Genomic DNA, 72,089 nt, shown 5'->3' with positions numbered 1-72,089 from the left:
GCTAAGTATGAAAAAGAACAAATTCTATATATTTAAATAAAAATCATTGTTATTAAAATGAAAAATAACTCCTATTAGACAAAGTAGAAGACACAACTACTGAATTAGAAGGGTAATTCAAGAAATTCATTAAGAATACAGGACAGAGGGAAAAGAAAAATTTTAAATAGAAACTCAAAATAACATGGTAAAGATAAGTCCAAATATATTACCTAATCAAAATACTATGAATGGCTCAAACTCCTGTGTTAAAGACAGATTATAGGTTGTATTTTTAAAGTATAACTGCAAGAGATATAAAGTGATGAGGAAAACTGCACTAATCATAAGAAACCCAGTACATCAATATTAATATCTGATGGCATATAATTTAAGGCAATTATTAATAAGAATGCCATGTACAATAATACAGGAAAAAGTCACTAAAAATGGTAAAATTTGCATTTTATTTGCAACTGAAAGCTAAGAGTGTTAAATATTTAAAGCAAAACTAGCACAATTACAAGAAGAAATGGATAATTTCATAGCATTAGGAAAATTGAAATAATGATTGTCAAAGCAGGCTAAATATTAGTTAGAACTAAACTATACTCTTATTGAAGTACAGTTGATTTACAGTGTTGTGTTAGATTCTGCTGTACAGCACAATGAAATAGACAAACATGTGACCTTTCTTTATAGATTCTATTACCATGTAGGTCATTATAGAGTCTTGAGTAGAGTCACCTGTTATATAACAGGTTCTTATTACTTACCTATTTCATATATAGTTGTGTATACCTCAATCCCAATTTCCCAGTGTATTCCTCCCTCCTTACCCCTTGGTAACTGTAGGTTTGTTTTATACATGTGTGACTCTATTTTTGTTTTGTAAATAGGCTTACTTGTACCATTTGTCTGGATTCCACATGTAAGGTATATTGTATGATATTTGTCTTTCTCTGTCTGACTTACTTCACTCGGTATGACAATCTCTAGGTGCATCCATATCATTGCAAATGACATCATTTTGTTCTCTAATGGCTATGTATTTATTTGTGGCTGTGCTGGGTCTTTGTTGTTGCGTAGGCTTGTCTCTAGCTGCAGCAAGCAGGGGCTGCTCTCTGCTTGTGGTGCGTGGGCTTCTCACCGTGATGGCTTCTCTGGTTGCAGAACATGAGCTCTAGGGCACATGGGCTTCAGTAGTTGCAGCAAGTGGGCTCAGTAGCTGTGGCTCCTGGACTCTAGAGCACAGGCTCAGTAGATGTGGCACATGAGCTTAGCTGCTCTGCAGCACGTGGGATCTTTCCAGAGGGTTCAGTCCCGCATCTCCTGCGTCTGGCAGGTGGATTCTTTACTGCTGAGCCACTAGGGAAGCCCCCACATCTTTCATTCCTCTGTTGATAGACATTTAGATAGCTTCATTGTCCTAGCTATGGTAAATAGAGTTGCAATGAGCATGTATCTTTTCGAATTATGGCTTTCTTCAGATATATTCCCAGGAGTGGAATTACCGGATCAAATGGTAGCTCTGCTTTTATTTTTTTAAGGAACCTCCATACTGTTCTCCTTACTGACTGTACTGATTTATATTTCCACCAACAGTGTAGGAGGGTTCCCTTTTCTGTACTCCCTCTCCAGTATTTATTGTTTGTAGATATTTTGATGATGTTTGCTGACTGGTATGAGGTAATATCTCATTGTTTTTCTGACTTGCATTTCTCTAATAATTAGTGATGCTGAGCATCTTTCAATTATCTCAGCCATCTGTATGTCTTTTTTGGAAGATGTCTATGCATACATACTGTAGTGTTAGTCACTCAGTCACATCCAACTCTTTGTGACCTCATAGACTGTTGCCTGCAAAGCTCCTCTGTCCCTGGAATTCTCCAGGCAAGAATACTGGACTGGGTTGCCATTTCCTTCTCCAGGGGATCTTCTTGACCCAGGGATCAACCCAGGCCTCCTGCACTGCAGGCAGATTCTTTACTGTCCAAGCCACTAGGAAAGCTCAAATATAATGTAGTGCTATGTAAATAGTTGAAGATGGGTGGCAAATTCGTTTTGTTTTCTGGAATTTCATGGAATTTTTTTCAATTATTTGCCATCTTTTGGTTGAATCCATGGATATGCAGATACAAAGGGCTGACTATATCTTCTTCTTTCCAAATATCAAATTTCTAGAAAATAGAGAATACCATGTACAGTTTTAAATTAAAGTAAGTCACAGGTTTTTTTTGGTTGTTGCTTGATTTGCTTTAACCTGTAACGTATATATAGATATCTATTTAGATCTTCCACCCTTTTTTGTTTATTGGGTTGTTTGCATTTCTGATGTTGAGCTGCATGATCTGTTTGCATATATTGGAGATTAATCCCTTGTCAGTCACTTTCTTTGCAAATATTTTCTCTTTCTGTGGGTCGTCTTTTCATTTTGTTTATGGTTTTCTTTGCTGTGCAAAAACATTTAATTTTAATTAAATCTTATTTGTTTATTTTTGTTTTTATTTTCATTACTCTAGGAGACGGGTCAAAAAAGATCTTGTTGTCATGTATGTCACAGTGTTCTGTTTTCCTGTAAGAGTTTTATAGTGTCCCATCTTGCATTTAGGTCTTTAATCTATTTTGAGTTTATTTTTCTGTATAGTGTCAGAGAATGTTCTGATTTCATTCTTTTGCTGGTAGCTGTCCAATTCACCCAGCACCACTTATTGAAGAGACTGTCTTTTCTTTATGGTATATTCTTGCCTCCTCTGCCATAAATTAGTTGACAATAGGTGCATGAGGTATTTTCTAGACTTTGAATATATTTGAACAACAGATTTATGAAGAATGACCTAATAAATACATAGAGAACTCTACCCAAAAAAGAGTGTGTACGTAGACTAATTACACTGACAATGCAGTAGATTACAAAGAAAATATCACTTCAAACAATAGCTGTCAATCACGTTCTATGACAGTGGTGTAATGTAATTTGTACCAATTATAAAATATCATAAAAAATTAAATATCTTGTTAAATAACTAAGGTGTTAAATTACACTGGAAATTATGGGAAACAGGAAATAAAAGGGAATTAAAATGTTTAAATATTGCATATATGTATACACACACATATATGTTTTTAAGATATAGGTAGTTATCTTAAAATCAACTGAACATGGTTAAAAATATTTGGTTTATATGAACTTTTCTTAAGAGAAAGGATTAAAAATAAATAGGATATGCATTTATCTCAAGAAGACAAGAAAAAGAAAATAGAAGTAAGTGAATTAAACATAACACAAACTAGTTGTACTAATGATAGAATTTGGCAAGAGGCATAACATAAAAGGACACATAAAACTCAATAGTGTTTTATGCATTATTGCCATAATAATCAAAATATTAAACTAATAACTAGTAGAACTAGTGAGAAACTTTGGCAAAGTAGTTGAATAAGTGACAAATAAAAATCAAGCATTACAAAATATCAATAATTTACCCAAGGAAGATATTATAGGGAAAATGGTTCACTCAAAATAATAATAAAAAAATCCATAAGGTATTTATGGAGTGTGGTGGTCAGTCACTCAGTCGTGGTCTGACTCTTTGTGACCCTATGGACTGTAGCCCTCCAGACTTCTCTCTCCATGGGATTTTCTGGACAAGAATACTGGAATGGGTCACCATTTCTTCCTCCAAGATTTAGGAGTATATCTAATAGTAAATATGCAATGTATTTATGGAGAATATTTTGGAATCATAATTGAAGGAACAGAAATGAATAAGAAATATATTATTCTTTTGGATGAAAAAAACAATATTTTAATTTAAAAAATATTTTTAATGTCAATTCTCCTCAAATTAATGCATGTGTTGTGCTTAGTTGCTCAGTCATGTCCAACTCTTTGTGACCCCATGGACTGTAGTCCACCAGGCTCCTCTGTCCCTGGGGATTCTCCAGGCAAGAATACTGGAGTGGGTTGCCATGCCCTCCTCCAGAGGATCTTTCCAACCCAGGGTTCGAACCCAGGAATCCCACATGGTAGGCGGATTCTTTACCATCTGAGTCACCAGGGAAGCCCAAATTAATATGTACATTCAGTAAAATTCCATTAAAAATTAATTTTTTCATGAAATTTTGATAAGCTGATCCTACAATTTATGTGGAAGCACAGCAAAGGACAAGCATTACAGAGTTTTAAAGAACAATGTGTAGGAATTTGCCTTACCTGGTATCAATATCTACTATAAATCTATAGAAATTTGGGCCATGCAAATCTACAAAATGAAAAAGAGAGGCAGAAATATATCTATAAAATATAAAAATCAGCACTTTAGAAACACACATTACAAATTCCATATTCCTACCTACCCTTCAAGAACCTGCAAACATTTTCTTTTCAGAGTCCATCACCCTCTGCCTCCAGTTACTGGGAAACAATGGATTGCATCTAGAACGAACATCTGAATAAATTTCTCTCTTCTAGGAGTTAAGAACTGAGATCCAGGGAACTCCAACAGTTAACTTGTGGATATATATATTCAGGATGCAAGACTACCTTTGGAGAATTCTATTTTAGGGACTATGCATCTTGCTAGCTGTCTTGGTGATAAAGAATCCACCTGCCAATGCAGGGGACATAGGAGATGTGGGTTCAATCCCTGGGTCAGGAAGATCCCCTGAAGGAGAAAATGACAATCCACCTCAGTATTCTTGCCTGGGAAATCTCATGAACAGAGAATGTGGTGGGCTCCAGTCTATGGGATTGCAAAGAGTTGGACACAACTTAGTGACTAAATAACAACAAGGACAACTATGCTAGCTTTTTGCCATTAATTCATTATGAATATATTTTGCAGTCTTAAATTATGATAGTTGTTCTTTGGATAAGGTTCCAATGCACACCCTTTAAGCAGAAGTGAAAGAAATGCTGATCCAATATCATTCGCTATGTTAGCACAGCGCACCTGTGTGAAATGAGGCCAAAAGTGAAGGTTATTGTAAAGGCCAAAACTAGATGGAGTGACACTCATTCTGCCTTAAAATGTCTTTGTCTCTTATTGGTTATTTGTGATTATTTGTTTATATTTTAATTATTTTGCTGTTAAAATACTACTGTCTTACCTCATGATTATTAAATATCAGTACAGGGAGGCCTGGCGTGCTGCGATTCATGGGGTCGCAAAGAGTCAGACACAACTGAGCGACTGAACTGAACTGAACTGAACTGAATATGTAGTTTATGTACAAAAATGTTGTTCCTCTTACAAATTATGAACAACACATATACTCATAATAAAGTTTCCAGCAACATATGCCATTATAATTTTGAGTAACATGCAATGGCTTCCACAACTTGGGCATAAGTCTCTTCCTTCTTGTTCTACTTTTACTATACTGAATGATGGAATTATCATATCCTGAGCCGTCTCAGTAGGCTTTAGGCTATAGTATCAGATTCCAAAGTGTTGTGATTATCCAGTGTCAGTAATGTAAATGACTTCTCTCTAATGGATTTTGACCAGCACATTCTTTACAAAACATCCCTACTTTTTTTTTTTTTTTAATTGCCCTCTGCAATACTGAATCTGCAGAAATGTTGTTCTTCTTTACCTAGGCTGACCAGGGAATAGTATATCTGAATTATACTATACAAACCTAAGGACAGGAATTCTGCCAGTCTGTTATAGATGACATTCATATGGGAAGTTCCCCCTTTATTCTTGGACACAGAGTGAAATACACCTATTAGCAGGATATTTTCTTGGACTTTTAGGCTGACCTTCTCATTTTTCATCCAAATCACATTGCTTTTGAAAGTGAAAGGAATGCTGGTAATAATTACACTGAGACATCAATCATAAATAAGCACTATACCAGTCACATCAACATGTATCTTCATTGTAGTTGTTATGTAGTACACCAGTTACAATGGGACATTTGGAAGGTTTTATTGTGATTTCCTTGATACCAAAAATTATAGTGGTGTAAGGATAATACATTTATGAAATACTGAATATAAGAAGCAGAGTCCTCACAGGACCAAATAGTCCTTCCTTCGTTCCACTTCTGTTCCTTGATCTTAACTCTACTGTTGAACTGGCAACAAGCTATTGCAATTGATTATTGAACTCTATCTTCACTATACTCAAACTAGGCAAGATTTGGGACTAGCACAAAACTTGGAAGGAGGTCAATGTGTATTTTTTTAGGTCATTTGAATAAATTGATGAGAACTGAATATTTTTAGGAACTTTACAAGAGCGTTACAAAGATACGATCATCTGTGGGAGAGATATCTTGCAGTATGTAATATACTTATATACTAGTATGGTACCATGCAGCATGGTAACATATAAGTACAGTTTCTAAGATAACTTGGTATATCTAAATTGAAGGAACAACATGATACAATGTTCAAGAGGATCAACTCTGGGGAAAGACTGTTGGAGTCTTAATCTGTGCCAGCATATGACCTTGGGAAAACTAGCCTTTGTGCATTTATTTCTGTCTATAAAATGGAAAAGTAACAGTAACTTCTCTCATGAAGTTGTAAAACATGAATGAGTTTTTCACATAAAGAACTTAAATCAGTGCCCAATTACATTTAACACTCAAGAGGTGGCTATTATAGTGTAATAATAATAGTCATTATAACTATTACTACCTATTATCGTTAAAAGTTGAACCTCACTTGCATAGATCAATAAAGATACAGATATAGACGTTATACTCAAAGATTCAGGCTACAACTGATTTGTTTACTTATTCATGTAATAAAACATTAACACGCTGCACTTAAATACTAATTTAAACATGGGAGTAAGATCATGTAGGCCAAAGAATTCAAATGGGAGGAAAAAAAGCTTAAAATATGCCTGATCTCAAACACCAAAGAGTATGAAATAAATATGAATGACATTTATAATCTCTTATCTTATTTTTCTTTCCAATTTTCAAAGAGTAAAGATGTATTTAAAATATACCTGCCCATATCTGTGAAGATAGGAAATAAATTATCTTTTCTTTAGCTTTTATTCTCTTTCTTAGGTAGGGCTTAGAATTGTTTCATTAAACACAGAAAGTTCAGGTGCATAATGAAAAATGACAACTGAATTCCCAAAGATTTATGGATAAACTGTGAAGAATTACTTAATATGTAATAGCAAATATCATTTGTAGACTATATGTGTAAAAATGGTTTAGATGTATTATATATTCATAAATACTTTATGCTAAAAATTTTTATTAACTGTACATAAAAGCTACCTACATAGAATTATTAAAAGTGGGTTATGGGTTAAGTGTTTACAAAGAGAATTTCTAACCTTGTATAGTGATTTTTTTAAACCCGCTGTCTCTGTTGTTTGAAATTATGTTTTATAGAGTGTATCTTTAGGGAATTTTAAATCTGCTTCCAATCAAAACCAAGTCAACTGATATATAATATTGATGAATTCTACGATAGACTAGACATGTATCTGGCTTTTTTTTTAAATCTTGAGTTTAAAGAATGGTCTAATGGTCTTAAGCTGCTAAATGCCTTGCTACTACATTTCTAGGCCATATACTGCTTTCCTTTAGACTCTACCTGCTAAACAGGCTTAGCTTTGTGTTATTTTAATTTCATATTTAGGAATTTCCCTGATGGTCTAGTGCTAAGACTCCACACTTCAATACAAGGGGTCCAGATTCAATCCCTGGTTGGGAAACTAAGATTTTATATACTGTGTACTATGGCCAAAAATCAATCAATCAATCAATAAAAATTAACTTCATATCTAAATATAATAGAATGAGTCTGTTCAAAGAAAAGATAAACTTTTTATGTATTATATTATGTTCACTACTATATCACTCCATATGATATTAGTAGACTGTTTACTAGTTTACTATCATTACTGTCATTTATTAGATCTTAGAATACATGTATTTATGTGTGTGTGTGTGCGTGCATATGTGTGCATGTTTGAGTTATATATAGATAATCTCATGTGCTAATCAGGCAAATATTTCCATTTATAAAAATCTACTTACTATCTTTGCTAGTTGTTCTGTTTGTGCATCCTAAAAGTTGACATGCAGAACAGGTGTGAAATTGAGAGATCAGCCATTTTTGAAGGGCATGGCAGCAGTTGGGAAGATTGAGTTTCTTACACTTTATACCTTGTGATGTCTGTTGGTTTTTAATCTACTAAGCTTCTTTATTTGAAGACATGCCTTTTTCTATTAGCTTTCATATTAGCCAGTGAATTAAGGTATTCATTATTATTCTTTTAACAAATAATCGATATAATATTTCCCATGAAATAGAATGAAGGGAATGTTTCCTGTGCCAGGAAGAAATAATATAAAACACAATTTAATTGCTAAGAGGTATGAAAGAAAAGATTTTTTTTTTCCTCTTTCCCACATCCCAAATCCACTGCACTACTCTGTCTTGTAGATACATTTTCTTTGCCTTTTTCTATATTGTGTTTGGTAGCTTATTAATCAAAAACATTTTAGCCTTGCTAATCAGATCTCAGAATATCCTGTCTGCATTTCAGGGATAGGATAAGAAAAAGATATTGCTACAGTTCTATTCTATCCACAAGTATTGACTATGGATTCCTACAAACTAGACCTTGTGAAGTGATAGGATGGAAGATTTCATGTTCCTCTCCTAAGTAAACAGGCAGTCCAGTTAGGATAATTAGTCAAATTACTGGTGCCTACACAACAGTTAGTGTCATAAGAGACCTGAAAATGAAGAGACACCACCAACTGAAATAGTAGAAGACTTCACAAGGATTAAAGTGGTCCATAGAAAAATGTACAGAGTTGGGAATGAGGAGAGGAGGAAAGGTAACTGAAATCTTCCAGACAAAGACGTGTACATGAGCAGACACAGAGGAACAGATGAACATGACATGTTCTTGGGACAGTGTGAGCTGCTTAGCTGACAGAAGACTTGAAGCAAAGAGTGATGGAAATTAGGGGTGCATGGTTCAGATGAGGTGATAAGGACAATGCACTGATTCCAACTAAGACCAGTAACTTAATTAGACATTGAAGTATGCTGCAAAATCGAGTCTTGGTGTCGTCTCAGCAAAACAAAAATGATTTCTCTGTAATCCACTTTTGACTTACCCACACTACTCTTTACTATCTTGAATAAAAGAATTGAATATATTAGGAAAAGACTTAGCTCATTTTTTCTTAAATTTTCGTATAATACATTGATTCATATCTGACAAATGAAGGTAGTATGTAGGTATCTAACAAATATAGAATTGACACAAAATAAAAATACTGAACTTTTTAAAGAGTTTATTTGCTTAATAAGGTTTTAGCACAGTATAGTAATGACATTCCTTATAAAACATGTTCAAAGCTAGTAAAAATTTGATTAGCTCTTTAAAGAGGTTTGGGTAAAATTATGGAAATATATTTTATTAGTGACTGAATCCATTTTTAAAAGATGAAAAGTAACTTACATTTCTGTGTTTTATTATGAATTATTTCTGAAACAGAAAAAAATTAAGCAAATTAAATAAATACAAGTAACTTTTTAAGCTGTTCTCTTCATGTAGGAGTACAACTGCGTAGATGTTGGAAGAGCATGTCCTTCCCTATTCTTTTCTTACCTTGTTGCAGAATCACAGTAGGTCCTATTCCTCAGCTCCACAGAATCAGCTAAGACAGAACTTAATTAGCAAACCACAATCTTTATTGCCTAGTTCAGTTTCTGTATTCACTCTGAAAAGTTTAAAGGTTTCAGAGTTCAGTAGATGAACTGACTCTGGGGGTGGCTGCTCTCTTGCCTGCATCTTCACTAGTTCCCCTGCTCGTTTTTTGTTTTGTTTTGTTTGCTTTTTTCGCCAAAATTTATATGGAAAAATTGAGCCTAATAAAGATAGCAGGTCTGGCAATATAAAATAATATTCCACGACTAAAAAATTACTAAGAAAGTATCATGAGTGTTATCTGGGAAAAAATGTACTTATTTCTGGATATTTTTAAGTTTTCCATTTAACCAGAAGATTGGCTTATGATGACATATAAAATATGATCCTATCTCTCTTACAAAATGATGATAATATATATATATATAGCATTAAGCCAATATTCTTGAAGGTTGAGAGATGAATGTCATCTCATTGGCTCATTTATTCTTACACTGAAAAATTTGTTGAGATGTTGGTGGCTTATGTAGATGTGATTTTTAAAAGATATTTGATTGTACTACCTACACCTGCTTGACTCATCAATTAATTTTTAGAACTTTGTTTCTAATAGTCAGAAGCCCAGCAAGATAAAAGGTGATGGTTATTACATCACATTTCTTACCCACTATAGAAACAGATGTGCAATAATACACTTCTTTTCGTTTATTCTCATGCCACATCCTCTTTTGGCTCTTAACCAGTACTTGAGGGGACATGATGAAGGCAGCTAAGCTTGTAAAGGTGACCCTTGTTATGATGGTTCAGAGTAAAATCTTTATTAACCAGGGGCTGCCAGTTCTTCCTGAGATCCACTTTTCTTGTTCAACATAGTGATGTGACCAAAATGGGTTGCAAAAACCTACCTCCCCTCCACCTAGCAATAGTTTCATAAGTCTTGCGATTTTATTTCCAAGTCTTCACAAGTGGTCATTGCAAAATCAGTTAAACCACTGATTATTTCTTTTTTGCCTGCACTGAAGTACACATGACGTATTTTAAGCCCTTTGAAACTTCTTTGTAGTATTGCAAGTATGCATGAGAAGGTTTAGTAAGTTAATGTTAAAATCAAATAAAAGAGATTAAAGACGTTGCATTCTTTTATGTAAAAGAAAATAGTTACAGTTCAGACACCTGTGTTCATAAGTAATATAGTGTTCTTTGCGTTAATAAGACATTGCATATTGACTGAAACTCTTAAAGGTAGAATGCAAAAACCAAGTCATTCAGAACTGAAGAAATGCTAACTTTATCTTTGTTGTAATATAGACCTGTCAACAAAATTATCAAGATAGCAATTTTAGAGATAATATTCTAAGTACAGCCTACAGTATCCCACTTGTATTTAATGAAAATATGCTTTCTCAAACAATCAAATATTTGCTCTCAGTTCTACTTCAGGATGTTTGTATTTGTTCAACTAAGAAGTTAAAGTCAAGCATTCAGTTTCAGTGGGGCTTGAGTCAAGCATGCAATTAAGAGATTTGGAAATAGTTGTGTACCTAATTAAGAAATTAAGAAAATTATCTTAAACCTAAGAAAATTACGGAAATTATCTACTACCACATGAAAGTCAGTTTGAATGCTTCATTCTCATGTTGTCTTCCCATACATGCATGTTTCTTAGGAGTATAGGATGGTATATACAAGTGTTAGTCATTGAATTTACCTTTATATGTTAATAAACAGATTACCTTTTCTCTCTGAAGATCAGTGTTACCTTCTCTATGAAAGAAGTTCCTGTTAAAAAGAAATCACCCAAATGGGCTCCCTCAGTGTGACTCTGTCCCTTATTTCTGACCAAGCCAAAAGCATCAAATTATTTATTGATGCCTCCTCCCTGAGGATTAGCTGTTTGGGGTATCAAAGGAAGTGCTCTGCTGGAGAACAAACCACAAGATTTTGCATACTTTGAATGAAGTCGCTCAGTCGTGTCCGACTCTTTGTGACCCCAGGGACTATAGCCTACCAGCCTCCTCCCTCCATGGGATTCTCCAGGCAAGAGTCATTTAATAAATAGTTGTTGAAATTAATTGTATAGTAATATTTTTATTATACCTATGTGACTAAAATGATTAGTTCCATTATTTCACATAGCCATAGCTAATAGCAGCAACCAGTCACTGGTATATTGGATATTCATTTCTCCATCACAAGATCTCCTTGTCTGCCTATTTGACTTTTTAAAATTTGAGTTATCATTTAACAACTTGGTAACTGTATAATGACTATCACCAATGATTAGTTGTTTATTCTCTTAAAGCACCTTGGGGAATAATTTATTATTTTATAGTGAGGAAAGTTAAAAATTTACTTGAAGACAAAAAAAATACCGAGTAGTTCATTTGTAAATCTTTTTTTAATTATTACCATTTAATGCTTTATAGGTACAAATTCATTCTGAAGCAATGCTTGTGGAACTTTTCATTTAAATTTCCAGCTCTGAATAATAGTTGACGTCAAAGTTGTTCAACTGTGTTATACAATCTTCCTTTAAAAGAGAAAAAATATTGCTTAAAGAAAGGCCATCCCCCAAATTTTGTAAAACTGAAAGATCATCTCTTAATTGCTTCGGTCTTTGTCAAATTTGGCTTACAAATGCCCGGACTTTGTAGGTATGCAGGAGATAAAACGTATATATGTGTATTGTTATTCAGGTACACAATGTGTTTCTTCAACTTAAATCTACGCTTGGATGTTGTTCTTAAAAATATGAACTTAAAGTTGAAAGATTTGATTTATCAGAATGTGCTGATAAGTGATACAGTGGTAAACGCAAATTTCATAGTCAATATTCAAAGACCAAAAAGAGTCCTCTGTCATTGTCCACGTTTTATCTATTTTTAAAAACCACAGAGGGAAAAATACGCTCAGGGAAAAAAATGAAGCTTTACTGCAAAAGAAATGAATGCAAGAAATGGCACTTTAAGTAGTGAAGAGACATGAAGCATTGAAACTTCATAGCCTGCTAAGGAGCAACAGCTGTACCTAATTTCAACTTGACGTGCTTCAGATCTCATATTCATATAGGTATTTAATGATCCAAATATAATGGTCCTATATAGAATAATTACTTATATGAAGGAGCAAACTTCATACGCATTCCTTTTTAAATGATCCTTCAAGAGAAAAACTGCACTGGCTCTTTGAACAATGAATAGTCTCTTTCACCAATCCAAATGTTTGGGGCTAAATAGCTTATCTTTTAAGAGAGAGTAATGATAGTGCTGAGGTTACTTCTTTTTGACAGACTCTTTTTGTCTTCCCCCTTCCCAGGATAGCCAGTACAATGCAAAAAGGTAGAATGCCAGGCCAATCATTAGGTCATACTGATAGATGGTTACAAGAAATATCAGAAACAAAAGGAAGTAAGGTACTTTAGAGTTGATGTATTTTGAAAGCAGAGATTCACTTTGAGATTGACTTTCCTGGGCAGGGAGACTATCAGAAGCAGGGCTGTCAGATTCCTTGTCGCCTGAAGAGTACAGTGATTGTCCAGAGTTTATTAATCCTTCATTTTCGTGCCTTACCCCTTCTATGTTCTCAGAAGCTTCACTGATTAAAATCGTTGGCCGTAGAGGTTTCTCCACACTGTGTTCCCCTTGTTTGACAATCTGGCCTATACATCTTTCCTTTGTACTATCTGATGTCACTATTCCTGAACTTTTGGAAACTTCTTCCAGTGGAGATGCAGGATGAGAGTGCTTTTCAGTACCCTGGATTTCACTTGTTGGATTACAATTAAATTCTGATTTAGAAGAAATAGATTGGAGAGGCATGGTAGTAACTGCATGATCTATAGTAGTGGCCTGTTCATCAGAGGACACTGAACTTTTAGCATGGTGATTGGAAACCTGAGAGCCATTCTGAGAAGTTCTATTAGCGTCTGAGTTTAAAGAAGAATGAATAGTGACATCTGTAATTGTTTTCTTTGATAATTCTTGGACCCGCTCGGGATCTCTATTTTCTGGAAATATTTTTTTGTCTGTTGGTAACATTCCCAAATGTAAACCTAGTTTTGAGGCTGCTTTTTGATTGTCTGTAATGACCTGTGAGGATTCTTCTACAGATGTTGTATTCCCAGTGACACATTTCTTCCTGTCATGTGTCTTCCCAGGGTTGTGCATAGCTATGGTTTCTTCCTTCTCCTTTTCATCTACGTGTACATTACAAATACCTGAACATGACTCCTTTTCAAAATCGTTGTCATAGATTACACCTACTGTATCTCGTTGACAAAGGGTATCATGTGAATCATCATTTCTCCCTTCATGTGGATCAAACGCTGTTTCCTTTACTTCGATGGGCCTGTCACTTTGTGCTGTCTCTTGAGGTAGCTCAGCAATTATTGCTTTTTCTCTAGCAGACATGCATTCTAGAGTACTTTCCGATGTTGTCTTAATTATATAAGCTGTACCTGCTTCTGCTTTCTTAGTAATACCATGATCAGCTAGAGAAGACAGTTCACAGCTTGCTGTTTCTTGGCAGGTAAACAATTCTTCTGTAAGATTAGCTTTCAAGCTCCTTGTATCATCTCTTTTCCCCCACATGTCTTCACAATCTGCTTTTTCTATGGACTGCTCTGTTATAGTTGTCTTACTCCCTCTTGCTCTTTCCTGACTTTCCAGAACATTCCAACTTTGTTTATGCTGTGTGTTCTTATTCTGATCTTCAGGATTAATCCAAACTGATTTTTCTTCTTCAGCTTGGAAAAGGTACTTATTCCTCAAAACATTTCCATTTCTTGGTGAACCAGCTTGACCAGGCATCCCTCCTAGAGTAGTGACTTTGCTAGCCAAGAGATCACAGTCTGAGGTTGCTGACACAGTTTCCTCCAGGCTTAGATTTGTCCTTGGTGAATGAAACGTATCTGCTCTGATTGACTGGTCATGAGTTGCAGTGTCTTTACTCGGCAGAGCAGTTAGGTCTCTGTTACTGGCTCCCATCCCTTCCACACTTATTTCAGAGTGGCTCGTCTTTCTTTCTTGGTCATGTAAGACTGATTGAAAACATTTGCTTTGTTTTTCATTAACACCTAAGAATATTCTTTGCTCCTCCTCCTCATTCTTACCATTGCCATAATCTTTCTTGGAAGATCCTTTTTCTGTCAATTTTTCTGAATGGAAATCCAAGTGAAAGTCACCTCTTAAACATTCCCAGTCTTTTACTGCAATTTCTTTAGCTTCTCCTTCAGGTTTTTTGTTAAGGTTGTCTGCCATTAGTTGGTCTGCAGAGGGACAAGACATTTGCACTCTGCCTCTCACTTTGGCTGGATTAGCATTATCATCCAGTTCTTTGCTGCCACTATATAACTGTACTACTTCATCACTGCTAGTATTTCCCAGTGACAGCTTGACTTCTCCTGTATCTGAAGTAAATTCTTCTGAAGGTGGGTAAGTGTGCTCATTTCCTGAGAAATATTTTTCCTTGTGGTAAAAATCTCCCTTTAAGGATCTTTCTGCCGATGAACTTGAAGACAAAGGCCTTTTAAACAAGTCAGTGTATACATCATCATGGACTTGCTTCTTCTCTAATCTCTCAGCGTTATTTGGAAAATTAACTGTATTCTTTTCATCTCCAGAAGCAGTACTTCTTAGCAAGTGTTGGTTTATCTTAAGGGGTAAAAACCACAAAAATAATGATTTTTATTGTTTTTAAATTTACAAAACAAGTTAGATAGGATTCATTAACTTGGCTAGTGATTATCTGGTAGATTTCCTCAATTCATTTCATTTGTAGATTTTGCACAAATTCTGAAAGATGAATGTTTGGGGGAGATTCTTCTAGGCTATGACTTAGGAATGAGATTAATAAGAAAAGGGGCCAAAATTAATAACTCTCCTTCCCAGCTTCCAAATATCACATTGTATTATTCAACTATTCTTGCTTGTCATTGCACTTTCTCCTGACTTAGGATATACACATTGATAGCTCCATGCGGATCAATTAGAGAGCAGCTTCCTGGATGCCCCTTGCTGCATTTACACTTGCTGTAGGTGCCCCTATTATAGTTTCTCTTATTAATATGTTTTCTGCAAAGCCTCTGCAAACTATTAATAGCAAAACGTCACTCAAAGAAAAGTGAGGGAGTTAATGTCTCTGCAAATTCTGTTTTAATGACCCTCTGCCAACTGGTACTCAAATGTATTTGAGCTCTTCAGTGATGCCAACTGTCAGGATTTAACAGTGAGATGCCTGTGTTTTTTTTCTCCTCATAACTGACATTTGCATGATCTCAATAATTATATGCAAATCTTACGTTTTCCCCTTCTTCTCACATAAGGCTCATGTTACTTGTCAACTGCACAGCTGTCTTGTAAGCCAATGCCTGTGGGTTCCACAGATTTGGTTGTATTTCCATCTATTATAGAGCTTCATTGTTTTATGCATTAACGTCAGCATGGAGCAAATTAGCATCTAAATTACAGCTCCCTGTTCATTTATTGGACGTACAATCTCAGTAACTTCTAAACAAACTTTATATTTGCGCCTGCTCATTGTAATGAGGTGTATTGGTGAAGTATGTGATTTTTCAGAGTCCTTTCATTATATTCTGTGGTTTGAAAAAAAATGGCTGTGTTAACTTTCAGCTGGTGAGAATTCACACAGTGGGTGACAACTTTGTAGTTTCTTAAAGTTGGAGCAAAGTAAATTGCATACTTTAGTGATGCAGCTTCCATATCGCTATAGAAAGGGTAGAATGTGTGGGGAAAGAGATGAGCTCTATTTCTTTTCTGTTTCAGCACTGACACTTGAAGAGGCAAATGTCATTTTAATCTTCGATGATTATGAATCCATGTATCCTAATGATATGAGCTCCAACCAAATACAGTAAAGGATAAATTGCATTATGTGACTCATTTACTCCTATTTCTTCCTTTGTGATAAAAATGCTATTTAAACCATCCCCCTAAAAGTCCCAAATAGATTGAATGTTCACAAAGTGTGAAATTTATGATAACAAATTTAATACTAAATTGTACAGTTCTAAATTTGTTTCCTGTTTTAAAATTATGATGCAAGCTATTTTATCCTCATTTGGTAATTTAATACTTTCCAATGATATAGAACTTAGAGATTCTCACAAAGATGGAAGTAAGTTAAAAAAAAAAAAAAGCTGCTAAATGCAAGAATCAGACTTGTAGAGCTGGACAGAACCCTAACAATCATCCAGTCCAGCCCTCTCATTTTACAGACGAGTTTATAAGTGTACACTTGTCACAAAGATTAGAAATGCACATCAGGATAGCGCTACCTCTCCTGTAATTCCTACAAACTGTTACTCAGAGCCGCTGGTAAAGAGATAAGAAATGAATGTCATTAATTTGCCACTGCAGAGACCTGAAGTAACATACTGAAATCAAATCACTAGCCTTGTTGATGAAGCCAGAGACGCAAAGACAGAATAGGCTATGCTTTCACATTTGCAAATTATATTAGTTGAAGCTGTTGAAAAGCAGACATTGCAGCATCTTTGAAGCGTAAATGGATTCATCTTCTCTAATACCTTGGCAGCCAGAATACTTACCATCGGCTCTAATTCTTTTTCATTACATTCATCCTGTTCCCTGTTTACATCTTTTACGTTTTGATTACTGGTTTCCAAATCTTCCTTGTCCTCATGAGAACAAACAATTGTTGGGACATAGATATCTGAAAAGTTAAGATAATTGTACCTATGTAAGATTGTTCCAGTTGTAGGCTTTAACAAAAGAAATATATTCTGTTTAAAAATTAAGGAAATATTACCTGTAACCTTTGAATTCTCAAAGTTATTCTCATCTGATGTTACCGATGATTCTTCTTTACTGTTAAATTTACAACAAAATGTTATGCTTTTTCAGGAACTATAAATGTATAGCATTTTTATTATAGGAAATTCAAATGAGTTACAAGTTAAAAAAATATTATTTAACTTTTCACATTTTCTTGCATTACTTTGTATGTTTTTTCATTAAAACAATTTCTTAGAATGATGCAATAATGTATATTAGTTGTAGAAAAATGTAAAAATTATTTACAAAATACCATAATTCTAAATAAAATTATTCTACTCATAGTAAAACACACAGCCAAAGGAAAAATATATATAAATCTAGATTATCCCATAATTTTCACTTTGAAAGTCCAAATATTTCTCTCTTGTTTTAAATGATGAAGTTTTATGAACTGACAGTCTGTTGTGGTCATTGAAATTACTTTCTAATGTTCCAATTATTAATTTTTTGTGTTCCTTTTTACTCAAAATTCTTTCAGTTGAACTGACATAATATTAACTCTCTCTCTCCAGAAAAGGAGAAAACAAATTTAATAGAAACTAAAATGCAGCTAAATTTATACACAGTTTAAAGACTTCATGTGCGTATTGCCAAAGGCCAGTTTTACAGCCAAGACTTTGGCCATTCATATGGAAGCATATTTTTTTTCTTTAAAATAATTCAGATTATACTTGCTTTTCTCTCATATTCTGCATACTTTTTGAGAAAGCTAAATACTTTTTCCTTTCAAATGTATTCTGTTTATAGGTGTATTTGTGGAATTATAAGAATTTAGATTTGCCCACGACAATAGCAAGAAAATAGTTAGTGAAAAGCTCACTATGTATATAGTTATGTCACAAGTCAGTCTGTCAGAAATGATTGGACCAATATTCACATTTTCTTGTACTGTCTCAGCTGAATTTTCTCCTACTGACTTTTCTCAATGATTTTTCTGCAATAAAAGAAATCCAGAGAGTTCACAATGACTGGTGAATTTGTATAATAGAACCTAGTTTTCATTGCATGGACAGTGTTGATCCAAATCCCCAGAGGGCTAATCTTGTTTTGACAAATCACAAGAAAATTACAAATTCTTCCATCTTGACCATGTAAGAAGTAATTCAGCTTTGTATACATTTATGATGCTCAATTTTAGCTTTGCCAAAACTATTTGCTACCTTGCAGTGGGCCCAGAAATGAAAATAATGTTTTTACATAGACAATTTCATTAGAAAATATTATACTACCATAAGTGATACTGTTTTAATATATAATCTATATTGTTTATCAGGCCTATAATTATACAGAGATTCATTTTTGTGAACTCCAACTGCAAGTTAACACATTTTTCTTTCTCTATGTCCAGAAAATCTATGTACTCTTAAAAATATATAAACCATTAAACAGCATTTAAGTATTCTTTCTTTATCTTTCATCTGATAACAATATTGAAAATCTCCTTTGTAGAGGAAAATATCATTAAAGCTTTATTTTTTGCCTAAACAAAATGTTACTAATCATCTTTCTTATTAAATTCTTTAGAATGCTTAAATTTTTAAAATAATTTCATCAAAAGGAAAGGAACTTGCTTTTAACTCACTGTGAGGACAAATAGGTATCAAACTGGGTATTACTATTTTGATATCTTACAAAACCATTTGATATCTTACAAAAACATTACATACAGACAGAAATATAGGAGGGAAATCTTAGATTTATAGGTTAAAAACAAGAAAAAGAATCCAAAATAGATGAAATTTAAGTATTATATCAAATATTTGTTTAAAAGACTAATAGAAAATGTGTTAAACTCCTACAGGGAAAAGAATATAATTGTATCATAAGTATTAAAGACCTAGAAAATATTGATTGCAGATTTTTGGATCGCAGCCATTCTGACTGGTGTGAAGTGGTACCTCATTGTGGTTTTGATTTGCATTTCTCTAATAATGAGTGATGTTGAGCATCTTTTCATGTGTTTGTTAGCCATCTGTATGTCTTCTTTGGAGAAATGTCTATTTAGTTCTTTGGCCCATTTTTTGATTGGGTCGTTTATTTTTCTGGAATTGAGCTGCATAAGTTGCTTGTATATTTTTGAGATTAGTTGTTTGTCAGTTGCTTCATTTGCTATTATTTTCTCCCATTCAGAAGGCTGTCTTTTCACCTTGCTTATAGTTTCCTTTGTTGTGCAGAAGCTTTTAATTTTAATTAGATCCCATTTGTTTATTTTTGCTTTTATTTCCAGAATTCTGGGAGGTGGATCGTAGAGGATCCTGCTGTGATTTATGTCTGAGAGTGTTTTGCCTAACACATATATATGGAATTTAGGAAGATGGCAATGACGACCCTGTATGCAAGACAGGGAAAGAGACACAGATGTGTATAACGGACTTTTGGACTCAGAGGGAGAGGGAGAGGGTGGGATGATTTGGGAGAATGACATTCTAACATGTATACTATCATGTGAATTGAATCGCCAGTCTATGTCTGACGCAGGATGCAGCATGCTTGGGGCTGGTGCATGGGGATGACCCAGAAAGTTGTTATGGGGAGGGAGGTGGGAGGGGGGTTCATGTTTGGGAATGCATGTAAGAATTAAAGATTTTAAAATTTAAAAAATAAAAAACTAAAATTAAAAAAAAAAAAAGACCTAGAAAATATTGAGAGATATACCATGTTCATAGATAGGAAAATTATGAAGATAGTATCTCCAAATTTGATCTACAAATTCACCTCTAACCAACATTTCAAAACATGTTTTCACAAAATTTGAAGATATGATTCTAAAGAGAAGAATAAAAGACTAAAAATAGCTGTTCTACTTCTGAGAAATAGTAGAGGAAGCACCTCTATTTAGTTTCAGTACTTCTTATGAGGATATAGTCATTAAAACAATTATATTGGCACTGAGACAGGAAAGTATTGAGAGCTTAGAAACAGATCCACACATATCTAGAACTTTGGTATTTGATAAAAGTAGCATGTCAGACATCAGTGAAATAAGGGACTTCTCAGTAAAAGGAGATAGGGAAAATGACTACCCGCAGGGGAAAAAAGTGAAATTAGCACAACAAATATTCAATAATCAATTCCAGATGGATTAAGATTTTATATGTCAAAAACCTTGAAATTCTTAGTAGAATATATGAACATTTTTCAGACCTCAGAGTAGAAAATGTTTTCTTAAAGAAGGAAAAAAACACTATAAAAAAAAAGATTATCAGTTTAGCTCTATCAAAATTTAAAACTTCTGTTCATTGAAAGACCTCCTTATAACAGAAAAATATAACTAAACTGGGAGAAGATCCTTACATTATACAGCATCAACACAAAATAAATGTCAAGAAATATAAAGAACTTCTACAATTCAATAAAAAAGCACAAACATTTCAATAGAATCAGGGGAGAGGGGCAGACATTTCACAGGAGAGAAAATGCTCATAGTCAATAAGCATATAAAGGATGGTCCGCATTATTAAAAACCAGAGAAATGCAAATCAAGACCACAAGGAGATGCTATTTTATACTTATTCAATTGATAAAACTGACCATCAATTTTATCAGTTGATAGTTGATCGTCATCAACTACATAAAATTGAACCAATCCAAATGTTTATCAATGGAAGATTGGATGCAAAACTTGGTATACCACAAGAGAAATATATATAGCACTCAAAATTGATTCAAAATACACAGAGACACACAATAATATGGATAAATCTTAGCAACACATAATATTAAATGAACAGTGCTAAAACATTGCATCAGAGTAGGTTCTTTTTTATTGCGCTAAAAGCTATTGAAATAATCTAAATATATTTATTAAGGAATACATAGGATATAATTCATGTAAACAAGAAAGCTTGATTTTCAAGATTATGATTACATAAAAGTGGGGTGAGTCAGAGGAAAGGAATGAGGAAATGATAAGTTGTTTTGTTTTACAGGTGTTTATTGTATCATTTAAAATATCATTTAAATTGTTAAGTTCTAGTTTCAGGTAATGTATTCAGACAAATGGATTGCTCTCTGGTCTAAATTACAGGGTGTGTATAGATAAAATCCCACTCCAAAACCCAAAGTATCTGTTATATGACCAATTACATTTAAAGGGTTTAATTAAAACAACTTTGGAAAATTTGAAAATAAAGGCAAAGAACTTTATGGTTGATGATGATAGGCCCCAGAACTATATACAGTCATGGTAGAAATGAAATATGTTAGAGAAAATTTCTAGTCTCCCCTTTATATTCTGAGTCTGTTTTTAAAAAAATTATTTATTTATTTTAATTGGAGGATAATTACTTTACAATATTTTGGTGATTTTTGCCATACATCGCCTTGAATCAGCCACAGGCATACACGTGTCCCCCTATCCTGGACACCCCTTCTACCTCCCTCCTCAGCCCATCCCTCTGGGTTGTCCCAGAGCACCGGCTTTGAGGGCCCTGCTTCATGCATTGAACTTACACTGGTTTTCTGTTTTACATATGGTAACATATATGTTTTAATGCTATTCTCTCAAATCATCTCATCCTCACCTTCTCCCACATAATCCAAAAGTCTGTTCTTTACATCGGTGTCTCTTTTGCTGCCTTACATATAGGATCATCATTACCATCTTTCTAAATTCCATATATATGCATTAATATACTGTATTGATGTTTCTCTTTCTGTTTAATAGACTCCAGTTTCATCCCCCTCATTAGAACAGACTCAAAAGTGTTCCTTTTTATAGCTGACTAATATTCCATTGTGTATATGTGCCACAGCTTCCTTATCCATTTGTCTGCTAATGGACATCTAGATTGCTTCCATGTCCTAGCTATTGTAAACAGTGGTGTGGTGAACACTGTAGTGTCTCTTTCAGCTCTAGTTTCTTTGGTGTATATGCCCAGCAGTGGGATTGCTGAATCATATGGCAGTTCTATTTCATTTTTTAAGGAATCTCTGCACTGTTCTCCAAGTGGCTGTACCAGTTTGCATTCTAACAAACAGTGTAAGAGGGTTCCCTTTTCTTCACACCCTCTCCAGCACTTATTGTTTGTAGACTTTTTGACGGCAGCCATTCTGACCAGCGTGAGATGATACCTCATTGTGGTTTTGGTTTGCACTTCTCTAATAATGAGAGGTGTTGAGCATCTTTTCATGTGTTTGTTAGCCATCTGTATGTCTTCTTTGGAGAAATGTCTTTTAGTTCTTTGACCTACTTTTGGTTGGGTTGTTCATTTTTCTGGTATTGAACTGCATGACCTGCTTGTATATTTTGGAGAATTAATTCTTCGTCAGTAGTTTCATTTGCTATTATTTTTTTTCTGTTCTGAAGGCTGCCTTTTCACCTTGCTTATAGTTTCCTTCATTGTGCAAGAGATTTTACGTTTAATTAGGTCCCGTTTGTTTATTATTTTCATTACTCTGGGAAATGGGTCATAGAAGTTCTTGCTGTGATTTATGTCAGAGAGTGTTCTGCCTATGTTTTCCTATAAGAGTTTTACAGTTTCTGGTCTTACATTTAGATCTTTAATCCATTTTGAGTTTATTCTTGTGTATGGTGCTAGAAAGAGTTCTAGTTTGAATCTTTTACACATGGTGGACCAGTTTTCCCAGCACCACTTGTTAAAGAGATTTTCTTTTCCCTGAGTCCTTTTTGAGCAGGAGAGTTTCTTACTGGCCTTCCTAGTGGTTAACAGTGTCTGACATTGTGCTGAATAAATGCAGTGTCTTTTCTACTCTTCCTTTCTGTCTACCTCTTATCAGCATTATCGTAACATTGTTCTTCTTTTCTTTCCTCGGTGCATGGGGATGACCCAGAGAGATGTTATGGGGAGGGAGGTGGGAGGGGGGTTCATGTTTGGGAATGCATGTAAGAATTAAAGATTTTAAAATTAAAAATAAATTAAAAAAAAAAGTTAGTGTCATAAATAAAGCATGCATATTTTTGTGTCTTATAATGTTTGAAGTACCTCTCCCTCCAAAGTTAAAAGGCAAAGTTTTTAACTATGGGCTTAAATAATTAAAAATTTTTAAATCTAGTATAAATTTAGAAATTAAAAAGTCAAAAAGATATGTCATTTGTGGAGGGATACTTCATTGCTAGTGTACCTTAAATATATACTGTAGTCAGTCATTACTATCATTTAATCAAAGACAGGTCATTGTTGAGAACCCACTTTATGCCCTAAGTTCTAATAAACACTGGGAAATCTATATGTCATACATTTTAATAAACACTGAGAAATCCAAGATGAATTATATATGCATATATACAATTACCTCAAGGAAGCTCTAATGTAATGATAGAAATAGATATATCAGCAAGCAATTATGATAATGTGATAAATTTTATAATAAATAATGGGATATGATATTTTCCAGAGAACAAAGAACAGAAATGAGGAGAGCACTCAGTTGGAGGAATCAGGGAATTTTTCACAAAGGAAAATTCATGTTTATGGGAAATAGGACTTCCTCAACTAGAGAAAAAAGATAAAGTCATTCCAGGCAGAAAAAATTAGAAGCGGTCAAATAATTAAAGGTAAGAAAGCACAAAAAGATGAGAACCGTCCAGAAACAAAGAGATGTTCAGAGGGTTTGGGCTGTGTTTTGTGTTTTTTTCTTTAATGCCAAGAATAGTACCAGGGTTAGTTTGAGTCAGCTTTAAAGGACTTAGCATGCCAGGAAAAGTGGGACTGAATGTCTGAATTCTTTATTTACTTTTAAATCAATGCTTGAGAAGGGGTGGCAGTGACAAGGGGGCAATGGAGGAGTTAAATGGGGAGAGACAGGGTAGGTTTTACATTTAGGGACCAATCTCTGGAAGTACCCTTAAGGATCTCTCTTTAGGAGAGCCTGAATAGGATAAGCCATAGTGAAGCAGGAAGGTAAGTCATGAGACTCCTGCAGTACTTCAGGCACAAATGATGATAAAGGTGATGGCAATTAGGAGGGTGAAGAGGAATCAAATTTGTAGCATCAGTGTGATTTGTTGATTGATTCCTTGGATATAGGGTTTCCCTGGTGTCACAGAGGGTGAAAAATCTGCCTTCAGTGTGGGAGACCCATGTTCGATCCCTGAGCCAGCAGATCTCCTGGAGAAGGGAATGGCTACCCACTCCAGTATTCTTGCCTGGAGAATTCCTTGGACAGAGGAGCCTGACAAGTTACAGTTCATAGGATTGCCGAGTCGGCCACGTTAAGCAGCTAATACACACATACTTGCCTGGATGTAGATTTTAAAGATGCCTTCTTTCTGCCTAACCTTGGTTGTATTCATGAGATTTAGAAATCAAGTATTGCCCTTTCCAAGATCTAAGCAAGGGAGAATTAAGTCAGTGGTCATCTGTGGCTCCTGTCCTATAAATCAGCAGTCTTGAATTAGTCTGCTGGCTGATTTCTGATGTCTTCCAGGCTGGGTAATCTGCTTCTCGAGTGCTCATGTCGACACTTTCCAGCCTTCCTTTCTACTCTCGGGTATGTGTGCCTGAACAGTGCATCAGTAGGTTATGCCTAGTCTCCTGGCTTTTATTTTAGTCAGTTCATAGCGAAAAAGAGCAGAAAGACCTGGATTCAAATCTGTCTTTCCTGTTACTTACAAGTTACTAAGTCACTTACTAGCCATGCAACCTCCAACAAGCCTTAACCTCAACACAACACTTAACCTGTGTATCATTTTTTTCCAATTATTGCCTAGTCCTTATACACAGGGCAATTATTTAACATAATTCTCAATATGCAGAAATGTTTAATAAATGCATTATTATTATTATTATCACTATTGTTATTATCATTATTAGTGACATGTAGTAAATACCGTGCTGATTACTAGTTCTCCACTGCTGCAGTAACCAATTCCCGTGCTTCTCCTTTTACTTGCAATTATCTATATATTTTTTAAGGTTTACTTCATTCTCTCTTGTCTTTAATCCACAAGTTACCTTTTTTCCCATAAGTTACTTTCAAGTGTAAAACTGGCAGCCCATGATAACATACTTGCTTAGTTTTTTTTTTTAAAAATAGACCTTTACTATCAGAAGGCCACCCTCCAAAGAAAGATCACTAGATCATCAGTGAAAGTACCTTTCTATTTAAAAATGTCTTCACCAAATACAGTTTGCATGGGAATGCTAATTCACACTCTCTATTATTACCCAACTGATTTATTCAGTGTCAGAATCTATGCACCCTGTTAATATTCCTGCAGTTTCTAGGTATGTGGCACTTAGGCTTTTAGAGTTATGGTTAATTTTAACACTGCCAAAATGTAATAGTTTTAGTATAAGTAGTAATATCATTTTTCCTGAGTTTCTGTAATGCTATTGTGCTAAAAGCTCATATATCTCTTAAAATGTGAGTGAAACCTGTTCCACACAATCTGTCTAATGTGATGGAATTACCCAGCCAGTCAGGGTAAATGTCAGGATTAGGTTGTAGTTATAGAAGTGTAACTCTGTTCCAAGAGGAATCAAAGAGTTGGCATAAAAAAAGGATCATTTCCAAAATGAGTCATGAATGTTGCATTTGTGTCTCTTTAACAACTCTGCTTGAAAGTACTCAGCATTGACTAAAGATAACCAACTTGGAATTCTTAGGCATCACCTCTTTTTCTGATAAAGCAGCTAAAAAGTCAATATTGAACTCCTCAAAAAGTATGTTAAGTCTGCCCTCTTTGTTCAAAGCTGGTGCTCTCATTTGATTTCCTTTACCTTCCTTCCCTAAAGGAAGAAAGGAAAATAAATGAATGGAGAGCTTGTAAGTTAGAAATAATATGTGCCTCATTTAAGAGTTTTTAAAAGACGCTTAAGAAGAATTATTTAATATTAGAATTGGTGTTGCTAAGTAGATACTTATACTGAAAAGGCTTCCCTGAAATAAATAATTATGTATTATATGTTGTTTATTTTCATAGTCTTATTGTGATATTTCTCTAAAAATGGACTTTCTTATGTTCTAACATTTTACAGCCATTTATGATTTGGAGGAGGGAGGAGAGCAGAAACTTGTACTTAATGAGAAGTGAAGTTCATAATACATTAACCAACTACAAGGGCTCAGTATTTAATCCTTTGGTGTTAAAACACTAGTAGTCTTCTTTTGATCAGGAATAAAACTGAAAACAGAAAAGAAATATTTGATCAAAAGAAAGACAATTAGAGCAATAAATGTCTAATTGTGAACAAAAGTACACCCGTGGTGGATTCCTGTCAATGTGTGGCAAAACCAATACAGTATTGTAAAGTAAAATAAAGTAAAAATAAAAATTTTAAAAAAAAGTGTCTAAGGAAAAAAAGTTTAAAGGCACAATGCCAGAAGGAGTTCAGGATGAAAACATGCATTAGAATTCAGTTCCTTGATGATAATGCTGGAAAGGAAAACAAAATGAAGACACTTCTGCATCAATAAAGGATTGAATGAAGGAAAAATAATCTCAAAGAGAAAACATAAACATTTTTAAATGACTTTGTATTTCCTTAAGATGCTGAATCTGGGGACTAATAATTAATATGCTGAAGAACATGGTTTTTGTGGGCATCACATTCCTTATCTTCAAAGTGAAAGCTCCGGATTAGATTAGGGATATCAAATACAATACTCTCACGCTGGCCTCCCTCTCTAGCATCCATGGCAAGCACTGATAACAGATCAAGGGGTTTCCTTGCTGAGTCCAGACTGAGCCTGGTGACCGTTCTCTATGCAGCCTGGCAGCCACTACCTATCAACTCCTTTATTGTTCAAAATAGAAAAAATTTGCCTTTCTCAGTTTTGATATTAAATAGTATGCCTTCTGCTTTAAGATTACATATTTATATAACTAATAGCACCCCATAAATATAATTTTGAAATATGATTTGGAATTTTTAAAAATTTATTGTCAAAAGACATATAAATGCTAGAAGGATCAATAGAAATAACTATTAACATTGCAATACAAAGATAAATTCTCAATTAAATCTTATAGTTAGCATTTCAAATTTAATACCTACAGAAATCCTACCACTACAATTTGTCAACTAGTCTTGTAGTACTTATAATGTAGATTATACAATAATTTGTTCCCCCATTATTTTACTATGTCCAGATAAAACTTCTCAAATAATGAAAAAACATTACCAATATCTACAAGTGATTGGGATGAGCAAATATATTGTGTAACATATATGATATAAGTTAATTTATTACTTTTAAAATGTAAGCATAAGCCATTGCAAACCATAAGACCCTTGAGTAAACTCTAGTGAATTGCTTAAGTATTGGTAACTAAGTATATACTACCACATTAGTGACCAGATGGTTTTATTGAGTCACTTTCCTGTTTCCCATAAAGCTGAATTGCTATGTTCCCCCAAATCTTCTCTATTTCTTCTACTAAATTTAGCACATTGCCTATTGCTTCAGTCCTTGATCTTGAAAACATACTGACAATAATGGTGTCATGCCTTTTTGATGCAAGAAATTTCAATAGCAGAGAAAGAAGCAGCTGAAAAACATAACCTGTTGAAGAATTCTTTGGTAAGTTTCTTTTCCAAAGTTGCCTTATTTCCTAATTCTGTTTTCTCCCAAGGATTGCTATTTTCAAATCTTTTGTCATATCAAAGTGGTGGGTACTATTTTTTTCTTGCTCACCCCATCCCATAGGAATTAGAGTGAAAAAACTATTTGGATTTAATTCTGTGATGAAATCTGGGCATCATGTGCAATTTTGTAGAGATGAGATCTCCTTAGAGTGTCTTCTAAAGGAATACAAAAATGTGAGAATCTAGTCTGTAATTAAGTCAAATCTTGGAAGTTCAGATGTGAACAACAAAAATATTGTAGGTTGCTTTGGGAGCAATATAATTACAACCAGAATCCATGAATTTTAAATGGGGAAAAAAAAAAAAAACCTGGCCCGAAGGACTATTCTGCCACAATCTGCCAATTATATTCTAGCAAGAGAGAAATTTAAATGTTTTTAAGTGATGGAGGAAAAACCAGAGAATGTATATCAGAGAGATACCGGAAAAAATTCTTAAATTTATTGGGTCTAAAGTCCTTATTTTACCTCAGCTCTTAATGGAAGTAATTGTCGTCCACGGATGACAAAAAATTAATGATTGCCCAGCTGAGACTCTTACTACTTTAGAATTCTGACATTCTGATTTTCCATGTTCCCCTACAAAGTGATTTCTAAGAACTTTATACTTCGTCTATCTTTCAAATATTATCAGAGAATTAATATCTGTTTTTTCCTAAGGATACTTTCTCAGGCTTTATTTATTACTGATTTGTTTATGGTTGTGTAAAATGTCATCACAGAGCCATGACTGTGAGCCAACTAATTGCAATTAAGGAACTCCTGATTAAACCTGTTTTCTCTGTGAAATCTACATATAAGTATCACTAAGATACTTGGTTTGTTCAATACTGAGCTTTGACATCCAAGCTGTACAGAACTTGTGTTACTTATTGCTTTGAAAACTGTTTTAAGAAAAAGGCAATTTAAAATGTAAATTGATATTCCCAGTGTGTATGTGGAAAGGTTGTATCTGGAAGGGCTCAGAGCAGGAAGGAAAACGAAGGAGCAGGAGACTTCCAGGCTGTGAAATCAAATCTTTCGGAAGTGACACCTCACCTCCCAAAAGGATCTGCTGCCCAACTTAGGGTGGCAGCCACTTCCCTGAGCATCTGTGCCCTGTATTGTTTCCAAGATAGTATAGTTTGCATGTGATTGTTCTTTTCTTTTTAATGGGGGGCAAAGTGGCAAGCTTCTACAACTCTTCCCCTAGCCTTTGTCCCATTCCTGTCTCTTGAGAGTTTCAAGCATATATCAATACTTTTCCCTTTATCTGTAGAGTAAATCAGGGGAAATGATGTGTAATTCAATATAAGTACCAATAGAGCAGTTCTACAGTATTTCATATAGGAGATTATACCTTTTATGTTTGTAAAAAAATCACCAGATATCTTAAATATAATAATTCAGTTCAGTTCAGTCACTCAGTCATGTATGACTCTGCGACCTCATAGACTACAGCATCCCAGTCTTCCCTGTCCATCACCAACTACCAGAGCATGCTGAAACTCATGTCCATTGAGTTGGTGATGCCATCCAACCATGTCATCTTCTTTCATCCCCTTCTCCTCCTGCCTTCAATCTTTCCCAGCATCAGGGTCTCTTCCAATGAGTCAGTTCTTCACATCAGGCCAAAGTATTGGAGCTTCAGCTTCGGTATCAATCCTTCCAATGAATATTCAGGACTGATTTCCTATAGGATTGACTGGTTTGATCTCCTTGCAGTCCAAGGGATTTTCGAGAGTCTTCTCCAACACCACAGTTCAAAAGCATCATTTCTTCAGCACTCAGCTTTATTTACGGTCCAACTCTCGCATCCATACATGACCACCGGAAAAAACATAGCTTTCACTAGACAGACTTTGTCAGCAAAGTAATGTCTCTGCTTTTCTCCCAAGGAGCAAGTGCCTTTTAATTTCATGGCTGCAGTCACCATCTGCAGTGACTTTGGAGCCCAAGAAAGTAAATTCTGTCACTGTTTCCATTTGTTTCTCCATCTGTTTGCCATGAAGTGATGGGACCGGATGCCATGATCTTAGTTTTTTGAATGTTGAGTTTTACTTTTTCACTCTCCTCTTTCACTTCATCAAGAGGCCCTTAGTTCCTCTTCACTTTCTGCCATAAGAGTGGTGTCATCTGCATGTATGAGGTTATTGATATTTCTCCTGGCAATCTTGATTCCAGCTTGTGCTTCATCCGGCCCGGCATTTCATATATAATAATATAATAATTAGGACCAACAAAAGTCAGAGCAAGCCAAATCAAGTTAGAAATATTAAAGTACTGTCTTCCTGTGATTACTTTTAACTAAATGTTAAATTTATAAGTTATGAAATTTTTTTTTTAGATCCTAGGACCATTTATTTATTGTCTTATTTTTTCTCTTAATTGAAAATTCATTTTTATTTTAAAATTCTATATCTTAGCAGTTTCTGCTTTTTAGTTTTATAGTTTTAGTAAGTGTTTAGTAATCTTTATGATATGAAATCCATTGAAATTCATTTCCATTTTCAAGAAATTCAGTTTCACAAACATTTTTAAACTAGCTATTCTACTTATGCTAATCATAGCATAAATTGATATATCAGTGAAAAGAGAAATATGATAAATTAGATTGGATGGTTTCTGTTAGAATCCAAATAATAATGCTATTATCAAACTGGATTTGTATGTAATTGCTTTTGAAAAGTTTTGTAGGCAGACTCAGAAAGTCTTAAGGTATTATTTCTAAATTTAATGCTTTTGTGAACTTACATCCCATTAAAATCATCTTAATGCACCTTTTTGTCAATTCTTCACAATAGATTACAAAAGGAAGGGAGAAGAAGGTACATTTAAAAAGCAAATGAAAAAGAACTCAATGGAAGTCTATGAGGCTACCTGTTGATGAGCCTGGAAGGGAGTCATTAATATGCAGATCATTGACATGATGGGCCATAATGACTCCTCCAGGGACTCTCAGTCTATTGTGTCAGAGACTAGTTAGGGATTCATTAACATGAAGACTCGTGACTTCTTAATATGCAAATTATTAACGCAATGCACTGAGGCATACTCACAAATGTCCACATCTTCTGTTATAGGTTTGCTTTGCCAGTCCTTCACCCACACCTTTTGTCAACTAGTATTTTCTTTCTTTTGTCCTCTGGCAGATTTTTTTCACAAAAGATTCTACTCTCCCGTGGAATCTACCACGTCACTTTCAAAGCCCTCCTCCCCTTCAAGCCCACCTTTCTTTGATTTAAGGCAGGTTTATATAAACAAACCAGTTGCACATTTTGACTAAATCAATCAAAATTCAGCACAAAATCTGATTTGATATTTTTCTGTAATATCAAATTGGTCTTTGGCTAAAGGCAGAACAATGTGAACAAAACACTAGCTTTTAAAAAGTGAAACTCTGAAACAAATAGTGTAGCCAACAGTTGAATAATTTGCTCTAAAGGTGGATGGGGAAAGAGGAGCAGAGTAGAAACAAGAAAAAGAGAGCAGAGAAAGGCCATGAAAGAGGACACAAGAAAAAGAGTGCAATTAAGTAAGCCGAGTAAGTGTTTGTGCCAATGTAACACATGAGTGAAGAAATGGATTTGAATTGCTCAGTGTCTGGCATACAGCAAGCAATCAATAAGTATTAGCTATTATTATTACATCAACACTTTACACTTTGCAAAAAAGATGAAATTAATATCTGCATTCCCTGTTGAAACAATAAGAAAAATGTTATAGAGTGAAAGCTGTTCAGTTCTTGAATTAACATACTATGAAGAAGGAAATCAAACTTATATTCCTATTCCCACAACAGAATTAGCTATAGAAGTCATGGAAAGGTATTCAAGTATCTTTTAAAGCTTATACACATACCATGTATGGGAAATACAGTTTTTCTTCTGGGACTTTATATGCTAACCTATATTCATTTTCTTCTCATTTTATTCTAGCTTTATCTAAAAAGCAAAATAAGCTTTTACTACTGTTTCTCTACTAAATTTTAGAAGAAACAGACCCTTATTTCTAAACTTATAAACCCTAAATTCTGCAGTGCAGCTCAGAAATCAAGATCTGTTTATCATAAAATATTCGTATCTCTACACAAAATTAGTAATATATTTTTTAAGGTAACAGCTTTATTGAACTAAAATCTACATATCACAAAATCTACCCATTTTAAATGTTTAATTCAGATTTGTTCAATTTACAGAATTGTGCAGTTACCACCCAAATCTAATTTTAGAACATTTCCAGAACCCCTCAAAAGGATGTGACTATTAGAATCACTCTTTCCTCCTCTCCCCAGTCCTAGGCAACCACTAATCTTATTTCTGTCTTAATATATTTGCCTGCTCTGCACTTTTCATACTAAAGAGAATCATGCAATATGTGTTTTTTGCTTCTTCCCTGTTTTATGGAGGAAAATGTTTTTGAGGTTCATCAGTGTTGTCGGATGCATCAATACTTCATTTTTTATTGGTGAATAGAATTCCATTGTATAGATACACTGACTTTATTTATGCATTCACCAGTTGATAGGTATTTGAGTTGTTTCCACCTTTTGGCTCTTGTAGACAGTGCTTCTGTGAACAATTTATATAGTGCTTGGATGGACATGTGTCTTCATTTCCCCTGGTTAGATACCTAGAGGTGAAATGGCTGGGTTTATGATAATCCTATAATTTCAGTTTCTCCACATTCTCACCAAACACTTATTATTATCTCTTTTATTGATTGTTGTCATTATAGTGGGCGTAAAGTGGCATCTCGTTATGGTTTTGATTTGCATTTCATAGTAACTGGGTTTCCCCTGTGGCTCAGCTGGTAGAATCCACCTACAATGTGGGAGACTTGGGTTTGATCCCTGGGTTGGGAAGATTCCCTGGAGGAGGGAAAGGTTACCCACTCCAGTATTCTGGCCTGGAAAATTCCATGGAGTACAGTCCATAGGGTTGCAAAGAGCTGGACATGACTGAGTGACTTTCACTTCACTTACTTCATAGTAGCTAATGATGTTGAGTTCTTGTTCATGCTCTTTGTTATTCAATTGCTAAGTTGTGTTCAACTCTTTTGCTACCCCACAGACTGCAGCTTATTGATCATTACTGTATCTTCTCCAGAGAAATGTCTATTTAAATCCTTTGCTCATTTCAGATTAGGCTGTCTTTTATTATTGATCTGTAAGAGTTCTTCTGGGTAAGACATTTATTAGATAGATGATTTGTAAGTTTTTTCTCCAATTTTCACTATCCTGACTGTGTCTTTTGGAGTGCAGAGTGCTTAACTTTGATAATGTCCAAGCAGTAGAATTTTTAAATTAGCTTTAAGATCATTGCTAACTTGCTGATACACTACATAGAATCTATTTGATTAAAATTCTTTAAATAGTAAGCAATATTATTTTTAAAATAAATAGTCTCTATAAGTGTTATCACATGCAATTATCTACATCTCATATTCTTATTCATGTTAATTTCAATACTGTGATGCTAGAAAACATACACTAGTTATTGGTCCTAGCTAATTTCTAGACTGGAGTAGATGTAAGCAGATTCAGCAATGATGCAAACAAACCTACAGGTTCAAGAAAAGAAATCCAGCTGATTTAAGAAGCTAGAGTACAAACACCATATTATTCCTCTGGTGCCTTTCACTGGAGGAGATGGAGCAGGCAGGAGGAGCTCATCTGTGCCGAGATGATTCTCTCAGTTGAAAGCTTTTGGATCCCTGATTAAGTAAAGTGATATACATTACCAGGGAATCCTGAGAAGATGAAGTGTGAAGGGTTCAGTAAGATAGACTATGATTAGAAGAGCAGTATGAGGTTTGGGAAGGACAAGACGAGAACCAATATGAACTAAAAGACAAAGAACAGATGACTGAAGAAGTTGGGACACAGGCTGGAATTGCTGAAGGTGTCAGACACAAGAGCGAAATCCTGTAGGGATGCGGTTATGCTGCCAAAGATGGGGATCTCTGCCACACTTTTAACATGATGGCACAGGGCTTTACACTTAACGTTCTGAAGAATACAGCTATCGAGTGGCTTTAAAAGGATTCTGTCCTTCTACATTATTATAAATTAGATTGGAAATCAGGCTAAGTCAGAATAATGTTGGACAAAATTTAATGTTTATTCATTCAACAAATAGTTAACTTGTGCTAGGCATCATGCTAGATCATGCTAGAAATTAAACCACTAGCACAAGCTGTGATTGAATCAACTCTGCCTTCATAGAGCTTACAGTCTGAAGAATGATAAATGAAAACTGGCCATTTAAAATCACAGCCATACCTTTCAGGATTGGGGAAATGTGGAATCCTATAGAAGAAAATACATTTAACCATTGAACAACACAGGCTTGGACTGCATGAGTCCATTTATATGCCAATTTTTTTTTCAATAGTAAATACTATAGTACTGCCTGAACTGCAGTTGGTTAACTCTGATGATGCAGAACTATGGATACAGAGGAACTGAGTGTATGTAAGGCCAACTGTAAGTTATACTCAGATTTTCAGCTACAAAGAGGATCAGCACCCCTGGTATCCTCATTGTATTAAGATTCATAACAGGGTTCATACAGGATCCATACAGGGTCAACTGTAATAAGATCCATAACTCAAACTCAGGGAAGATAATAGCAACTGTGCATGTGCATGGGTTTGCAGAGATCAGACTGAAAGAAGATCATATCCTTTAATAAGATTACATACCATATTTAAAAGTTTGATTTTTCTGCATTGTAAAATATATACTTTTCAGAAAGTAAATACTTTCTGAAAGCTTATTTCATTCTAAATGGAAAACTTTACCATGCTATTTAATGAGTCTTTTCTCTCTTTCCCAAGTCATCACGAATGATAGGACAAAATTTCTTTAATAAATGCCCTGTTTGTAAAGCTTACATTTGGTATCTTAATTCCCACAGTCCTTAATGTTGCTGTTAATGCTTAAAAATCCCTCATGCCACATTTGCAACAGAATTATTTTATTTGCTAATTTTTCCTTTGTTTAATAGTGTTATTCTTTTGATGGATATTGAGACTAAGTGATTTTCAAAAATTTTTTAAAGTTACAACTCAAAATATCTGTGTTTCATCTTTTGTTTATACTGTTCACAACTCACTGCATATCAGAATCAGCTGAGGAGATTTTAAAAATCTGTGCCTGCAACCCAACCCCGACCAATGAAAGTGTGGTCTTATAGGAGGATCCGGGCAAGAGTGCTTCAGTTTTCCCCTTCCGATGTGCACCCAAGCTTAAGAAACACTGCTTTACACTACTGTTCTACACTGGCTTTTACTTTATCAAAGTATGGATAGTGAGAAAATATATCCTTCAGTAACAATACTCTGCTATTAAGATGGACAGGGAGGCCTGGAGTGCTGCAGTGCATGGGATCACAAAGAGTCAGCCACGACTGGGCAACTGAACTGAACTGAAGATTTTCTGTGGAGTGGGAGGAGGAGAGGGTATTCATAATCAAGTAGGTTAGCATTAATGTAAATTTTATAAAGATTTTACTTCTGCTCCTGTTAGGTCTACAAAACAATTAATTTGTATTCATCACGGATATTACCAATTCATACATCAATGAATTTAAATTTACTGATTTTTTTTTAAACTGAAAGGAAATCTAGATGCTATTTAGAGTAAGAGACATTAATCTTCTCTACCTTAACAACTGTATTGTTGATTATAAAATTGATGGTGTTTATTAAGACTTAAACCTGGGATGGTAAAATGTTTTCCAATTGCACTATGTGGCAAATTGCCCCAACAATTATTGTAAATGCAAGAACAATAAACTGCATTGCCAAGGACACTAGTTGGTTAGATCCCATAAAAGAGACAATTAGTCTTGAGATGAAAATGGTAGTGATGAGTTGACAGTTATGGAAAAAAACAGAATATGCAATGTAATAACTTAAATATATCTGTGGATAATACTGATAGTTTAATGTGTTTGGAGTTTATAATATGTAAAATAATGTTTTATAAAGAAAGATCAAAACTGCATACATTCAGGTCTTCTTTTTTCCTTATTTGCTACAAAAGTGAAGTAACCTGCAAGATTACATTTACTGTCTTTCCAAATCATCAATGTAAAATGGTTTGTTTAATTTATATGTATATGGCATTGATTTTATGAAGAATATTTTCTTCTTACAGATATCAATTTACATAAACTTATTCAATATTACAATACTCATAATCTATTGTTGGGGTTCCCTGGTAGCTCAGCTGGTAAAGAATCTGCCTGCAGTGCAGGAGACCCGGGTTCAGTTCTTGGGTCAGGAAGTTTCCCTGGAGAAGGGATAGCCTACCCACTCCAGTATTCTTGGGCTTCCCTGGTGGCTCAGGAGGTAAAAAATCTGCCTGCAATGTGGGAAACCTGGGTTTGATCCCTAGGTTGGGAAGATCCCCTGGAGGAGGGCATGGCAACCCACTCCAGTGTTCTTGCTTAGAGAAGCCTGGAGGGCTACAGTCCAAGGGTTGCAAAGAGTTGGACATGACTGAGTGATTAAGCACAGCACAGCACAGTCAATTGTTAGGATAATTGGAACATTTTGAAAATAAAATCATGATAGATACAATAACACAACTGCACGTTCACTGAGACAAAATTGCAACTCAGTCCTTCAGTAGAAAAGACGGATCTAAGAGATAGGATACAGAGATTTGGACAGCCAGAGGAGGCAGAAAAGGGACCCTGAAAGAGCTGATGCCAAAGATAAACTGCCAGTGATGTGTTCTCATCTGTACCCATGCTGTACTCCCTCCTTCTCTCAGAGACTTTGTGAGTAGTGATGGATCCTGAGGGAAATAAGCCCAAGAATGTACTGGAGACCTGAAAAGCATGAAAACCTAATGCAAACAGAAGGGGAGATCTTGAATTTCCTTAGAATATTTGCAGTGGTTGCTTTGTTCAGCATGGAGCTCTCTTCCCCCAGATTTCTTCATGACTGACTCTCATCAAATCTTTGATCACTTGTCATCTTCTCAATGAAGTAGTCTTTATTTCTTATTTTTCTTGTTCTGCTCTGCTCTTTATATTCTCAATAGCATATATCATCTTTCAAGATAATTTACTTAATATTCATGTTTATTACCTATTAGTTTTCCTTCCATTAGAATGTAAGCTACATGAGGACAGGGATTGTCTTTTTTTTTTTTTTCCATTGATGTATCTCTAGTACTCAGAACAGTACCTGGCACATAGTAGGTGTTCAATAAATATTTGTTGAATGTATGAAGATCATTTATTCTAGTTACTAATCTTTTCTTACTCCCTTTTAATATGCAAGCTGAAAAGCAAAGTTAGAACTTTGCTAGTAACACTTTGATCATTTTTTTTTTTTTCATCTGAACCAAGATCAATACCCTCTCAATCTTGGTATTATAGAAAAATCATACTGGTGTGATTTCCATGTAGCCATCCAAGAGGATAAAGACTGAAATACCTGGACTAACATTTTTCACGAAATCAAACCATACACATTAGATTTTGAAGGGAGAATTTGGGTGAAAAAAACAACTATAGCAGTAAATTTTCCCTAAGTATCACCAGAATAGTATAATAAATCAGCCAGGAAATAGTGTAGAAATGCCTAAATAAAAAATAATTAGTAGCATAATATATATATATATATATATGTTTATTTACATTAAAGATGACCTATAGCAGAATTCAATTATTGATATTAAAAATGAAAAAGGATAAAATCTATGTTTTAAACATTCTATACATATAAAACAGTAATAAACAGTTATGAATGTTGAAAATCTATGTCCCTTCTTACGGACAGTGACCTAGTTCATGCTTTTCTCTCCACTTTTCTCTGATTTATTCTGCATGCACCTTCTGAATTGATATAGCTAAAATAATACTTTGTCCCTGAGCATAGGAACTAAATTCAAAATCCTTGGTCTAACAAAACTGTGCAGTTCTTTCTCAACATTGTTCTTCATGTTTGACTCTCACGATTCTTTCCATTCCAGGCAGTCAAACTGACTAACAAAACCACCTAGTTATCTATTTGCTGCTGTGTCCACAAGTATATTTTATTCTGTATAAACAGTCTCTTAACTCTTCTATCTACCCATTTCAAGATTAAATTCAATTCCTCTGTGATACTGTTTCTAATCAGGGCAGCCTGCAGTATATCATGTCTCTAATGCCTATGTTCATATCTCCTATGATCTCCTCTGTCTGTTTCATTCCATTTGGCACATACGGTGTTGATAGCTAACTTCTTGTGTTCATAAATATTATCTGTTAACCAAATTAATACTTGAAAATAGAAGGCTAACTAGAAGAAAACAAGGGCTCCATAATTTCTTTATGATTAATTGGCTTAGTGGAGCACAGGGAATTAGAAACCTTAATCACAAAATAACTTAAATCACAAAACAACTTTTCATCTTATGTATTTCCTGAACTTGATCAAACAAATCCCTTGTTGCTTAAATTTCTTCTTATGTAAATGGAGCGGGCCTTATTGATTACAATGCATAAAAGTGTTCTAGTGGGAGATAATTTTATATCACTTAAGAAATAATAGGAGAGACATTTAAAACATGCATTCCTTAAGTTTATATAATTAGATATTTCTGAATAAAAGAACAAGCTAACGTGTTAAAGTAGTAAAATATCATAAATTTACAGCCGTTGATGGGCTACAGTCCATGAATAAGATGAGAGTCCCACTTGGTTTTGTAGACAGGTTCTAATAAATGTTATAGATGCTCAGATAAAAACTGAAAGAATGAGAGCAAATTGGTCCAAAATTACCATAAGTGGTCAAGAGATTCTCCAGAAATTGAAGAATAACACAGGAAAAAAAAAGACTCATAATCACACCAACATAATTTTGAGGGTTTTTGAAAAATTAATTTCCTCGGAGGATACAATTAGTCACAGACAAGTATATTCTGTTGTATTAAGAAAGAATACCCCTCCAGACTGCTCAATCAATAGCTAAGCTATCCCCCAGAATTCTTCAATTCAGTCTCACAAATGTCATTTTCAGTAGGAACCCATCTGCACTTGCATACTGAAAGTTAATTGGACAACAAATGTAAATAATAAAACTTTAATTTTCAGCATTTCATTAAAACACTTCTTATGAGATAATGAAATATAGCTACTTACAAATACCATGCATTACCTACTTCAATAATACATCTATACTTTGGATGGAAGCTTCATGTTTAATACAGTAAAGCTCTTTAGAATATTAGGAAAATTATAGTAAGACTTAGGAAAACTATGAGATGACAGTTGAGGATAGTGATGTCAGAGATTATTAATATATCATTATACATGGGGTTTATTATTATTTTGCCATATAAAATATGTAATTATTTATGCTAATTTCCTAAAAATGTTTCCTAATTCTTATATCATAAAGAGAAAAATACTATAATTAAAAATTGAAAGCATTATAATATAGTGATAACTACTATTTCCATCTGAGCTTGTTGTTTTCACAAAAAATTTTAAATGTACTTTATATTGTGCAAAAATCAGTAATTAGCTACACATCAGAAAGTTACCATTGCTTATGGTTTTCAATGATAAATACTTTTACCTACAAGAATCAATGCAACTGGACTATTATATAGCTTACAAGAATATGGGATATATTCATATTATTCCTGTAACTTTTCTTTAAGTGTAAAATATATAAAGTAATTGTTTAAAGTACTCAACAGAATGTAGCAGATTCATTATTCTATCTTTAGGTAGGTTTTAAGGTTAACCATTTACATACACTGCATTATTTCTCTTTAATTGCTTTTGTTTTTATGGTTTCATATAAACAAAGACGGAGAATCTACAGTCTCAAGACAGGGAGGAAGTGTTTAGGTTTAGGTATACAAGAGGAATCTGGTAGAGGCAAAAGGCCCATTCAAAAGAAGTCATTCAGGTAAAGAAAAGGAGACAGAACAACAGCCAGATCGGAATCCACAGGTGTCAGAATCAGTGAGTGCAGCAAGCAGCAGCAGTAGAACTAACATGAATAATCAGTATTGGCCATGGTCCTGGCAAAAAGAAAGAATGAATGACTCAGTTCTGATCGGTGGACATACAGTATCTGTTTCTGGTCTTTTGTTACTCAACCTGTTGGATTTTTCTATTTTCCCACTGGTCTGGATTGTGGCGTGTGTGTGTGTGTGTTTTAAGTTGCTTCCGTCATGTCTGAGTTTTTGCAACCCTTTTGGTATGAAGGAAGCCAAAAGCTGACCAATGGATATTTATTTGGAATATTAAGATTACATGACATTACAGAATAGTAACATTGTAGTGACTCAGTGGGCTTCCTCAATGACTCAGCGGGTAAAGAATCTGCCTGCATTGCAGGAGGCACAGGACACAGGTTTGATCCCTGGGTGGGGAAGATCCCTTAGAGGAAGGAGGGCATAGCAACCCACTCCAGCGATCGTGCCTGGAGAATCCCATAAACTGAGGGTCCAGGCAGACTACAGTCTAAAGGGTCCCAAAGAAAATGAGTCAGCTCTTTAGAAGACAAGAAAGGGAAGACTGAATGATCCTTTAGTATCCGATGCTGCCTAAGAAATAATAAGTCACTTCAGTCGTGTCCAACTCTGTGCTACCCCATAGACGGCAGCCCACCAGGCTCCCCCATCCCTGAGATTCTCCAGGCAAGAATACTGGAGTGGGTTGCCATTTCCTTCTCCAATGCAAGAAAGTAAAAAGTGAAAGTTAAGTCGCTCAGTTGTGTCCAACTCTTAGTGACCCCATGGACCTCAGCCTACCAGGCTCCACTGTCAGATTTTCCAGGCAAGAATACTGGAGTGGGGTGCCACTGACTATATTAACTTATTTTTCAATTTGATCTTTCTTTGATATCCTGGTACCTGAAAGTAAATTTAGACTGACTACAAGATGTTAATATGGGTGATATGCTCAATTCTAAATTCAATTTTGAGTCAATTTAGGCAACAAATATGCAAATATTCAGGGATAAATTACCCTCTTATCTGTTGTTTTTATATGTAACTATGGTTTTTGTATACTTTATTCTTTATTTTAAAAATAATGTTTATTTTTAATCAAATGCACAATGATTACTTCTGTGGCAATGGAATAGAATATGAGTGCAGAATTAATATGAGTTGGCAAAAGAGAAATCACGTCATCATTTCTTATATTGACAATTCTTATTTGCATGACTGGAATGATGTTTATGATTTTAAACAAAATATAGAATAAAGAAAGAGGGACTACGTTTGAAGGGGAAATGTAACTTTGGTTTTGGACATAAGGAAGTTAATTTCCCACCTGGGTATCCAGATGGAGATGACCAGAAGGTCCCTGAGTTTTAAAGATTGTGAAACCAATAAAACCACTCTTCATTAATGTTATAATAAACATAATTCATTCCTTAATTATTCAGAATGAATACTTTAGGATTTTACCAGACTTTATGGTTATCAGCTTTAATCAGTATTTTTCTCAGAGCTTTTCTACATGACAGTCACAGTGGGAAATAATGCTTAAACTAATATATCATCACTGACCTCAAGGACCTTGCAGTCCAATCGGGAAGATGGTGCACACATAAAAGTTTCTGAAACTTTTGAAAGTGCAGGGAAAGACCACTGTTGTAAAGGTAGTATTGACAACACTGTGACTAAACATATGTAAAGGGGTATATGACAACAGTCTTCTTCCTTAAAGATATCTGATAAACAGTAAAGTTTCACTGAATGTTAATTGCTTTGCCTATAAGTTGCATCAGATGCAAACATGGCAAACATCAACCCTTTTATTTAAGGAGTTGTTTTATTTTGCATCATGGGAGTAGCTACTCTATGGGAAAATGTTGCCAGAAATGCAGGTAGTTTTAAGGAAGCTGTCAAAGCCATGAAAGGGCAAAAGCAAGGTGCCTAACATGAATAAATCAGCCATAGGAGTAGCCCTGAACTGCATGAGTTTTATGATATTTGTAAATAAATGCCTTGAATATTTGTATAACTGCCATGGTCTCAAACTTGATTTACCAAAGTTAGCTTTGAATGAGGTATTATTACTAATACAAACAGTATAAAATACTGGAAAATTACTATCTTTGTGAAAAGTGAGAAGCTGCTATGTACATATATGTGTACTTTCCACCAAGAAAAAAATGCATCAAGGATGACTTGCACACAGGTGGGCACAATTACTTTTTCTTTCTCCCATGTTAGAAGCTCAGCACAGATATTGAATGTATAGACAAATATGGAGGAAGCTCAAGAATTTCATGCTGAAGTGATTATTTTTATTCATTCATTTTATGTATATATTGACATGTTTAGAATTTTTGAAACCTAGGTGGTGTTAGTGGTAAAGAATCCTCCCGCCAATGCAGGAGACATGGGAGATGTAGATTCGATCCTTGGCTCGGGAAGATCCCCTGGAGGAGGGCATGACAACCCACTCCAGTATTCTTGCCTGGAGAATCCCATGGACAGCGGAGCCTGAGGGGTTACAGTCCATAGAGTCACAAAGAGTCTGACATGACTGAAACGACTTAGCACACACATGTTTAATAAATGCATTGTCAACTAGGTTGACTGTACCAATACTCTGTACATATTAATTCCTTCAAACAATACCTTTCAGTTACAATTGTGACACTCTTGGAGTGAGTAGTGTGGAAACATATACACTGCCATATGTAAAACAGATAACCAGTGGGAATTTGCTGTATGACTCAGGGAACTCAAACTGGAGCTCTGTGACAACCTAGAGGGGTGGAATGTGGTGGGAGCTAAGAGGGAAGTTCAAGACGGAGGGGACATACGTATACCTATAGCTGATTCATGTTGATGTATGGCAGAAACCAACACAACATTGTAAAGCAATGATCCTTCAATTAAAAATCATATATGGGAAAAAATGTAAACATGCATAGACACAGAATCAATAATTTTAACATATATTCAAATGACTTCTGTTTGTAGACACAGTATTAACCTTTCTACAAAATGATACTTAAATTTAATCATTGAAATTTAAGATAGCTTAAATTTCAGTTGGTCAGTATTATATTTGCTTTTATAAATCTATTCAAAATTTATTTTCAATGTACTCATAAAATTATATTATTGAATGAAATTGTATTAAAGATTAGATTTCTAGAAAATAGTAACAATTATTCAAAATTATTCATTATTTGTCTAAGAGAGCTTCAACAAATCTAATACAGCTAACTTTATATGTAGGATTGAGGAATAAATGTAATGATCTTCTGAAGTACTTTTAATGTTGTCATTTAGTAAGATAAAGTCTATTCCCTTCTCTGACTTCAACAGGAGTTCAATAATCAGGACTCAAAGGTAAAGAAGGTAGGATTGGGAGTGCTTCTTAGCTAGCCTGTAAATCCATTCAGCTTTCCCTGATAACCGTGGTTCTGGCAGTGCACAGCCCTTATAACAGTGCTATCATTCACTGCTTGGTGGTGATCTTTTTCTTCTCTGACTTTTGCGTTGAAATACTACAAACTAGCTTATTAGTTTAATAGTCAGGAACTCGAGGGGAGATCTAAGTTTATTGAGCTTATTTGACATAGCAAATAGAAATCAGTCACATAAACAGTGTAATTCTAACTTTAAGTATAAGGATAGGAATGCCAACATTTATTTCAATTGAGAATCAGCATTAAAAAGGACGAGATTAAAGACATAGAACAACGGGAATGACTACATGAAAGATACAGAATTTCCTGATAGACTACTTTACTAAAGAATACAATCTCTCCAGGAGATGTTTAAGAAGAGAATATTATAAGCATTTGGTTTAGGTAGTTTTCAGAGTAATTTTGTCTGAAAGCAAAGGATAGAATTAGATGGCCTCTCCTACAATACAATTCAAGGAAGACTGTTCAGATCTAGTGCATTGGGAAAAACGATTATAATTTCATTTACACTAAAACACAATAGTCTTATATACATACTCAAGATTACATCTGAGGATCTTTTTTTTTTTTTTTCCTGCTTGTGCCTGAATGTAATTTTAAAATTTGGTGAGATTTTTCTATTGGTAAAATACTCAGGATATTTAAGTAGTAACAATATGTTATTTTAAGATTAATCACCAGGAGGAGACTTATTAAAATGAAAAAATACTGCTTTATTTCCTATATGGTTTATGAAGCTGAAAGTTACCCAAGCAGTTCTATGTAATTTGTAATTGTGTGAAGACATCTATAATAATTTTTAAAAGTGAAAACCAGTTTGGGGTTTTTCTTATAATTTCATCATCAATAGGATAGCTTTGTATCATGGTTTAATTCTGTAAAATAAGCGGAATACCATCAGTGTTAAATGGGCTATAAAATCTGTTTCACATGATTAGTAAAAGCATCTACAGTTTGGCATGCTTTATAGATTTAAACCTTGGGGGTATTTTGATCTTTTTTACTTCACAAATTTCAAAAGGGGTGAATGAAATTCAAATCCACAGCTGCACATAGGACAAATCATTGTCTTAGGATGTTTGAATCCCATTTCTAGTTGTAATTCGAATAGCACTGGTATGCAACACAGACAGTTTTCAGAGTAACTATAAGGGGAGGGAACAATGAAATTTCCTAGGACAGGTTTTTTTAATGAACAGTTGGTCTCTGTTACAGTGCTGTGTAACAGTCCAGTGTGGCAATTTATTTCTATTTGTCATAAAATCTTTAAACAGCAGGATGGTCTGATTAAGGTTTCAGAACCAGTTATTATTTATATGAGAGTGAAAGTGTTAGTTGCTCAGTCATGTCTGACTCTTTGTGACCCCATAAATCATAGCCTTTCAGACCCCTCCATTCATGGAATTCTCCAGGGAAGAATACTGGCGTGGGTGGCCATGTCCTTCTCCATGGGATCTTCCCAACCCAGGGATTGAACCTGAGTTTCCCAACTGCAGGCAGGCTCTTAACTGTCTGAGCCACCAGGGAAGCCCAGAAGGTTTCCGCTGCTTTCCCATTGGGAAATCGAACCCTGGTCTCCAGAGTGACAGGTGGGGATACTCACCACCATACTAACAGGAAATTGCAGTATTATTTATATAATAGACAATAATACTACCGTGCCAGTTAACCAAGAAAAGTTATTAGAGAAGCAGAATAAAAACCTCAAAAGATTTGAGAGTTATGTCCTAAGGACCCTTTTCTTTTTATACAGTGATGGTGTACAGAAAATGCTTTAAAAGCAGAGGAATGATTAAAATTCAAAGGGGCATAATATATCTTCTTAAAGGAAAAAATGATATCAAATTAAATTTCACTCTCTATTCATGTATTTATACAGAGATGATAAGATGAAACTGTGTATAGCCAACTCAGTTTTTAGTCCAAAAGAACCATCTTAAGAACTACCTTAAGGAAAACACATGTTGTATTTCATTTTAAAAAAATACCTAGTTTCTGACTGATGTTCCAAAAAATTTTTGTAGCCCAGAAGTTTCTGGAATTTGAGAATCATTCTCCCCCCATAGTAGCAATTTTATAAAATATTAGTTTCCCTAGTTAGTGCCCCCAAACTTATTGAAAAATCTATAATTCTAAAACATGTGTGTGTGTGTCACTCTGTCATGCCTGACTCTTTGTGACCCCATGAACTGTAGCCCACCAGGCTCCTCTGTCGGTGAGGTTCTCCTGGCAAGATTACTGGAATGGGTAGCCATTTCCTTCTCCAGGGGAACTTTCCCACTGAGGGATTGAACCTGAGTCTCCTGCATTGCAGGCAGATTCTTTACCAACTGAGCTACAAAACTATGGATTTGTACTAACCTGGGTCTAGGTAGCAGAAATGATATTGAGGGAAAAAACATTTCTTCATTAATTTTGGTCATAGGACTAGCCATATACAAGATTTTAAAATATGGAATATATCACCAATGCCATTTTGAGTATCTACAAAGTGTCAGCAACTGGGATAAATGTTTATATATGTTAGCTAATGAATTTCTCATAGAAACTCTGCCAAGTACAAATTGTATCCCTATTTTACATCTAAATAAAATGGATACAAAGTGTAATTTATCCAAGTTCATACAGCTACTAATTAGTAAGAATGAAAGCCCAAATATGCCCTACTTTACTGCTTATACTGTTTCCAATATGCCTTATTGTTTTTGGAATCCTCCTTCCCTCCCAAATATAAACACATACTCCAGATCTCCTGGGCCCTTCTGCTTCTGTACAGCTCTTACCACAACTCTGTACTCAAATCTGCCTTGTAGCCCATAGTGCTCTCTGCTCTAAAATTATCCATTTCCGTTGTCTCAATCCAAACTCAAAGCCCGTTTGTGCAGTTGACTTTAATTGGGTATAAGGTAGGTATAGTCCCTTCCATCCTGGAGGTGTCTGCATTTAAGAAGAGGAGTTTTGTGTGTGTGTATTGTGTAAATGTGTGCATACGCATATAAACACACATATACCTATATCTGTATGATCTTTTAAGTCTGACAACATAGTGGGCAATCAGGCCCACTTCAGGTGTCTGCCCTTGAGATAACTTCCCTTACACTATTCCTGTTGGCCTGTTGGGGTGAAACCTTGGAACAAGGACAGGAGTCACAGTCAGCAGAACTGGAAGAAGGTGAAAAACTTGTGTCCCACTTCACAATCATCTTTTGCCTGGAGCTTTATTGGCTCCGTGTCCTTGGCCCCCGTTCCATTTTTACAGGCTGCAGATGGGCTTCAGGTGGGAAATCAGGCTCGTAGAGATCCCAGAGGACCCATTTGAGGCCTGGCATCTATAGTGATTCCCTTCAGCTAGGGCTTGAGAGAAACTCTTGAGTGATGAGACCCTCTTCTTCTCTCAGAAAAGGTTCAAAACTACTCTAGGGAAAGTCAAGGCTTATAGGAGTATGGATTTCCCACAAGACCAGGAAGCCACAAAGCCCTGGTAGATCTCCAAGGAAACTCTAAGCTAGTTGGCTCCTTGTTGTCAACCAGCCGGCAGTTTCCAAACAGTCCTCTTGACGGGTCCTGTGCAGCTGTGTTTTATGTTTCCATGTGGCCTTGCCAGAGGTCCCTCCCTTAAACAGACCAGGCTTCCACAATTAGTTAGGACTCAAAACAGGTTAGTTATGGAATATATTAAGTCCTAAAGGCTTCATGGGGCTATTTACACTTCTTTGGACTATTTCCAGCACTCCAGATTATACTGTAAGTGTAAATTAAGGAAGTCTCACAATGCTATAGCTCTGACTGGAACAGGCAATGTGAGCATGTATTAGGCACCATTTTCCAATGTTTTTCTTGGCCTCATTTTAACAATTTACCACCCTGAAAGATAAACTCTCTGTAATCTTCAAGTCATACTTTAGAAAGCCTCTCTCTCATTCCCATTCTTGAATGTGCCCGTTTCTATTATTCCTCAGGTACAGAAACTGAAGAGTAATCTTTTTTTTTTTTCCTTTGGCATTGAAATCTTTCAGGAATTTATTTGCATTCACCTGGCCAAGTTATAAATACCATCCAACACCTATATCATGCCATTTCATTACTTAAAATAATAAATTGGTTTCACTTAATAAAATATAAGACCATATGAAGTCAGTCTGTGTACCCAACAGTTGGGAACATTTAGCAGCTGTTGGTAGGGAAAAGGATATGCTGAAAAGGTCAGTCCCCTGGCCAGTACTCAAGATCAGTTATTGATCACAGATTTGAGAAAACTCAAAATGTAATGTAAGTGGTTCTTATTTTTCATCTGTGGCTCCCCTTGTTTACCTGAAGAATCTGAGCTTGGCTTTAATGTTCTCTCCCCTCACCCCCTCCGCTCTCAGCCCTCACTTTCCTTGGGGCCTCTGGTCTTCACTGAGTCATGTTTCCAACCTTGTGCCTAACAACACAGTACCTGACACACAGGCCCTTAATAAACACTTATGGAATAAAACCCTAACAAGAAGACTATGATGTCAGAAGAAATAACACAAGTCCAAGAACCAAGAGATTAGCTGAACACAGTTTGATAATAATGATGGCAATTATATTTGAGTTTTGATGGCTATATATGTGCCCAACACTTTACTAGAAGCTTTAAAAATATAATCTCATTTTATGTTAACTTAATCATCACAAGACTGGACAAGCACCATTGCCCCTATTTTACATATAAAGAAATAGCAGCTTAGAGAAGTAAAATAATATGTCCGTAGCCACATAGTTATTAAGTGAATATCAACTGGGATAAATACGCATTGTGAATATTATAAATATTTATTATGTATTATGAATATTATAAATATGAATATGAACTGGGATAAATAATATCTGTTCAATGCCACAGTCAAGCCTTTTTTAACCCTTTTGATCTAGTCCTTAATTTTTTAATTTATTAAGCATGAAAATTTTAATAGTCATTAAGATCTTTTCCAACTTTAAGATGTTCCATATATCAGGTAACACACATCTTAAGAAAACTGACAATTCAGTGGGTTTCCCTTGTTGATTAAAATCCTGAAAAAAAAACAAAGAAAATTGCTCTCCAAAACAGAAATTTCAGAAACTCTGAAAAGAAAGAAAAGAGAAACTTTTGGATAGTTTGGGCCTCTCTAGGGTTTTTCAGATCCACCTAAAGCTAGAGTTGGCTTTGGCTTTTTACAGGAGTTATTATTTTCTGATAACTTACTATGTGCCATACACTAGGCCAAAACTTTGTATGTATTAGTTTATGGAAATCTCTAGCAATCTCTACGAGATTGTACCATTGTTGTTCACAATTAACAGAAGGGATATTGAGTTTAACTTGCAGAAGGTCACACAGCTAGCATGTGGTGCAGCTTAGACTCAAACCCAGATATGTTTATCTCTGAAACCCAAATTTTAACTTTGAAGGTATATTGCTTCTGCATGTTATTTTTAGTTTATTTATCTAATATACCTAATATTACTTATATCAATGTTATTTAATTCTTTTGGTCACTTATTTTGAAGTGATGTCCATGGGACGTAGATCAGCAGTCTGCTTAGTTTGTTTGCTAACACATACTTCAGTACTACATATGCGGTAACACTTATCAAGTATCTCATGATGCATGCCTTTCAGTGCAATTAAATACCTCTGGGTCACTCTCGGTCACATGCCTATGAGTTACAATTCTCTTTTCCTCCCCCACTAGATATTTCTTTCTATCCAAAGGGGATAGATTAATAAGAATGAAGAAAAACCATAAACAAAAAAATCAGACAACCACATCAATGTGGAGGTTTGCAAACTCTGAACTGAAAAAATCTTCCATAGAGAAAACATCATGCCTAGGGTGACTGACATAACAGAAATCCTACCTCACTAAATGTGTTCTCACAGTTCATTCTGTACCTGTTTAGAAGGGATTCTTGACGCTTTTAGAAGATACACTCTCTGAGACCCTGATAGCAAATTAACTTTGGAATCAAGAGGAATTCACATTAGTTGCTACTCTCCACGTTAAGACAGACTTATTTTCAGTCTAACTCTGACTTATATTACATACTATTATTAATCTACCTTGCATATATGAAGTAAAAATTGACATATATTTCTCTTCAGCATTTATCTTCTCAAATAACTGACCACTAAATTAAATTACAAATTAAATTACCAAATTCTGTAACTTTTGAAGGGAGGAAGATATTTTAGAAGCTGTAACTTTTTTGATCAAATAAGTGTTAGTGAATTTTTGCTTTAGCCGAGTACACATTTCATAAAGGACACTAATAAGATGTGCTATTTTTCCTTAACCAAATTCTTCACAATGAAATCCAACTGCAATATTCATTTAGAAATTCGATAATGCTCTCTTGTGTGAGTTTTAGGAATATTTGAAACCCCATTGCATATAAATTATATCATGGAAAAGCTGTATAAATATTCTATTATGGCACATGCTGTTCTAAGGATCTGTCAGGATTTCCTTTATACACTCCATTTTGAGTGGTATATAAATCAGATGTAAAAATTCATGTTGGACTGAAACTTAGCACAAAAGGCCTTCTCCAGAGGCAAATGCATTTTTTTTTCAAAATGTGGTTTGAATTATGTTGGTCATTTTTAAGTTATAGAAGTGCAGAAAATGTATTTGTGGTTTTGAAGGAGAGAGATTTTTTCCATTTTTATAACTCATTAGGAAACTTTACAGGCCTTTAGACCATTTTGTGGTTTAGTTCTTCTCAAGTTTTTCCCCAAAGCAATATTAAAACTTGAATGGTGTCCGCTATGAACCTAACAATTACTGTTCTGAATATAAATGTGGGTATGGATATATATCCAGTTACACATATCTTAGACTAGGAGAAGTTTCAATAATATCAAGACTGGGGTAGATTAGGCCTAGCAGTTATCCATTTTTGTTCTTATTCTCAAGTCAAGTTTGGTCTATCAAAGGAATCCTCTATCTTTACCATAGTTCAGCTTGTAATGCTTATAATTTTAAACTGCATTTCTAACTTGCAGAAAAATCCAGAGGTAAACATTCCTTCTTTTATGAGATCTTTGACAATACGGGTGTGCCTTTTTAAAATTTCGCTTTTCTCTAATATATAGACCAAGTTGCAGCCTGTACATTATTCACTGATGATGATCTTATTTGTAAAGTATTTAATATGTGTATGTTTATATATACAAATTAGTTTATTAATAGTGTTGAACATATTTTGTCTACATAACTAACATGTTGCTGAGTAATCTCATAAACATAAATTATTTTAGCACACAGATTATGATTTTATTATTTCTCAATAGCATCAGTTAAAACCTAAGAAAGTTTATTTGGACTAAGAAAGACAGCATAACTCACAAAGTCAGGTAAACCAATCTTTAAATTACTTTAAAGAATAATGAAAACAAATATTTTCTATGATTGAATTGTTTCACTTACATTATATTTAGTTCATTAATGCATTAGAATAGCACATTTAGTGGTTATTATTAGATCATAGATCAAGGAATTAGAGCATGAGAGATTGAAAATTTTCCAATGTAATTCTTTATGTTTTTATTTAATTTTATTTAATTCCACTTAGAATCTGGATGTCTTGATTCCTAATACAGTTCCCTTTTTGTCATATTACACTATTTCTGGTGCAGTTACTAGAATCTTTGCATCTAATGACAGTTAGGAAGGACCATCCAGAAAATAATCAAGCTTTTGCCTGTGGCTGGTATAGCAATGTGATTTTCCTCTGGGACACTCTGAGGAGCAGAAGACATCCATCTCCTCCTGGATGTTTTATCTACTCACCTACCGTCATGGAAATGAGCCAACTCTACAATAGAGAGAACTGAATACCTATTTATTTTTATTTTATTTTATTTTTTTACGTTAACAGGAGAGCAAGGTTACTAATGAAGGGTCATATCCCAAATCTCTAATCTATAAAGCTAATATCCTTATTTATACTTGGGTCATTTTTTTATTCTGCTCCCTTTACTTTTACTAAATTATACTACTTTGTGTTCTATAATGTTACATTTGGTTATAATTATAAATTTTTATAGATAATTCATATACCACTCATATACTACTTTCTTTGAGCTTATCGCTAAAGTCATCATAGCTCTTGAAATGTAACTAAATATGTGTCACTCCAGACATCCCTATACAACTAAATGTCATTGAAAAGTTTGAGGGGAAGTCTATGAATTTCTGAGCACTAGGTACATATTGAAACACAGTTTTATGCTCATCAGAAATGTTTTTAAGTATAGCAAAAGTATTTAAAATATTAAACATAAATATACTTTAAATGGCAAAATAAAGTTTTAAATGTTAAGAATCTAGATTCCATGGTTTGAATTTAAGCAATTTATAGCTCATTAGGTAGGAAATATACAGATTGCACTCCCCATGCTATCTGTTACCTTATACCCATATTTTCCTTACATCTGGAGGAGAGATGACACAGTGCTATTATTCAAATATCACTGACCTTGTTAAAGCCTAGCACCATTGCTTTATACATAACAAGACTAAATTTTTAAACAGCATGGCTATTTCTTAGTAGTGAAATAAAGAATGACTTTTAAAAACTTTCAAATTATGAAAAGTAATGATGTAAGATATATCCTCACCTTGATTTTACCTTTAAGCAGCCTTTTATTTGTCTATTAGGAACGTCTTCCTGTAGTTTTTCAGGCTCCGGCTCTTGTTCTTTCTTTTGACAAACCAATACATAATTTGTGCCATTATTATTTGACCAAAATGTACCAAGAGAAGTTTCATAACGTATACAAAACTCAACTTTACTGCCATCTTTTTGATAAGGAGGAACCAATGATATCTTAAAGGAGAACTGGTCAGTTTCACCATCACATGAATTTGGGATATAGTCTGCTAATATATCATAATATGACTGCCAGTCATCTAAGGACATTCTCACATATACTAACTTCTCAAAAGAAATATTCAAAACTCGAATAATGCCCTTCATACTTGTAGATCCAGGAGGATACTCGGTTGATTCCAGTACCGCTTTCTGTACTTGAAGTTGTTGCATAAGATCTTCTTTTGAAGAAGGCAAGCCAAATTGTGGGGATAAAACATATTCTTCTGTGTGGAAAACGTCCTTCCTTAAGTCAAAATCAGTTGAACCACTCGGTAATTCCCAGGAATCAAATTCTTTAACAGATACAAGATTGAATCCAAAGGTGTCAGCAAATGAAACTCTTCTTGCACCTGATGGTGGAGAGTCCAGGTAAATGTCTTCAGATGAATCAGAACCTCGTCTGCTAGGTTGTGGGGAGAATCCAGGTCTGAAGGTAGCTTTAACTTCTTCATCTTCAGAAAGAGAATCAGATAAACTAGGAACTTCTAAAAAGTTATCTTTGCTAATCTGACTAGGTTCTTCAGAAGGCTCCATTGGGCTCTCTGATATCAAATAAGGGAGAACTGTACAACTAGTAGAGGCTGATATTTGAGACACTGAGGCTTAAAATAAGTATAAGGTTACAGTTGACATTACAAAAAGGAGTCAGCTCTATAAATAGGTCCGATGGCGTGTAAACTATGCTTGCTTGCCTCCAAAGGCCTTTAATATGATAGCATCCACATTAACTCTCAGCAGCATGTTTCAGATTTAACTCTTAATTTTTAAAATTGAGTGTGTTTATGAGTTCTAAAGAGACATCTTAAATAATTTTCTTCTGTGTTTGAAAATCTGCAACTTTAAATAAAAATATTACTTTAACCTGTTGATATTAAAAATTAAAAATTGAACCATTTATTTTAAAAGAGAATAAAAATAGTATCACAATACTAAATATGTAGTTTGAGTTTGATCCATCCATTGAAGAAGGCAAAGGAAGGCAGGAGAGAATAAGAACATATATAGAACTGGAAAGATCCAGTATTTAATAATAATGATAGCCACCATTGATCATGGACTTATATATAATGTAACTCTAAATGATTAAAGAAGATGCTGGGAGTTCTGAGGAAAGAAACAAGATTTAAATGGAGAAGGTATCATTTGAAAGAAATCATGAAAGGTAGATAAGACATAGACATGTAGGGTTAGAATGAGGTAGATTTTCCAGGTGGAAGAAATCGTGTAAGTTAAGGTGTAACACAAATAATTAGTAAAATCTGTTATTTCAAACACTAGCAAGTTTCTTTTAATTAAGTCACAGAAAAATATAAACAAGTAATATGTTAATGACTTGAAATATAAGTAGACAATGATAAACCTGGAATAAAATATTTATGTAGAATAAAATGTTTGGCAAAATGCCATTTTATGCTCACAAAGCAGAAGTTAATACCATGACATGTTGGGTTCTATGTGAATTTTAGAGTGTGAGCAGCCTGTTTAGACTCTCATATTTTTGTATTAATGTAAAATCTATTTTGTAGATCACAATTGGGAAATACCTATTAAAATGTAAACATACATATGCTTTGACCTAGAAAATGCTCCAGCTGCAAATTTGCCCTATCAGTAAGGGATAAGTCTGCAAAGATGAATGTAAATATATGTTCATAATAGGACTGATTATTTTAGAAGCTATCTAAATATCCATCAACAATGTTACACCCATTCAATAGAATATTTTGCAGTCGTTAAAAAGGATAAAGTACCAATTTACGTGTTGATGTGGAAAGACAACCAAAATAACTTCTAAGTGAAGAATAGAAAGTATACGCAGATATGGACATAGAAAATTCCTGGAGATACACAAAAGAAACTACTGTAGCAGTAATCTCTAACCACAGAGGCTGAAGATTTTAAGTGAAAAGGACTCATTCATTTTACTTTATGGTCTCTGTACTATTTTAAATATTATCCTTGACCAAGGTTTTCTTTCAATGTATTTTCAACTCAAATAAATTGTGAGAGGTGATTATTTTTTTAAGAGAACTCAATAGCATACTTTCTTAAATTTAAGCTTTAAAAATAATTATAACTTACCGAATAACTTGAATTGTGTACAATAATGAATTAAGGAATTATTTTGCAAGATTAAAAATAAGTATTATCTATCTAGGGTCAGGAAATGAAAACTACTTTAGGCTTTATCACATAGCTAGAATGGATGATGACCACATGGATTGTTCAAGAATGGAGAATTGTTGTGGAAATGATATAATAATGTACTGAAGTAGTTTAACTATTCAGGGATGATAAGCAGAGACATGGAGATAAAGACCGCTGGGTTTGTACTCTGGCTGTGATACTTACTAGCTGGGTAACCTTCAGAACATTGCTTAAATTTTCTTACCCTAAGTTTCTCTGATTGCTAAAATGTAATGTTAACAATTAAATGAGATGCTTACTAAATAAATATTTATTTAATATACTGCTAAATAAATAGCTATATGTATGTTTGTGAAAGGTTGATTTCTGAGATACACCAATAGTTAGATCAGCTAGTTAGGTGGATAGGATAGATAGAAATAGATTGTACAGAATCTACATATATAATAATAAGTAATGGTTTGTAATTTGCTTCATTTTTGTCATTTTCAAAGGCTATATTATAGAACACTTAGCTTTAGAAGACATAAAATAGCTCTGCATTAGGAAATGGTCCTGTTTTTTGAGTTAAAATCTCCTTTTCTTAATTTATCTTTCTGCAAAGCACTACACCCTAGATTTGTAGTAATCGCTGCCTATCTTTTGGAGTTTATAACCTTCGCATAATTATAGATGTTCCCCTTTAGTCACTGCTTAGCTAAAGCAGAGTGATTTCCTCTTTTTAATCTCTTCTTATAGGTCAGTCCTTCAGCACTTTTTATCATTTTGTTACTCTTCTATGAATCTTTCCAGCTTGCCTATATTATTCCAGTAATGAGCTGCCCCTAGATGAATGTAGTAGCACAGATCAGGTGTCTCTGGGGCATGGAGGAAGCTCTGTCAGTTTCAGCCTTGTGACTTGGTGTTTGTATCAGTTAAAATTCACATCTCCTTACTTTTTTTCCATATCAGGCCAATGTCTCATTTTCTTATATTCACTGCTACCTCAATTTTAATAATATAAATTTTATATTTTTCCTCAATTACTTAAGTATACTGTTTTTATCAGTTATGACTATTTATTTATTTAATAAAATTGCAGTTCAAGTTTCCGTGCATTTACTTCTTTTGTCTTAACCAAAGATTTTCAAAGGTACCTTTAACATAAAAGACTGTTTCAATCAGGATCCCTGTAAATAGGAAATATAGACGTCATGCACAAAATTTGATAATTCCAGGAGGGCTTATTTACAAGCATCTATTTAAAAGTGTAAATGCAGAAAATCCACAGGAGTTTGTGCAGTAAACTGGGGCCAATTGCATCAGAACTGCTACAGTTTTTCAAGGAATGAGGAAAGGGGCCAAGTATCAAAACTTCAAAGCACAGAATGTCATAAAATATTCACCAGGCTAAAGGGGATCAGTGATCTTTAGTCAAGGAACACAGTCAGCTGAAGATGAGCAAGGAGTGATCCGTGGGCAAAAACACTTCATTCACTCTTATCCTTTCATACAGTATCCTACTGGTTACCCGTTGGCCAAAGGCTATGGGTACTATCACAGTTCATTCAGGTCAGTCTCCCAGGGCACAGAGCAGGATGGAAAAGGGTGAAAAAAGTGGTGCGTGAATTTGGAAGAGCAAACAAAAGATAATGGAGATTAAAAGTTTTATATTTATGTATCTTTATGAGCTTATGTACTATGTTTAAGCATATGTGTATATATATATTTTCTGAATATTCCGTCTCAATGCCAACTGAGTTTCTATTACTTGATCTTCTATTATCACAGCAAAAAAATAAGTTCAAGTATCTAAGATCTGTAAGCTCTGATACAGTGCAAGTCACATAAGAAATATTGATCTTATCCACAGATGACTAAAAAAGAAATAGTCTTTTATGAGATTAATTATAATGTTGCATTTGTTTCCCTTGTTAGCATAAGTCTTTGCAACTTAAATTCAAGTAACATTTTGTCAAAAGAGAATCTGGAACAATGAATATTCACAAGTGAAAGTAAAGGTCGCTCAGTCATTTCCAACTCTCTGCGACCCCATGAACTATACAGTCCATGGAATTCTCCAGGCCAGAATACTGGAGTGGGTAGCATTTCCCTTCTCCAGGCAATCTTCCCGACCCAGGAATCAAACCCAGGTCTTGTGCATTGCAGGTGAATTCTTTACCAGCTGAACCACAAGGGAAGCCAACTGATACATAACAAAAATCACTGAGTGAGATGCTCAAACTACATAGGCTCAGGTGCACTGACAGATCTACTGAATGATAGCCTCCAGGTTGCTGGTGCCCCACAAGTGGTTCTGGTTTGCAGAATGGTTATAATGCATAATCTACTAGTCTGTTGGCCTTAGGGTCAAGGACTTAGGTTCTATTAGAGTTGTAGCTATTATCCCTCAATTATCACATCTTTTTTTTTTTTTCTTATGCGGCTTATGAGGCTACAAAATACTTTTATAAAAAAACAACAAAAGTTTAGGTGAGTTATAGAGAAGCAGAACGCTAAGGCACTTAACAGTCTTCTGGGCTATCCCTTCATTTTCACATAAGAAAACTGAAATCAAGAACAATGGAGGACCCCAACATTTGGTAACAGTGCTGGGACTTAAACTCAGATGTCTCTGCTTTCAGTGCAGTATTCTCCATAGTATACCATCCATACACCGACTTTTGGTTTTATAATGCGTAATTAACAAAGTAATCATTCTTTGAAAGATAGTCATTAAAATTCATTTGTTCTAGATTTAGTTTACTTTTATAATCAATTAACTTTTGTGAACTTTCTTTTTTCCATTTGATGAACGATCTCCCAAGATGTCCCAATAATTTTTCTTTGTGACAGAGTCTCTCAACCTTTTTTAACCCCTGCTCCTTTGGTAACTATATCTTACACTGTTTTACTTCTCTCCCTCAGACTTTGTTATACTCCTATTTGGGAATTATTGGTCTCAGTTATTAAAAATGAATTATATAATCTCTTTAGAGCTAATATGGATATTTATTATTTTAAAGGACTGTTAAAGGGTCCTACTTCACGCATGCTTTAAGGATTAAGCCATGCCCTCCTCCAGGGGATCTTCCTGACCCAGGAATCAAATCTGTATCTCTTAGGTCTCCTGCATTGGCAGGTGGGTTCTTCACCACTAGCACCACCTGGGAAGCCTAGTGACAAGTCTATATAAAAAATAAAAATTGTATATATTATTATTGCTATTCTTGGTGATGATAATATTGCAGTATTGTTGATCATATTCATATACCTCTATTTGACAGATAATAGAACTGTGGGATTTGACAACAGTGTCTAGAGACACACTGTATATGCTTATATCCTGCTTCTGTTTATTAGCTGAGGGGCTTTAGGTAGTTACTTAACCTTTCTGTGCTTTTATTTCTGTAGCTGTACAGTAGCAGTACTAATAGTTCCTACCTCCAAGGTTGTTACAAGGATCAAATGAGTTAATAAATGGAAAGCTTATGAAGAAATAAAAACATACAATTATGGTGGTTTTAAAATTCACAAGGAAAAAAAACACTTGAAATTTCATCATCTAAATTATGTGATGGGGGCTTCCCTGGTAGCTCAGTAGGTAGCTCCTGCAGTGCAGGAGACCTGGGTTCGATCCCTGGGTCAGAAAAATCCCTTGGAGAAGGAAATGGCAACCCACTCCAGTATTCTTGCCTGGAAAATCCTATGGACAGAGGAGCCTAGTGGGCTACAGTCCATGGGATCGCAAGAGTTGGACATGACTTAGCGACTAAACTACCACCACCAAATTATAATCATATTTCAAAATATAAATTTATGAATTCAAGATGTTGTACACTTTAAACTGGAACAATTATCTAATAATCTTAAGGGTGCATGCAGTCACTCCATTGGGTTCGACTATTTGTGATCCCATGGACTGCAGCCCGCCTGGCTCCTCTGTACATGGAATATCTCAGGCAAGAATATTGGAGGGGCTTACCATTTCCTTCTCCAGGGGATCTTCCTAACCCAGGGATCAAACCACATCTCCTGAGACCCCTGCATTTATAGGTGAATTCTTTACCACTGAGGCACCTGGGAAGCCCCAAACTAGTATTATATGTCAATTATATTGCACTAATTTTTTTAATCCAATCATCTAGTATAGTCACTGTGCAATTTTCTTCATGAAAGAATAATTCTTCATGAGAAGAATTATTCATCTTGTGTACCACTATATTTCCATATATCCCATATTATACAAAATGGGTGTGTGCATGGATAGAAAGATAGATGGATAGATGGGTGGATGGGTGGATGAGTGGTAAGCAGAATGAAGGACTTCAACATAAGCCATCATCTTCCTGGAATTCAAATATCCTTTTTATTGTTAATTCTGTACTTCTGCAATATAGTAAAGTCAATATTTCTAATGTAAAATCCTGAAGTAACTTTTAAATTATTTAAAAAAATTATTATTCATATGTGGAATATGTGGCAATTCTCCATCTGCCAAAAGAATTTGTTAAGCAGAATACTCTATTCTTTGTTCAGGTTAAATATTTTCCATAGTAAAGAAAATGTAAAGACCAATGCATGCAGTTGGGAAAACATAAGAAAGAATTCTATTAGTTTCAGATTCACTTCCTAGTTCATTATTTTAGAGGCATAAATATATTTTCTTTGCTCTGAGTCACCATAGGTTCAGACCACTAGAAGACTTTAGCCTTCTCCTCCACTTCATACTAGTCCTTCCTTATTGTTACAGAATTAAGTAAGTTATTTAAGATAGAATGAAACAATATAAGACATGGAAGGATATAAAATTCAGTTTTGGAAAATTAAGAGTTTCTGAGATTTTACCATGAGATCCTACATAATTATGTAAGCATGCAGGTACTACAGTTTTTTCAATCTACTTACAGGGTACAATTGTAATATATGTGACTTACTTTTTTATGTCATGTCATTTGGGTTACTATAGGCAAAAATTCAGGATTAACTATGGGTTTCTTTCAAAGTTTCAAAGACAGGTATATACTTTATGCAATGTTTGGCACAATTTTGGGTGATGATAAATACTTAATGCTTCTTCAACAACTTAAAGAATCTCAAACTGAATGTATCATGCAGAGTAGGATGCCTACTATTGTTTAATACTGTAGCAAAGCCAAAACACTGCCAGTATTTGTCTCAAATATACATTATTTTACTTAACCAGGCCAGGACCTATGATATATGTTACACTGCTGGATATGTAGGTGGAAGGCAAAGGATCTGAAAATTCTCTAAAATTATATGTTAAATTTATTCATGTCTAAATTTTACTGTGTTGACTATACACAATTTTTATTGCAAGTCCTGAAACAAAAAATTTAAGAATTTTTGATATCTGAAAATAATCATTTGACAACCAAGAGGAGTTGGTCCTATGAATTAAAAGTAGAATAATTGAGTCTCTTTCTCATGCACCTGAAGTTCATCCAAAACTGAATCAAAATCCTTTATAAGAAATCTCTTTGTTATGGAATATGAAAAATACATGATGATATTTATATCAAAACATACACACATTATGTGTATCTCATCTGACTATTTAGGCGAGCAATAAACAGAACTTGCTTAATTTTTCATAAGGCATTCTTGGTACAGTGAATATAGTTGACATCATTCTAAATTTTCCCATGGCAAATCATCTTTTACCAATAGAGTAGTCAACTGTCACTGGATTATTTTAGGTTTTTCTTAAAATATATTTAAAAAGATCTAGGCATAATCTATGGTTTAACTCAGTATCTTAATAACATATATATACATATATATTAAATTATATAACAAAATATTGTTAAACTTATAGGAAGTGAGAAATGTATTTTTTAAGTGGAGTCAGCTTGATAGTTTAAATGATTTTCTCACTGATTAACAGTTGTTTGGCAAATTGTCTGGTATTACACACTTGGGAGGCTGTGTCTTCACTGTAAGATTGACATTATTTTGTCTTAGAATTGGAAAGCTCCTTGGCTATCATTTCATCCAAAGCCCTCCCTTAAACAGGAATGCTTCTGTCTTTACATTGTATAAATCCAGTGACAGCAAACTCACTGCTTCGTGAGGCATCACATTCCACTTGAAAAAATTAATAAAAGCTCTATTATTTTGTGCTATAGTTTAATTTACATTAGTTTTTGTGTTTTATTTTTATTGTTGTCTCAGAAGCAGCATTTGATATCCTTAAAAGAACTTACTGCCTTAACCACAGTCTTTTGTATCAACTGAAGCAAAACTTTTAAACTATTACATTTATACTAAAATTTCACAAATCATTAATGCACAGCTCACTGAATTTTTCCCAAAGTGATCTTAGCCATTTAACCAACTACTTTGAAAAATGGATTACCAACTCCAGCAAGAAATCCTCACATCCACTCTCAAAAGCTGTATTTAAAGGTAACCACTAACTTGACTTCCATCACCAGTGATTAGTTTTTCTTCTTTTTAAGCTTAATTTTTCTGAAACCAAACTCTGGTCTAGTTTCTTTTGCTTAATATAATATTTGTGAGATTCATCCATTCTCTTTGAGGTGTCCTCTTCTATTTTAAAAAAAGGTCATAACTTACTATTCATTCTACTGTTGAAAGACCTTTGGTTTGTTAATATATGAACCCTAAAGACAGTTTAAGAACATATATTCTAAACTGCATATGTATATTCTAAACATTTATTGGGCTTCCCTGGTGGCTCAGAGGTTAAAGCGTCTGCCTGGAATGGGGGAGACCCGGGTTCGATCCATGGGTCAGGAGGATCCCCTGGAGAAGGAAAATGGCAACCCACTCCAGAGAATACCTGGAGAATCCCATGGAGGGAAGGTACTCAGTTCAGTTCAGTTCAGTTCAGTCGCTCAGTTGTGTCTGACTCTTTGCGAACCCATGAATCGCAGCCTGACAGGCCTCCCTGTCCATCACCATCTCCCAGAGTGCACTCAAACTCACGTCCATCAAGTCAGTGATGCCATCCAACCATCTCATCCTCGATTGTCCCCTTCTCCTCCTGCCCTCAATCCCTCCCAGCGTCAGAGTCTTTTCCAATGAGTCAACTCTTCACATGAGGTGGCCAAAGTACTGGAGTTTCAGCTTTAGCATCATTCCTTCCAAAGAAATCCCAGGGCTGATCTCCTTCAGAATGCAGTTTATCAAAGTGGTGGGACAAATATACACTCCAAACAGCAATGTATAAGGATCTGAGTTACTATGAGTTCTTGCAGGCCCAGGGTATTGTCAGCAGTTTTATTTGTCACACTGGTCGTTATGAAATGGTATCTTACCTTTGTTTCTTGATATCTAATAAAGTTAAGCATCTTCTCGCTTTTTGAACATATGCATGTCTTGTTCTGTGAAGTGACTGTTGAAGTCAGATAAATCAATCAATCAATAAATTTATATATAGATATTAATGTTTTTCCCAGAAATACATGTATGCATGTCTATATGTATATTATTTCTCCCATTATGTGACCTGTCCTGTTACTCTTAATGGTGTCTTTCAATGAATGGAATTTAAGAAGTAGAATTCATTTGTTAGTCCTTCAGGTAAATTCTTTATGATTTATCTTTCACATTTACACCTACAGTCTATCTGGCATTGATTTATGGATATAATATGAGGTAGGATAATCAAGATTTAATTTTGTTGCATAAAAATATCCAATGTGTATTGCATAAATTATGGAAAGATTGCTCTTTCTCTCTATATGTGCTTAGTTGCTCCATGGTGTCCAACTCTTTGCAACCCCATTTAAACTTTAGAATAAGCTTATCAGTTTCTACAAAAAAACAAATTCTGCTAGGATTTTATTTGGCATGCATTGAGCCAATAGATTATTTGACTAGATTTTAAAGAGAAATGCCATTTTTACAATACTGAGATTTCCAGTCTGCAAACATGGTATGGCCTATGGTTTTAGCTCTTTTAAAGTTTCTCTCAATGATACTTTGTAGTTTTCAGTGAGGAGCTCTGTCATATGTGTTACTAGATCCATTTGTTTATAGTTAATTTTGTTTATATTTGTTTATATTTAATCTTGTTTAGATTTGTTTATATTTAATTTTGTTTGTATTTAATTGTTTACATTATATTTGTTTATATTTAATTTTCTGTGCTAGTGTTTATACTATCTTCTAAATGTTTCATTTTCCATTTTTTCATTTTTATTTTCTAATTCCTTTTGTTGGTATATAGAAATGCAATTGACTTTGATAAGCTGACCTTGTAACTGGTGACCTTACTAAATTCATTTATTAATTGTAGTAATTAATTTAGGTTATTTTGTGCTTTTTGTGTACAGTATCATGTTATCTGTGAAAAGTGGGAGTTTATTTCTTGGTTTCTCATCTTTTTATCTTGTGCTTTCTTGATTTATTGCACTAGCAAAAAAAAAATCTCATACAATGTTCAGTAATAGTGGCTGTAACGAGCATTCTTAATCCTTATCTATGTGGTAAAGATTGCAATATTTCACCATCGAGTGAAATTTAATCTTGGTCAAACTGGATATCCACATGCAGAAGAATTAAGCTGGACCCTGGCTCCCAATAAACAAAAATTAATTCAGAAACTAAGCCAAGACTTACATTTTTAAGAGTTTAGACTGGAAAACTTTTGCACAAAAGCATAGGCATAAATCTTAGTGAGCTTGGATTAGACAATAGTTTCTTAGCATGACACCAAAAGCACAAATGACAAAAGAAAAAAATAAATTGGACATCATAAAATTAAAACCTTTTTTGCTCCAAAAGACACTTTCAAGAAAATACAAAGACTGACTACGGAATAAGAGAAAATATTTGCATAAACATATAAAGAATTCATATGCAAAATACACAAAGAGCCTTTACAACTTAGTAAAAAGACAGATAACCCCATTCAAAAATCAGCAAAGGATTTGAATAGGCATTTCTCCAAAGAAAATCTATTAATAGCTAATAAGTACATGAAAATATGCTCAGCCTCATTAGTAATTAAGGAAATATGAATCAAAATCACAATGTGGTACCACTTCATACCCACAATAATCAAAAAGCAGACAATAACAAGTGTTGTTGAGGATTTGGAGAAATACATATTCTCATGCATTTCTGGTGGGAATGTAAAATGTTATGACCACTTCAGAAAGCAGCTTGGCAGTTTTTCAAATGGCTAAGTATGAGTTGCCATATTAACCAGCAATTTTACTCCTAGGTATATACCCAAGAGAAATGAAAACATCTATCTACACAAAAGCTTATACATAATAACCCAAAATTGAAAAGGAAAATGTTTATCAGCAGATGAATGGCTAAACAAACTGTGATATTTTAGTGAAATGTGGTATATACAATGAAATGCCATTCAACAATAGAAAAAGTGAAGTACATATTATAGTACAGATGAACCTTGAAAACATCATGCTAAGTGGAAGAAGGCAGACAGAAAAGACCACGTATAGCATGATTCCATTTTTATGAAATGCTCAGAGTAGGCAAGTCCAGTGAGAGAGAAAATAGATTAGTGGTTGTCAGAAGGTGAGGGTAAGAGAATTAGGAAGAGATTGCCCATCAGTTCAGTTCAGTTGCTCAGTCGTGCCCGATTCTTTGTGACCCCATGAATTGCAGCACGCCAGGCCTCCCTGTCCATCACCATCTCCCGGAGTTCACCCAGACTCACGTCCATGGAGTCCGTGATACCATCCAGCCATCTCATCCTGGGTCATCCCCTTCTCCTCCTGCCCCCAATCCCTCCCAGCATCAGAGTCTTTTCCAATGAGTCAACTCTTCGCATGAGGTGGCCAAAGTACTGGAGCTTCAGCTTTAGCATCATTCCTTCCAAAGAAATCCCAGGGTTGATCTCCTTCAGAATGGACTGGCTGAATCTCCTTGCAGTCCAAGGGACTCTCAAGAGTCTTCTCCAACACCACAGTTCAAACGCATCAATTCTTCGGTAATGAATTTCTTTTAGCAATGATGAAAATATTATGTAATGATGATGTTGTGCATATCTGTGAAAATACTAAAAACTGTATCATATCTTTGAAAAGTGAATATTAAGATGTGTGAATTTTATCTCAGTTTTTAAGATCAAATTCTCTGGTAAAATTTTCCATCTTGCACTATTTTCACAGCAATTTTTAAATCCATGTCTGATATCCATTTTTCTTTCTCTTAGGCCTTGGCAGAATAATTAGTGTGCCATAAATATGGCATCATAACAAAAAAGGCAGTTAATTTTACTGTCTTTCAAATATATCAATTCTCCCTCAATGTGTTATTTTGTGAAAATAAAAATAAGGTAATTTGTTGCTTTAAATTTGTGTAAAATATTACATTTTTAAAGTACAATATTCACTAGATATTATAATTTTATTTTATTCTATTTCTGTTTGTGTGACTTTCCTTTAAAGACAGTAACTTATAAGGCTCAGCTTGTACATAAGAACCATCGAAGATGAAGAGTTGTAATTATCATATCTTGTTTCTTTAATGTTAACTCTCTGTCTTCCAGTTTCCCAGCCCTAAGTCCCATCAGTTCATCTAAAAAACACACACCTACATATACTCTCAAACCACACTGAAATAGCCCAACAGAACACAAGAAGTTCCTACGGCCCTAAAGTATAAAGGGGTACGGATGGGAAGGATCTGATACTACCCTTTTTACACTTCTGGAATTTAAACTTATTTTAATTTATTAATTCCCTCAGAAAGGTTAAATATAAATTATTTCTCATCCTCAGCTTCCATGGAATGAGAATGTGATTCCTAGTTATATTCTCTCACTAAAACAAAATTTCACTATCATAAAACAATTAGTTGATCTCCAAGGTACTTTTTAATTTTCTGTTTCTGACTCTATGCCCCATGAAATTTATTGCAGTGTGCTTAAATTTGTATATTGAATTTTGACTATTTGTTCATTGTATGTTTACATGCATGTGCTGGGACAGGCACTATTGACTGACCCTCCTAAAACTTCTATTTCATAAGATTTACTTCAGTAAATATTTATCGATACTCTGTGCTTAGTCTCTCAGTCATGTCTGACCCTGTGACTCCATGGACTCTCGCCTACCAGGCTTCTCTGTCCATGGGATTCTCCAGGCAAGAATACTGGAATGGGTTACCATGCCCTCCTCCAGGAGATCTTCCCAACCCCGGGATCAAACCCAGGCCTCCCGCATTGCAGGCAGATTTTTTACCATCTGAGCCACCAGGGAGGCCCATCGATAGTCTAACCTTATGAAAGCATGAATAGAATGTTCCCTTGCCTTCAGGGGGACCAAAATTTATCACAGAAAATGTAGCTTAACTTCTCCATTGTGAATTTAGACAAGCATTTTGTATGCAGTGATTAGAGTTCATCCTTTTAATTCTTTAAAAGTTTATCAGCCTGTGACTTCCTTCTAATTGTTAAAATCTTAGTCCATAGCTTTCAGCATATTATTTAGGTAAATCGCCTACATCAAATATGCATCAGGTTGAAGTACACTGGATTGCTGTGGTGAATGGTGTTTCACTCTTATCAGGAAATCTGCATGCCCAAGAAACAGACCATGAAGATAATCTCATAGTTGTTACTAGATTCAGATCAGACAGTATTATGAGCTTGTTTCCTTTACTTGCATAGTAGACTCAGACAGTAAAGCATCTGCCTGCAATGCGGGAGACCCGAGTTTGATTCCTGGGTCGGGAAGATCCCCTGGAGAAGGAAATGGCAATCCACTCCAGCAATCTTGCCTGGAAAATCCCATGGACGGAGGAGCCTGATAGGCTACAGTCCATGGGGTCACAAAGAGTCGGACACGACTGAGCGACTTCACTTTCATTTTCCTTTCCTATTATAGGATTGGCTCAAAATTTCAGTTTAATTGTCTCAGTCATTTTCACGTATGATGGAGAGCTAGCTATTGAAGGGCTAGAAAAGCATTCATATGTTATCACATCTCCCACAGCTCTAAGTACACAGGCTTCCCAGAAGATGTTTGTGTACTAGAACATAATTAAATTGGAAGTGATTCTAGAGACATTTTGATCCTCTGCTTCAATTTATTGTGAAAAGAAGCAGATCTGTAGGAAAGAGGGGTTTTCCCCCTCCTTTTATGAGGGCGCTAGCAGCTTAGGCAAAGCCAGCACTTGGTTGGCTGGCTCACAAATCAGCGGTCTTTCTCCTCAAACTTACTAAGTAGATCTGGTTTAAGAGAATTGTTTGAAATGGGTCTCTCTGCCTTTCCTGAAGGTATTTCCTGAATAGTAGCAGCTGAACCCTTCTTTTCTAGACATTTTTACTGTATCTATACATAAGACAGGAATGTTCTATAAAATGCAACTCTGAGAATCAATCAAGTCCCCTTAACAGAAGTGGTATCTATCCTCTTAATCAAAGGAAACCACACTGGGATAATTAGCATATTCCATGGCAATAGGAAAATCCAAAGATGATTCCACAATTGATAAAGGTTTTCAACAACAGTGATATGTCATTTTTCTGCTTATCCCCATTTGGAGGTGATTTTTCCACTGCCTATCTGGAGTCTAAAAGAGAGTGCTTTTTATCTTTCTGAAAAAGACCCTTTAAAAAGAGTCAACAATAAACATATATTAAAATATTAATCCCGCTGGAAAAGGAAATGTCAACCTACTCCAGTATTCTTGCCTGGAAAATTACATGGACAGAGGAGCCTGGCCAGCTACAGTTCATGGGGTCTCGAAGAATCAGACATGGCTGAGTGACTGAGCACACAAGGTACTAATCAGTCATTATAGACAGTCTCATATATATGAAGCTGTTCACCATATTTAGTTCTTCCTTGTATTCTTGCCACCTCTTCTTAATATCTTCTGCTTCAGTTAGGTCCATGCCATTTCTGTCCTTTATCGAGCCCATCTCTGCAAGAAACGTTCCTTTGCTATCTCTAATTTTCTTGAAGAGATCTCTAGTCTTTCCCATTCTGTTGTTTTCCTCTATTTCTTTGCATTGATTGCTGAGGAAGGCTTTCTTATCTCTTCTTGCTATTCTTTGGAACTCTGCATTCAGATGCTTGTATCTTTCCTTTTTTCCTTTGCTTTTTGCTTCTCTTCTTTTCTCAGCTATTTCTAAGGCCTCCTCAGACAGCCATTTTGCTTTGTTGTATTTCTTTTCCATGGGGATGGTCTTGATCCCTGTCTCCTATACAATGTCACGAACCTCCATCCATAGTTCATCAGGCACTCTATCTATCAGATCTAGTCCCTTAAATCTATTTCTCACTTCCACCGTATAATCATTAGGGATTTGATGTAGGTCATACCTGAATGGTCTAGTGGTTTTCCCTACTTTCTTCAATTTAAGTCTGAATCTGGCAATAAGGAGTTCATGATCTGAGCCACAGTCAGTTCCCAGTCTTGTTTTTGCTGACTGTATAGAGCTTCTCCATCTTTGGCTGCAAAGAATATAATCAATCTGATTTCAGGGTTTACCATCTGGTGATGTCCACGTATAGAGTCTTCCCTTGTGTTGTTGGAAGAGGGTGTTTGCTATGACCAGTGCGTTCTCTTGGCAAGACTCTATTAGCTTTTGCCTTGCTTCATTCCATATTCCAAGGCCAAATTTGTCTGTTACTTCTTGCCTTCCTACTTTTGCATTCCAGTCCCCTATAATGAAAAGGATATCTTTTTTTTGGTGTTAGATCTAGAAGGTCTTGTTGGTCTTCATAAAACCATTCAACTTCAGCTTCTTCAGCGTTACTGGTTGGTGCATAGACTTGGATTACTGTGATATCCAATGGTTTGCCTTGGAAACGAACAGAGATCATTCTGTCATTTTTGAGATTGCATCCACCTACTGCATTTCAGACTTTTTTGTTGACCATGATGGCTACTCCATTTCTTCTAAGGGATTCCAACCCACAGTAGTAGATATAATGGTCATCTGAGTTAAATTCACCCATTCCAGTCCATTTTAGTTCACTGATTCCTAGAATGTCAACATTTACTCTTACCATCTCCTGTTTGGCCACTTCCAATTTGCCTTGATTCATGGACCTAACACTCCAGGTTCCTATGCAATATTGCTCTTTGCAGCATCAGACCTTGCTTCTATCACCAGTCACATCCACAGCTGGGTATTGCTTTTGCTTTGGCTCCATCCCTTCATTCTTTCTGCAGTTTTTTTCTCTACTGATCTCCAGTAGCATATTGGGCACCTACTGACCTGGGGAGTTCCCCTTTCAGTATCCTATCATTTTGCCTTTTCATACTGTTTGTGGGGTTCTCAAGGTAAGAATACTAAAGTGGTTTTAGAGCCAGGCATCCTGGAATGTGAACTCAAGTGGGCTTTAGAAGGCATCACTATGAACAAAGCTAGTGGAGGTGATGGAATTCCAGTTGAGCTATTTTAAATTCTGAAAGATGATGCTGTGAAAGTACTGCACTCAATATGACAGCAAATTTGGAAAACTCAGCAGTGGCCACAGGACTGGAAAAGGTCAGTTTTCATTCCAATCCCAAAGAAAGGCAATGCCAAAAAATGCTCAAACTACTGCACGATTGCACTCATCTCACATGCCAGTAAAGTAATGCTCAATATTCTCCAAACCAGGCTTCAGCAATATGTGAACCATGAACTTCCAGACATTCAAGCTGATTTTAGAAAAGGCAGAGGAAACAGAGATTAAATTGTCAGCATCTACTGGATCATTGAAAAAGCAAGAGAGTTCCAGAAAAACATATATTTCTGCTTTATTGACTGTGCCAAAGCCTTTGACTGTGTGGATCACAATAAACTGTGGAAAATTCTGAAAGAGATGGGAATACCAGACCACTTGACCTGCCTCTTGAGAAATCTCTATGCAGGTCAGGATGCAACAGTTAGAACTGGACGTGGAATAACAGACTTGGTTCCAAATAGGAAAAGGAGTACATCAAGGCTGCTTATTTATTGTCGCCCTGCTTTTAACTTATATGCAGAGTACATCATGAGAAACGCTGGGCTGGAAGAAGCACAAGCTGGAATCAAGATTGCTGGGAGAAATATCAATCACCTCAGATATGCAGATAACACCACCCTTATGGCAGAAAGTGAAGAGGAGCTAAAAAGCCTCTTGATGAAAGTGAAAGAGGAGAGTGAAAAAGTTGGCTTAAAGCTCAACATTCAGAAAACGAAGATCATGGTATCTGGTCCCATCACTTCATGGGAAATAGATGGAGAAACAGTGGAAACAGTGTCTGACTTTATTTTCTTGGGCTCCAAAATCACTGCAGATGGTGATTGCAGCCATGAAATTAAAAGACGCTACTCCTTGGAAGGAAAGTTATGACCAACCTAGATAGCATATTCAAAAGCAGAGACATTCCTTTGCCAACTAAGGTCCGTCTAGTCAAGGCTATGGTTTTTCCAGTAGTCATGTATGGATGTGAGAGTTGGACTGTGAAGAAAGCTGAGCACCAAAGAATTGATGCTTTTGAACTGTGGTGTTGGAGAAGGCTTGAGAGTCCCTTGGACTGCAAGGAGATACAACCCGTCCATTCTGAAGGAGATCAGCCCTGGGATTTCTTTGGAAGGAATGATGCTAAAGCTGAATCCAGTATTTTGGCCACCTCATGCGAAGAGTTGACTCACTGGAAAAGACTCTGATGCTGGGAGGGATTGGGGCAGGAGGAGAAGGGGACGACAGAGGATGAGATGGCTGGATGGCATCACTGACTCGATGGACGTGAGTTTGAGTGCACTCCACGAGTTGATGATGGACAGGGAGTACTGGTGTGCTGCGATTCATGGGTTTGCAAAGAGTCAGACACGACTGAGTGACTGAACTGAACTGAACTGACTTATGTAAGAGGCCCTAAGGGATAAATTTGCATCATATATTACATAGATTTCTCAAAAGAAAAAAAAGAATCTTTTTTTTTCTTACTTATATTTTCTTTTTTTTAATTTTTATGTTTACTTTATTTTGCTTTACAATACTGTGTTGATTTTGCCATACATTGACATGAATCAGCCACAGGTGTACATGAGTTCCCAATCCTGAACCCCCCTCCCACCTCCCACCCCATATCATCTCTCTGGATCATCCCTGTGCACCAGCCCCAAGCATCCTGTGAGTGAGTGAAGTCGCTCAGTCGTGTCCGACTCTTTGCGACCCCATGGACTGTAGCCTATCAGGCTCCTCCGTCCATGGGATTTTCCAGGCAAGAGTGCTGGAGTGGATTGCCATTTCCTTCTCCAGGGGATCTTCCTCACCCAGGAATCGAACCTAGGTCTCCTGCATTGCAGTCAGACGCTTTATCGTCTGAGCCAGCATCCTGTATCCTGTATCAAACATAGACTGGCGATTCGTTTCTTACCTGATAGTATACGTGTTTCAATGCCATTCTCCCAAATCATCCCATCCTCTCCCTCTCCCACAGAGTCTAAAAGTCCGTTCTATACATCTGTGTCTCTTTTGCTGTCTCACATAGAGGGTTATCATTACCGTCTTTCTAAATTCCATATATGTGTGTTAGTATACTGATTTTGGTGTTTTTCTTTCTGGCTTACTTCACTCTGTATAATAAGCTCCAGTTTCATCCACCTCAATAGATCTAATTCAAATGTATTCTTTTTTATGGCTGAGTAATACTCCATTGTGTATATGTACCACTGCTTTCTTATCCATTCATCTACTGATGTACATCTAGGTTGTTTCCATGTCCTGGCTATTATAAACAGTGCCGTGATGAACATTGGGGTACACGTGTCTCTTTCAATTCTGGCTTCCTTGGTGTGTATGCCAAGCAGTGGGATTGCTGGGTCATAAGGCAGTTCTATTTGCAATTTTTTAAGGAATCTCCACACTGTTCTCCATAGTGGCTGTGCTAGTTTGCATTCCCACCAACAGTATAAGAGAGTTCCCTTTTCTCCACACCCTCTCCAGCATTTATTTCTTGTAGACTTTTGGATCACTGCCATTCTGACTGGTGTGAAATGGTACCTCATTGTGGTTTTGATTTGCATTTCTCTGATAATGAGTGATGTTGAGCATCTTTTCATGTGTTTGTTAGCCATCTGTATGTCTTCTTTGGAGAAATGTCTATTTAGTTCTTTGGCCTATTTTTTGATTGGGTCATTTATTTTTCTGGACTTGAGCTGCATAAGTTGCCTGTGTATTTTTGAGATTAGTTGTTTGTCAGTTGCTTCATTTGCTATTATTTTCTCCCATTCAGAAGGCTGTCTTTTCACCTTGCTTATAGTTTCCTTTGTTGTGCAGAAGCTTTTAAATTTAATTAGATCCCATTTGTTTATTTTTGCTTTTATTTCCAGAATTCTGGGAGGTGGGTCATAGAGGATCCTGCTGTGATTTATGTCAGAGAGTGTTTTGCCTATGTTCTCCTCTAGGAGTTTTATAGCTTCTGGTCTTACATTTAGATCTTTAATCCATTTTGAGTTTATTTTTGTGTATGGTGTTAGAAAATTTAAAGGAACTTTAAAGAACAGTAGAGTACAAAAGAAAACAGTTATGAATCCATGGACAAGTATACTAACATTAGATCATTTTCAAGTATAATTTTAAACATAATTTAAAGGCAGAAGGGGCTTCCCTGATAGCTCAGTTGGTAAAGAATATGCCTGCAATGCAGGAGATGTGGGTTCTATCCCTGGGTTGGGACGATCCTCTAGAGAAGTGAAAGGTGATGACT

At 35.2% G+C, this 72,089-nt stretch overlaps 1 protein-coding gene across 1 annotated transcript; it reads right to left on the bottom strand.

Moving 5' to 3' along the window:
- Nucleotides 1-12,014: 12,014 nt before the first annotated feature.
- PPP1R3A (protein phosphatase 1 regulatory subunit 3A) lies at nucleotides 12,015-52,884 on the bottom strand. Its single transcript, XM_069587987.1, has 4 exons — nucleotides 52,039-52,884; nucleotides 17,424-17,482; nucleotides 17,203-17,327; nucleotides 12,015-15,286 (listed from the first exon to the last, which is right to left on the bottom strand). The coding sequence occupies exons 1-4, from the start codon at nucleotides 52,824-52,826 to the stop codon at nucleotides 12,908-12,910; spliced, it is 3,351 nt and encodes a 1,116-aa protein (XP_069444088.1). The 5' UTR covers nucleotides 52,827-52,884; the 3' UTR covers nucleotides 12,015-12,907.
- Nucleotides 52,885-72,089: the final 19,205 nt, after the last annotated feature.

This window comes from Ovis canadensis, chromosome 4, assembly GCF_042477335.2.
Source record: "Ovis canadensis isolate MfBH-ARS-UI-01 breed Bighorn chromosome 4, ARS-UI_OviCan_v2, whole genome shotgun sequence".
Taxonomy (NCBI): Eukaryota; Metazoa; Chordata; class Mammalia; order Artiodactyla; family Bovidae; genus Ovis; species Ovis canadensis.
The sequence above is the reverse complement of the archived record's forward strand: the minus strand, read 5'-3'. Positions and strand labels throughout refer to the sequence as shown.

Coding starts and splice junctions, on each gene's coding strand:
- PPP1R3A (XM_069587987.1), bottom strand. CDS start 52,826: ATGGAGCCTTCTGAAGAACCTAGTCAGATTAGCAAAGATAACTTTTTA. Junction 17,483..52,038: donor TGCTTAAAGGTAAAATCAAG/GTGAGGATATAT, acceptor TAAATTTAACAG/TAAAGAAGAATCATCGGTAA. Junction 17,328..17,423: donor TGAGAATTCAAAGGTTACAG/GTAATATTTCCT, acceptor TTAACTTTTCAG/ATATCTATGTCCCAACAATT.